Source organism: Rutidosis leptorrhynchoides, chromosome 4 (assembly GCF_046630445.1).
Source record: "Rutidosis leptorrhynchoides isolate AG116_Rl617_1_P2 chromosome 4, CSIRO_AGI_Rlap_v1, whole genome shotgun sequence".
Classification (NCBI taxonomy): Eukaryota; Viridiplantae; Streptophyta; class Magnoliopsida; order Asterales; family Asteraceae; genus Rutidosis; species Rutidosis leptorrhynchoides.
In genome coordinates, this window is record NC_092336.1 from 467801447 (window position 1) to 467873535 (window position 72089).

The 72089-nt window shown below is 35.2% G+C and overlaps 3 protein-coding genes and 1 pseudogene across 5 annotated transcripts; 2 read left to right on the forward strand and 2 right to left on the reverse strand.

Moving 5' to 3' along the window:
- The first annotated feature begins 20932 nt into the window (after positions 1–20932).
- Positions 20933–26193, forward strand: LOC139844489 (protein REDUCED WALL ACETYLATION 2-like). 3 transcript variants are annotated; one of them, XR_011757984.1, is made up of 16 exons: positions 20933–21232; positions 21692–21786; positions 22430–22567; positions 22692–22748; positions 22848–22920; positions 23041–23199; positions 23320–23469; positions 23558–23813; positions 23897–24012; positions 24366–24452; positions 24534–24622; positions 24720–24782; positions 24876–24932; positions 25054–25150; positions 25228–25387; positions 25901–26193. XR_011757984.1 is itself a non-coding variant. In XM_071834712.1 (16 exons), the coding sequence occupies exons 1-16, from the start codon at positions 21194–21196 to the stop codon at positions 25904–25906; spliced, it is 1647 nt and encodes a 548-aa protein (XP_071690813.1). In that variant the 5' UTR covers positions 20936–21193; the 3' UTR covers positions 25907–26193. The 3 variants fall into 3 exon arrangements, 2 of the variants coding, with proteins under 2 accessions (XP_071690813.1, XP_071690814.1); XM_071834712.1 differs by having other exon boundaries at positions 20936–21232; positions 22424–22567; positions 25235–25393; XM_071834713.1 differs by having other exon boundaries at positions 20936–21232; positions 25235–25393.
- Positions 26194–26446: 253 nt separating this feature from the next.
- Positions 26447–27467, reverse strand: LOC139842262 (ferritin-like catalase Nec2). Its single transcript, XM_071832427.1, has 3 exons — positions 27202–27467; positions 26896–27124; positions 26447–26830 (listed from the first exon to the last, which is right to left on the reverse strand). Exons 1-3 carry the CDS (start codon positions 27465–27467, stop codon positions 26447–26449), a joined length of 879 nt encoding a protein of 292 aa, XP_071688528.1.
- Positions 27468–41454: 13987 nt separating this feature from the next.
- Positions 41455–48385, forward strand: LOC139839474 (uncharacterized). Its single transcript, XM_071829541.1, has 13 exons — positions 41455–41934; positions 42152–42264; positions 42957–43053; positions 43142–43266; positions 43391–43919; positions 44049–44234; positions 44504–44797; positions 44867–45019; positions 45143–45297; positions 45453–45558; positions 45651–46520; positions 46646–47087; positions 47213–48385. Exons 1-13 carry the CDS (start codon positions 41830–41832, stop codon positions 47404–47406), a joined length of 3369 nt encoding a protein of 1122 aa, XP_071685642.1. The 5' UTR covers positions 41455–41829; the 3' UTR covers positions 47407–48385.
- Positions 48386–55203: 6818 nt separating this feature from the next.
- LOC139839475 (uncharacterized) lies at positions 55204–62093 on the reverse strand (annotated as a pseudogene).
- Between the last annotated feature and the right edge of the window lie 9996 nt (positions 62094–72089).

A 72089-nucleotide genomic window follows, 5' to 3' on the forward strand; every position in this document is an offset into this window, starting at 1 on the left:
TCAGAATTAGCTATCAAAAGAGAGTAACGGTTTTATTATTTATATTTAGTTAGGGCTTCTTAGCTATAACTCACATACTTGTCTTCCTTTTAACGATTAAGTGGTAAATATAACTCAGTGATGTGCGAAAAGTGGTATATGAATTATCGTATGGAAAATACCGGTTTTAGAGATTGCTACACACTAACGGGCAGTGTACCCGATCGTGTAGTAGTATAGTAACTGGTTTAGTTCCGTGTATCGTTCCAAGGACAGTTATATCAGTCAAACTAGAATTAGAAACTATATTATGATTAACTAAGTGAATGAAAGTTAAAAGTACAAGTTTTATGTTTTGGTGGCTATTTAACGATTTAGCCAAATCAAAGAAGGTTAAATGTAAAAACAATATTTTTGTCTTTTAAGTTTATGAAATGAGAATAAATGCAAATAAAGCAAGTAAGATAGTTTTGAATTAAATCAAAGAGATGAAATGTTTATCTAGATATTTTACCCTCGGTATTGGATGTATTTTTAGATATTAAGTCCTGATTGAATAATTATGTGTGTAGTTATCTAATAGGTTCACTAAGAGTTCTCTCGGATAAACACGCAAATACAATAACAAGATCAAGGGTTCCCTTTTCACTATGGTTCTTGTATTTGTAATCAAATAACTATAAGCATGCTAATCACCTAAATCGACTCGTCAAGAGTTCTCTTTAGCAAGTACTCAAACTAGAATTACTAAGCGAGGGTTCCCTATTACTTAGACCTTTTCGTTTGTGACTAGTTGATCAACAAGATCAAAGACTTGAATAACAATTGTCTTTGCGTTCGCTCTACACAATTCATTCCTATTTTGTTTAACCGTTTTAATCTAGTTTACCCCCTTGGTCCGGTTTAGCAAACAATCAATCTAAGACAAGTTGATTGTAAATCAATATGATACATCAACAAGAGTTCTCTTTATCAACAACATATCAATTAACTAGATACAAATGATTTTAACAACAATAAGCATGGTTCTTAATTCAAGCTTCAATCTATCACGCATAATACATTCAATCAATAAGATTACATCCAATACCTTGGTTATTAATCTAGACAAACATTATAGAAACTAGCCAACAATCATGGTAACAGACAACAATACAATCAAATTATTAACTGAAATCATTGCTGAGAACAAGTAAATAACCTACAAGAACAAGAGTTCTTGGATGAAGAAGGTTTTGATGGATGATGCCTTGATGTTGAGCCTCTTCAAAGAGGTTGGAGTTCTCCAATTTACTCCTGAAAATCGCCTCTAAACTCTCTGGTTCGTATTCTGATGAAACAGTCCCAAAACTGATGTTTTAAAGTGGAGAAATTAGGTAAAAAGCAGAAAAAATCGGGTACACCTACTTCGGGACGTCGTCCTAAAAGGCAGGACGGCGTCCCGGTATAAAGATCAAGACGACGTCTCGAATGACCATGACGGCGTCCCACTTCAAAGGGCAGGACGGCGTCTAGCTATGTGGGACGGCGTCCTGCTGTACTATTTTTGACTCTTTCGTTTTCTTTTCAATATTATTTCATTTGGACGAAACCTATCATATCGGAAGCCTTGTTTTATTATTTTAGAGTGGTATTTTGACCCTAACTCGTATCGGGATCAACCAATGTCATAAATCATCGAAATTCTTTGCAAATCATTCTTCCGATACAAATTCGCGCATCTTGGCTTATCACTTGTAGATCACCTTCATTATCTTCGATTATAGAGCGTTTTAAGCGATATTGCGATAGATATATATGATGTAATTGAGCAATATCAAAACACCCCACACTTAAACCTTGCTTGTCCTCAAGCAATTCTTTCGTTACAAAGTAGAACAATATCAATCATAATCACACAATATAGATTACATACATTACATGAATCACTCGAAGCACACGAAACACACATGTTGATATAAAACACAACACACACTATATGAAACACACGCTTTAAGTAACACACTCACGCTATATACACAATGGAAACACACGCTTTAAGTATAGTACACTTTTATTGAAATCACACGCACGCTTTATACACAATGGAAACACACACACACATTTTTGGGAGATTTGAGCCAAGTATCCGAAAAATTTGATCCTAGGGAAATCAGGACCTTGATGAAAACATTTTATGGTTTTGAAAATATCATGCTAGTTTTTAATACTAGACACGTTTTCCGATTTTGTCGGATTTTCTGAATTTTGAAAAATGAGTGCGGGTTTCCCGCTATTGGTCAAGCCAATCCCTCCCACGGTACCTAACATCGCGAGATGTCGGTAGAAAATAATGTGCTTAGGAGGATACACATTACGTCCGGATATCATTGATAATCATGAGGTAATCATCTAATCCGTTAAGTCAATCATAAAGATTGAAGTTCATCAGGCTTAAAAGCTGATATATTACCTTTCTGGAGGTTATCCTTCCGGGGATCTGATAAATCACTAACATTTTGTGTATACATGGTGCCCCCCCGTTTTACTAGTTAATCCCCCTCATTGAGACAAACCTTGACTACCAGTTTCCCTGTTTGACGTTGAGGCCTGGTAGATTTCCAGTCGATGTTAGTAATGACTTTTCAAGAGTTTTTGTCACCCTACAACTGGTCTGGACTACATCTTCTGAATTGAATCAGTAAGTGTGTCATTCGGAAGACTTTACTTCCTTGAGGATGGAATAGATACATCCTATTGGTCATAATAGGTGGTCGGACACAACATTGTCCTTGTTAGGAGAAACAATGAGGATCGTCCTTAAGGTTTTCGATCTGGCGCGAGATCCGGTTTCCGACCACGCTATACAATCACCGCTCTCTCACGGTTTACACTCGTTTTGGTACAAGTGACCTACAAGTTAGCTTAATAAACTAGTAGGATTTTCATTCAAATAATTGAATGATGGAGCAACTTCAAAGACTATTAATAATTTAAAATGTAAACCAACATTTATTTTCTAGATTTTAAGACCATAATGTGTATAACGTGGTTTTTAGGCTTTTAATCGTTTTTAAGGCTACTTGAAAATTTTAAAATTTTTTTAAATAAGCTTATAATCAATTAAGTTTATAAAATATCTTTTAAAAATTTATATTTATAACGGAAATTCGGTTGTTATACCTGATCTTAATCCGTCGATAAATTTTAAAATCAATTTTATAAAATTTAACCTTTTACAAGTTATGTTGCCTTGAACGCCTTAATTTTAGTAAAATCAATTTTATAAAATTTAACCTTTTACAAGTTATGTTGCCTTGAACGCCTTAATTTTAGTAAAACGAGTTCCCGATAAATTTCTACTCCCCACCCCACACTTGAGATCATGCAAGGCCCTCATTGCATGAAATCAGAAAAAAAAAATTAAATTTAGAGGGCAAAGTGATAGGGTGATTGTAGAAATTTCCAATTTTTTAACCTGTAAATAATGGAACAAGTAGACGGATGCTGCTGAACTTACTGCCAGCATAAGAGCATCGTCTAGTCCGCGATTATCATCATACACACATCATAATATCAAATGTCGCTGAACTTAATGCCAGTCTTTGAAGTTCAATCATGCTGCACAAATAAACAAACCACACAAATCACAATAAAAATAACGGTGTTTTTACAACCACATCCGTTTATCAAACCACACCATTAGTATATTATTACAAACCGAAATTGTATCAAAATACATCACACAAATAAAATAGTCTAAAAACAAGGTACAAAATGATCCAATAGGCACGCAGGCCTAGTTATCAAACGGCCAAAAATAATTACCCGAACCATCTCTGTACGGGCGTCCCTGTGGATATTGCTGCTCAAATCTGTTCCGAGCATCCTGCAACGCAGCGGTATTATCATAAATCGGGTGAGGCGGAGGTGGGTTTTGAGGATCCGTGTAATATTGGGGTGTCAGACGTGTCGTCCCATAGTACTGCTCGGGGTTGGAATAAAACAACTCTGAGTTATGGTTATTCCAATCAATACCATAACTCATCCATCCCTGATCGTGCACTTGAGCAATCTGTCGTTGCTCCATTCACTGCTGACTATCCCACATTCGATCGTTGTGCATCCTTTGTTCGTTCGGGCTCAACCTCATGTTATTAACACTACCAACCAAACTGTCCCAACTTGATTGGGACGGATGCCACGGAACCTGTTCACCCACATTAGTCTGTGCCTCCATTTCTGCCTCCTCTTCCTGCCGCTGCTCTTGCTGAACACCACTGCCACTTGCGTCACCTGCACCAACTGCCACAAAAGGCACCAAATGCCCATTTCTATCTTTCATAATGATTTCAGCATTAATATAAAAAACCTTTTTTAATGGTTTCATTACGCTCGTGTACTCCTGTAATCTACTGAAATCAATGTTAAAATGTCGGGCAATTTGGGTGATGTAGTGGCCTCCCAGAAGTGGCTTCCGTAGCCGTGTCTCAGTCGCAATGGCAAGGAAATAATTACCGATTAACCCAGGAATGTCGGTATAGGCCCCCCGCTTGATTTGATCCATAATCCACAAATCTAATGTTTTCACCTTCTCATGTCCCTCAATCCTCGCATTAAAGGTGCATGCGATGAGTCGGTGAAGCAGCTTATCATCTCGGGCTGCGATTTCGTTGTACCGGTGTTTACTTGATCGAAAATGTGCCGGCGCATTATTTGGCTTACAAATTCTGCGCCAATAAGAAGTGTCATCAAACTGATGTCGGCCAACATAATCAGAAGCCCTCAAGTATTCACCTAACTGTGTGTCGGTGAGTTCCTCAAAAATACCCAGAATTCTACAAAGCTGAAAACTGCTCAAACCCCTATCTTGGCCTCCTAGACGAAACCGTAGAAACTCAGTTGACAAATAATCACTTACATTGCTAAACCGCATAGTAGAGTAGAATTCTTTAAGAAGCACCGGGTAGATTGGTTCATTGATGCTAAAAACATGTTCCCAGGCGTGGGCTACTACTCTACCGTAAGGAATGGCGAGTAAATTAGTAACATGTCGGCGCATGCCCGCCTCCTCCAATGGCCCCCAGATAAAATACCAAGTGGCATTAATCGGCCTGCGGTTAATTCTCTCAAAAGTTTCGGTGTAGTCTTCATCGTTCTGTACCTGTGTTAACCAAACTCGAGGATCATTGAGATCCTCCTCCTCTTCTTCTCCGGAAGAAGATGATGAATGATGTTGTTGTGGTGGTGGTGGTGGTGGTTGTCTTGGTGGAGCCAAACCTGATGGTCTTCCTCTTTTAGCCGGTCCTCCCCTGCTTGATTGTCCCTGCAAAACATTATACACAAAACCAAAAGAACATAGAAACCGTTGTGTTAATGTTAGCTAAAACATAACCGAGTAGCAGGAGAACTTAATCATTCAATTCCTAGTTCAAAAAGTTATTATGATTCATTTAAACAAAAGTGCATGTTACAAGTTTATACCAGAGTCAACCAAACTCGACTTGAATTCATTAACACACTTTCAAAAACGAAAATCACAACTTAACAAAGTAGCACAAACTTAGGACCTAAAGGATTCAAGTATGTTGTGTCATAGGTCATAGCATTTAACCTTGCATACTAATCATATTCATCACAAATCATAGTGCAATTTTCACAATTTTTTTTTTATCTCAAATGACCATCTTAACACATACATTATGGCATTCCATTCCCTTATTTGATTCAACATGACCTTACAAATGAAAAACAAGCATACACATTTCATAAATTCATTATAATTCATCATATGCTTAGAAATTTACTAATATAAAAAAAAATGACCCGGCCAAATTGACATCAACATCACCAACACAATCAAATACTTCACAAGAATCATAAACATCATACAATAACTCATCATCACAAATTAAGTACCCTAAATTCGGATTTAAAATCTTCAAACCCTAGTATCATGAATAAACCCCTAAGAACAATTAATCTTTGCAAAATAAACACACAAGGGCAATTTAAACATCTAAGGTATGTTAATCTTAACAATAATCATGCAAATCAAACACCCCACACTAATCTTTAGCCAATTTATAGATATAAACATATAATTCAAGTAATTGATAAAGAAAAGTGAAGAAATGGAGTATTCATACCCAAAAGTTCATGATTTAAAGCTTGAATTTGAAGAGGAAATCGCGAATTTGAAGTAGAAATTAGGGTTTTTTGGAGAGTGGTTCGGGTTAGGGCAGAGAGAAATAGAGAAGAGTGTGTTTTGTGGATGAAAAATGAGTGGGATAAGTGTTAAAACGTATTTTTTTTTTTTCTGACTCAGGGGTTCGGGACGTCGTCTCGGAATGGAGGACGGCGTCTCGGTTAGTACTTTGGGACGGCGTCGAGCTAATTGAGACGGCGTCTTGATCTTAAAAGTGGGACGGCGTCTAGCTAAATGGGACGGCGTCCCGTAACACTAAAACTCACTGATCTGATTTCTCGAGTCGTTCGCGTTTCGAGGTCATACGTTAATCATTTTGTACCAAACTAAAATTTATCGCGCACACAATACAAACCTAATTACAAATGTGAACCATTTTTTTTATGAGTCGTTCACCAAACTCGTCCCCGTTTTGATTTAGGCGTTTTTCTTGAAGTTGAGGCTAACCTCATCCTCAATTTCCAGGGGACCATCAACGTAGTGTTTGACCCGGTGGCCATTCACTTTAAAAATATCACCTTTCCAGTTTACCATTTCAATCGTTCCATAAGGGTACACCCTTCTCACCACAAATGGTCCCGTCCATCGGGACTTAAGCTTTCCGGGTGATAACTTGAAACGGGAGTTGTAAACAAGGACACGATCTCCTTCCATGAATTCTTTTGGATGTTTCAATCTCTTGTCGTGCCATTGTTTAGTTTTTTCCTTGTAAATTAGAGAGTTGTCATAGGCTTCAAGCCTCAACTCGTCTAATTCATTTAGTTGGGTCAAACGTAACCGACCCGCTTCTTGGTAATCCAAATTGCATGCCCTTAGCGCCCAATGTGCTTTATGTTCAATCTCCAACGGGAGATGGCATGCTTTTCCGTATACCATACGGAAAGGAGTTGTTCCAATCGGTGTTTTGTAGGCCGTGCGAAATGCCCACAATACATCATATAACTTGTTTGACCACTCTTTTGGATTAGCACCAACGGTCTTTTCTAGTATGCGTTTTAATGACCGGTTGGTGTTTTCTACTTGCCCACTCGTCTGGAGATGATAGGATGTCGAAATTTTATGGATTACTCCATATCTTTTCAACACCTTTTCCATTTGCTTATTGCAAAAGTGGGTGCCCCGGTCACTTATAAGAGCTTTTGGCGTGCCAAACCTAGAGAAAAGCTCCATCAAAAAATTTACCACTACTCGGCCATCATTTGTTAGTAGAGGCTTTGCCTCCGCCCATTTAGAAACATAATCTATGGCGACAAGTATGTAGAGGTAAGAGTGAGATTTTGGAAAGGGGCCCATAAAGTCAATTCCCCAAACATCGAACACCTCGCATACTTGGATGCTTTGTTGAGGCATTTCATCCCGTTTAGTTATTTGACCGGTCCGTTGGCACGCGTCACAAGCCTTACAAACAGCGTAGGCATCTTTGAATATGGTAGGCCAATAGAAACCGGCCTCGTAAACTTTCTTCCCCGTGATTTGGGGACCAAAGTGCCCACCTGTTGGACCAAGGTGACAGTCAAGCAGAATTTCGGTGCATTCCTTCCCCGAAACACACCGACGGATTATCCCATCGGGACACTGTTTAAAGAGATATGGGTGTTCCCAAAAATAGTATTTTAAGTCACTAAAGAATTTCTTTCTTTTCTGGTGTGACATACCGGTTTCTAGGAATCCACCCGCAAGATAGTTGGCAATGTCTACAAACCATGGATCATTAATTTTCTCAACTCTCATGAGATTTTCATCAGGAAAATTATCTTGGATAACGGTCTCATGTAGAACCCCAAGATTCGGGTTCTCAAGTCGAGAAAGGTGATCGGCAGCTAGGTTTTCGGCACCCTTTTTATCTTTTATATCGATGTCGAATTCTTGCAAAAGCAAGACCCAACGTATTAAACGGGGTTTAGCATCTTGCTTAGAAAGCAAGTACTTTAATGCCGAGTGGTCTGTGTAGACAACCGTCTTTGCTAGCACTAAATAGGATCGGAATTTGTCAAACGAAAAGACGATTGCAAGGAGTTCCTTCTCGGTGGTAGTGTAATTAAGTTGGGCTCCTTGCAGTGTCTTACTAGCATAGTAAATGGGCTTGAAATGTTTTTCTATTCTTTGCCCCAAGACGGCACCAATAGCAAAGTCACTGGCGTCACACATAAGTTCGAATGGTATTGACCAATTCGGCGATATGAGAATCGGTGACTGCGTGAGCTTTGCTTTAAGAAGATTAAAGGCGGTAAGACACTCGTCCGTAAAGACAAATGGAGCGTCCTTCTCAAGAAGTTTGTTCATGGGAGTTGCAATTTTGGAAAAATCTTTAATGAACCGCCGGTAAAAACCGGCGTGCCCCAGAAAACTTCTAACACCTTTCACATTCGTTGGTGGTGGTAATTTGGCTATTACTTCCACTTTAGCCCGATCCACCTCAAGACCTGCACAAGAAATTTTATGACCCAATACAATTCCCTCTTTTACCATAAAATGGCATTTTTCCCAGTTTAGTACAAGATTTGATTCTTCACACCTAATCAACATAAGCTCAAGATTTTTAAGACATGAGTCAAAAGAATCACCGAAGACTGAGAAGTCATCCATGAATACTTCCATAAAGTCTTCAATCATGTCATGAAAAATAGCTACCATACACCTTTGAAAGGTAGCAGGAGCATTGCATAAGCCAAAAGGCATACGCCGATAGGAGAAAGTACCATAAGGACATGTAAAGGTCGTTTTCTCTTGGTCCTCGGGTGCTATAGGGATTTGGAAATATCCCAAGAAACCGTCAAGAAAACAATAAAAATTCTTTCCCGCTAATCTTTCCAACATTTGATCAATGTAAGGAAGGGGAAAATGGTCTTTTCGGGTAGCATCATTTAATTTCCTGTAATCAATGCATACCCTCCAACCCGTGATAGTCCTGGTAGAAATTAATTGGTCGTCTTCATTTGTGACAACGGTCATGCCACCCTTTTTGGGCACGCATTGGACCGGACTCACCCAAGGACTATCCGAAATTGGATAAATAAGACCCGCATCTAGGAGTTTTACAATCTCCTTCTTAACAACTTCTTGCATATTGGGGTTGAGTCGCCTTTGTCTTTGTACACACGGCTTATAGTTATCTTCCATTAATATCTTATGTGTACAATAAGAGGGACTTATACCCTTGATGTCATGAATTTTCCATGCTAGAGCCGTTTTATGGGCTTTTAACATGGAAACAAGCTTAGATTTCTCACTTACAGAGAGTTCGGATGAAATGATCACCGGGAGAGTAGAACCTTCTTGTAGGTAAGCATATTCCAAGTGACTTGGAAGTGGCTTTAGTTCCAAAACGGGAGGTTCTTCAATCGATGTTTTACATCGGTATTCATTCCCTAAATCCAACTTTCTGTACTCTTCATCATTTGGCTCATACCCGTTAGCCATCAAAGTGGTCAACATCTCCACTTCTTCCACCATTGCTTCATCATCACCTTCCGCAAAAATGCATTCTCCTGTACCGTGCAATTCTGGAAATTCCTGCAATAACTCCGAATACGTGTCTACGGTTTGCAAATAATAACATTGATCATCAGTAGACTCGGGGTACTGCAAGGCATGGTCAACGGAAAAGGTAACCTTCATATCCTCAATACTAAGGGTCAATTTCTACCCATGAACATCTATCATAGCTCTAGCGGTATTGAGGAAAGGTCGACCTAATATAAGAGGCACACGTGTGTCCTCCTCCATGTCTAGAATTACAAAATCATCCGGAAATACTAGGGTACCGACTTTTACTAACATATTCTCTAAAATTCCACGAGGGAATTTAACAGAGCGGTCTGCTAGTTGGATTGCCATTCGAGTTGGTTTCAGTTCCCCGGGGTTTAGCTTAACATATAATGAATAAGGCATTAAATTTATGCTAGCCCCTAAATCCGCTAATGCTTTAATGCATTCCAAATCTCCCAGGAGACATGGTATGGTAAAACTTCCAGGATCAGCTAACTTTTTCGGTATTTTGTTCATCAAAATTGCTGAACAATTTGCATTCATGGTGACGGATGAAAGTTCCTCCATTTTCTTCCGATTAGTAAGTAAGTCTTTTAAAAACTTAGCATACTTGGGCATACCTGAGATTACATCAATGAAAGGCATGTTTATGTTAATTTGTTTAAACATATCTAGGAATTTTGACCTTTCAGCCTCTAGCCTCTCTTGTTGTTGTTTTCTTGGGTATGGGAGCGGTGGTTGATATGGTTTCACTACGGGTTTTTCCCGTTCTTCCTTTTCAACCACTTTTTCCCGCTCCTTAACCGGTTCATCATTTTGGTTCAATGGAACCCTGAAATCAGAATTTTCGGGCATTTTTGGAGCATCGTATGCTAGACCACTCCGTGTGGTGATAACATTTGCGTGCTCATTTCGTGGGTTTTTACTGGTATCGCCCGGTAAACTACCTGGTTTCCTCTCGCTCAGTAAATTGGCTAAACCACTCATTTGTTTTTCTAAATTTTGAATTGATGCTTGTTGGTTTCTAAATTGATGTTCGTTTTTCTCGTTGGTTTGGTTTATATTTGTGACAAGCTGAGTTTGTGATGTAATTAACTTTTCCAACATACTCTCTAAATTTGACTTTTTCTCTTCCTGTTGGGGTTTTTGGTAAAAACCCGGAGTTTGTTGTTGGAACCCACTACCTGACCCTTGTTGAAAATTGGAAGTTTGACCTTGAGGGTTGTAGGGGTTGTTAAAGTTCCGGTTAAATTGGGCTCTTCCCTGAAACTGGTTATTATTTCTTTGGCTTATGAAAGCCACTTCTTCTTTTTGAGCCATGGTTAACCCGGCATCACAATCTTTTCCTAAGTGGAGACCTCCACAGTATTCACAACCTACTTTCATACTATGGATTTCCTTGGTGATTTTGTCCATGTTTCGGACAACACCATCTATTTTTACACCTAGGGAGCTTAAGTCATCATAAGCACCGGCGCTTTGGACTTGAGCATTTCGAGTAATTGGGCGTTCTTGATGCCACTCGTGAGAATAATCGGCTAGTTTCTCGATTATCTCATAAGCCTCTTGCTCGGTTTTGTCCATAAGAGAACCACCGGCCGCTTGGTCAATTGAAATTCGGGTTGCTACATCACAACCTTTGTAAAAGATTTGGACCTTTTGAAAGGTATCCAAACCATGGTTTGGACAACCTCTTAGCATTTTGGAAAATCGATTCCATGCTTCGTACAGGGTTTCCATCGGCTTTTGACAGAATTGGGTAATTTCGTGTTGGAGTCTCGCGGACTTGGATGCTGGAAAATATTTCTTAAGAAATTTTTCCAACATACCATCCCACGTTTCTATCGTAGCCTCGGCCAATGAATCTAACCAACTTCGTGCTTCCCCTTGGAGTGTCCAAGGGAAAAGTCTTAATAATATGGCCTGGTCAGTTTCTGGTTTAAGTTTAAATAGAAGACATATCTCTTGAAAGAGACGAATATGTTCGTTTGCATCTTCATTCGGACCACCACCAAATTGACACCTGTTATTAATCATTTGAAGAATAGGTCCTTTTATTTCAAAAGTTACCTCACCAGTAGGTGGAGTAATAGCACTACCTTGTCCGGTCCGGGTTGCTTTCATCTTTGCTGCCATTGATTGTCGTGGTACCAACGGTCTTTCTCCTTCCATTTCAAAATTTGGGGGTTGAACGGGTTTACCAAAGTCTGAATATCGAGGCTTGGTCGTACTTGATTCTGAATCAAAGGTTTCTTGCTTTGATGAAGATTCAAAAATTTCAAGTACTTCTTTTGAAATCCTACCAAGCTTTCTATCAGGTTCTGTAAACGGTGTAAGTAATGGAGATTCTGAACTTCGGGTATGTGGCATATGCGACCTATAAACTGTCAATCACACAACTAACAAAAATTATTAAACATACCGATTCTATAAGTTTAAAAATCAAAGATTATTAAAAATTTAAAATAATTAAGAAACTACTTAATCACAAATCAGTTAATAATTCTATTTTGACACAAAACTGTCCCCGGCAGCGGCGCCAAAAACTTGATGTGCGAAAAGTGGTATATGAATTATCGTATGGAAAATACCGGTTTTAGAGATTGCTACACACTAACGGGCAGTGTACCCGATCGTGTAGTAGTATAGTAACTGGTTTAGTTCCGTGTATCGTTCCAAGGACAGTTATATCAGTCAAACTAGAATTAGAAACTATATTATGATTAACTAAGTGAATGAAAGTTAAAAGTACAAGTTTTATGTTTTGGTGGCTATTTAACGATTTAGCCAAATCAAAGAAGGTTAAATGTAAAAACAATATTTTTGTCTTTTAAGTTTATGAAATGAGAATAAATGCAAATAAAGCAAGTAAGATAGTTTTGAATTAAATCAAAGAGATGAAATGTTTATCTAGATATTTTACCCTCGGTATTGGATGTATTTTTAGATATTAAGTCCTGATTGAATAATTATGTGTGTAGTTATCTAATAGGTTCACTAAGAGTTCTCTCGGATAAACACGCAAATACAATAACAAGATCAAGGGTTCCCTTTTCACTATGGTTCTTGTATTTGTAATCAAATAACTATAAGCATGCTAATCACCTAAATCGACTCGTCAAGAGTTCTCTTTAGCAAGTACTCAAACTAGAATTACTAAGCGAGGGTTCCCTATTACTTAGACCTTTTCGTTTGTGACTAGTTGATCAACAAGATCAAAGACTTGAATAACAATTGTCTTTGCGTTCGCTCTACACAATTCATTCCTATTTTGTTTAACCGTTTTAATCTAGTTTACCCCCTTGGTCCGGTTTAGCAAACAATCAATCTAAGACAAGTTGATTGTAAATCAATATGATACATCAACAAGAGTTCTCTTTATCAACAACATATCAATTAACTAGATACAAATGATTTTAATAACAATAAGCATGGTTCTTAATTCAAGCTTCAATCTATCACGCATAATACATTCAATCAATAAGATTACATCCAATACCTTGGTTATTAATCTAGACAAACATTATAGAAACTAGCCAACAATCATGGTAACAGACAACAATACAATCAAATTATTAACTGAAATCATTGCTGAGAACAAGTAAATAACCTACAAGAACAAGAGTTCTTGGATGAAGAAGGTTTTGATGGATGATGCCTTGATGTTGAGCCTCTTCAAAGAGGTTGGAGTTCTCCAATTTGCTCCTGAAAATCGCCTCTAAACTCTCTGGTTCGTATTCTGATGAAACAGTCCCAAAACTGATGTTTTAAAGTGGAGAAATTAGGTAAAAAGCAGAAAAAGTCGGGTACACCTACTTCGGGACGTCGTCCTAAAAGGCAGGACGGCGTCCCGGTATAAAGATCAAGATGACGTCTCGAATGACCATGACGGCGTCCCACTTCAAAGGGCAGGACGGCGTCTAGCTATGTGGGACGGCGTCCTGCTGTACTATTTTTGACTCTTTCGTTTTCTTTTCAATATTATTTCATTTGGACGAAACCTATCATATCGGAAGCCTTGTTTTATTATTTTAGAGTGGTATTTTGACCCTAACTCGTATCGGGATCAACCAATGTCATAAATCATCGAAATTCTTTGCAAATCATTCTTCCGATACAAATTCGCGCATCTTGGCTTATCACTTGTAGATCACCTTCATTATCTTCGATTATAGAGCGTTTTAAGCGATATTGCGATAGATATATATGATGTAATTGAGCAATATCACTCAGGTCTACTTTTGTATGTTTGCTCAGTAACGTGGGACAAAAGTGCCTAAATAATTAACCCTAGTTGACAAGTGGTGATAGATTAAGATTAACTACTAATGCTATAATATAACTATAAAGATAAAGATGGATAGGTATGAAGAATAGAATCCTGATGGGGAACTATCACAAGAATTTAACTTCCTAGAATAAACACTAAACCTCAATCAACTGGGCAATGAACCTAACTGATTTGTCACTAAAAGTTTAGGCCTTGAAGATTCTGGCTAAGACGGATATCCCTACTCCCAACGTTAACCTTAGAGGGTTTAAACGACCTTATGGATAGAATCCTAGGTACATGAACAAAGTGGTATATCCCTAAAGGAAAGTCTCAGCTTTTTTTAATCCTAGTTGGTCTAACTATAGCAATATTCCACCACCTAATACTAAGATATGCCTTAACATTAACAGATGTGCAATCTTAGATATTCTTGGGTACTGCTAATTAGATTAGAAGTCTCTCCTTTGCGATCACTTACTCAACCGTGGATCATCTTACAACATCTCAAGAACGTTGCTTCTGACGTGAATCATGCTTTTGAGCAAGTCAGTATTCACTGAACTCTATATTTCTGACTATAATCACAACCTAAACGGGCATCTCTTCTTTGACGAATAAATGGTTATTCGTACGTAGGTACTATATCCCTATTGTGACGTTAAGTACACATAACTACTTACCTTGTATCCTAGGGTTGATCAAGTCCTAATACTAGGTTATAGCCACGTGAATAAGCAGAAAGGGTGATCTGTAAATTAAACTTTTAAACCGTCAAGGTTTCAGCATAACAATAGCATAAGTTTCAGATAAAGTATTCAACACATAATAAACATTTGCAATGGATAGATAAGCATACAAGATGAAAGCAACTTAAAGTAACATGATAACTTTATTAAATATGGACCATTACAAGTGCTGACATCCTCTAGACCGCTCCTATTACAATCTTCGGCGTTCGCCTCCGGGTACTTAATTTCCCGCTCGGAGGTGAGAAGGCCTTGAAAGCTCTAGTGAGAGAAAGTGTATTGTAGTGAGAGAGTAAGGAGAAGTGTGTTGAAAATGGATGAAAATAAGCCTTTAAATAGAAGTAAAAAATGCCTGCAGGCCGTTTGACAGGCCGTTTGGCAGGCCGTTTGGCAAGCCGTTTGCACAGGCCGTTTGACCAGGCAGCCCGTTTACTATGCCCGTTTGCCTAGGGCGTGTGGCAGGTCGTTTGCGATAGTGGCAAGCCTTTTGGCAGCCCGTTTGACTAGCCGTTTGGCTTGCTGATTTGCTGGATCGTAACTTGATTTCTTGTCTTTCACCGTTTTCGCTCTAGAATCTTCATTTTAGCTCAAATTCTCTTGATTCTTTTTGCATCGTCTTCATAATTACTTTATCTACAAATTTAACTGAAAAAGCGATTATTTTTCCCACAAAGTTTTGAACTTTATACTTTTGGGACTCAATATCGGGGGTAAAAACGTGACTTTTAGCCGATATCAAAGCTCAATTTTCCATTAGTGTCAACGGACGTATGAGCTAAGTTACCATGAGTCAGACATGCACGATCAATAATTTCAATCACATAATTTCGTTGATTTAGAAACAAACCCGATGTGTTCCTGCTCTCAGCAATGCCCAAGTTAAAACTAAGTGGACCAAGATCTTTCATAAAAAATTCACGAGAAAGTAAAGTCATTATAAATGTGCGAAGAGTTGTCGTCGATGTGACTAAGATGATGTCATCAACATATAAAAGTAAGTACGTAACATCCCGTCCCTGTTTGAATATAAAAAGTAAGCGATCACATTTACTATGAGTAAATCCAATAAAAAAACAAATTCAGTGAATCGTTGATACCAAGCCCGTGGTGCTTGTTTCAGACCGTAAAGTGATTGTTTCAAGAGACATACGTGATCCGAAAATGAATTGTCACGAAAACCAAATGGTTGATGCATATAAATTGTCTCGTGTAACGTTCCATGTAAAAAATAATTTTACATCTAACTGATGTATAGACCATGATTTTGTCAACGCAATGTTGAGCACGACGCGAATGGTAGCCAGATTTACTACGGGACTATACGTACCAAAACAATCGATGCCCACTTGTTGTGAGCGATCATCACCAACCAATCTTGCTTTGCAACGATCAAAAGTGCCATCCGCTCCTAGAAATTAAAACCAAAGTCTTATTATTAAAGCGTGATACTCATCTGTCATGGCCATTTTCCAGTTTAGATCATAGATGGCTTCCTGAGGTAATTTAAGAAGAGGCTATAAAGAAGTAGAAGCGAAGAGGTTGAAGTGTACTTTAGGTTTAATAATACCACACATGGATCGTGTAGTTATCGTGCAACCAGGAGGAATAGTAGTAGCAGATGGGTTATTAAGAGCAAATGGATTTTGTGAAGGTGACTGATTAGAATTTGATTAAGGGCTCGATGATTAGCAAGCTGAAGGGCTCGATTGTGGAGATAAAGATGAGCTGAATAATTGCGTGGGAGAGAGTGTAGATGGGCTCGGGGATGGTGAGGATGGAGGGCTGGATGGAGTAGATTGGATAGGGCCGGGTGATAATGGGCCCGAGTGGGAATTATCGAAAGATAGGCCGGATGATGAGTCAGATGATGGACTCGTTGATGATATTGGGATCGGTAATGAATTATTAGAAGGAGTAGGTAACACAAAGTACGGATGAATGTTGTATGTGAGAAATTTATAGGTGTTTTTGTCTGGAGTATGTTTTTTAGAGAAAGAAAATTCAGATTCATTGAACGGAACATGGCGAGAGATAATGAGTCTTTTCGATTCCATGTTGATGTGCAAGCGATGGTATACGAAATACTATTATATTTACTACGAAAAATGATGAAATACGATACAATTTTACACAAGTTATTTATTTATTTATAGAATGGATATACCTAAACCTTGCTACAACACTTATAGGCAGTGTACCTAATCGTAGAGTAGTGTAGTTTTTAGTAAGTCCGGTTCGTTCCACAGGGAGCTAGTGATTACGTACTATATTTTTATAGAACTATATTTTTACAAAATATATATAATTATATATAGGTAGTAAAATTATAAAAGGGGGGGTTTTACCGTTTAATGACCGGTTTGTCGATTTTATATTTTAAGCGTAAAGATAAATGACAATAATTAAAGTGCGTAAAATACAATTGCGATAAATTAAATGACAATAATTAAAAGTACGATGAGAAATACAATAAAAGAATTATGCTTATTTAAACTTCCTTAATCATGATATTTGACGTTTTGATTTTAATTTATTACTCTGGGTTAATTGTCCTTTGTCCTGGCTTATTTGATACCTATCTGGGTTTTGCCCATAATAGTCCATCGGTCATAATTATAATATGCTCGTCAAATTAACCTTATTCCCGAAGTCAAATATTCCAACTAATTAGGGATTCGAACTGTAACAAGGTTTTAATACTTTGTTAATAATTACACCAGGTTATCGACTGCGTGTAATCCAAGGTTTTAATATTATGTTAACAATTACACCAATTACCTTGTATGTAATCCACCCCTGTTTTAATTAGTCCATGATACATTAATTTATTCACTTGGCCATAATGAATAATCAATTACCCAATCCAATTGATTAATTAAATGATTGTAAACGATGTCGTATAAACGTTACTAAATAGGACATTCGTAATCAATTTAATAATTATTAGATTAACTAATTTGAAGATAGATTCGACAGGTTCCAATGAGTTGTCATTCAATTAGACAATACCCCCTACCTATTAATAGTCAATAGTCCAATGTTCACAAGTGTCGGTCTTTTGTCCAAACCCTAATTATGGTACAAAATCTAATAACTCCGTCTTAATATTTAGCCCAACATCACGATTACTTCGGCTCAAATAAGCATAATAATAACTTAGTTACGATACATTAATTAAAAAGGAAGAACATAGCTTACAGTGATTATTTATCACGTAGCGTTACCCGGACAGAGTTTCGACTTAAAACCCGTAAAACATTTCTTACAATAACCCAAATTATTATTAATATTAAATTAAACTTTAATATTATAAATATAAATATATATAACGTATATAGATAGAGAGATTGAGTGAAAAAGGGATGCCGAATTCGAGCAGAATGCGTGAGCTTTTATAGGCTCACTTTGAACTGTACAGCTCCGTGAGTGCGGTACTTTTGTGCCTTACAGCTCTGCGAGTGCGGAGCTTCGGATTCCAGCTCACCAAATTGAGTTAAACGTGGGTTGCTGAATATTATAATATATAATATAATTATATATAATTATATATAATTATATATATATTATATTATATTCTTGTGCATAGTTGATTTGTAATTTTAGCTCCGTTGAGTTGTACGTTGATGCTCGGTTTATGTCTCAGTTCCGAATTTTCGAACGCCTTTTCGTACGCTTAGATATCTTGTACTTTGCGTTTCACGGCTTTTACTCTTGTCATTTTTAGGCGTTTCTTATCAATAAATTGAACCACTTGAATTATATCTTGTACATTTGAGCTTTTTGGTCATTTGCGTCTTCAAATCGTCATTTTCTTCTTTTGTCTTCGCACTTATTTATTTAAACGATTATTACATAAAAATAGAACAATAGTAACTAAAAGCTTTACATATTGGAAGGATATTGATACTAAATATATGTTCCTTTTTAGCATTATCACATGTCATAACATATGTAACCACGATGATTAAATAGATATCCCAAATATACACATGGGATGGAAGGAGGTTGTAATTAATGAATTGTAGTAGATGGAATTAAAGGATAACGCAAGCAACCAAAGGTGCGTAAATGTGTGTATGAGGGTAGGCGATGAAATAGAACATGCGTGGGACTTTTGTATTTGAGAAGTTCCGTGGGAAGAATATTGAGGATACAAGTTGCAGTAGAGAGGGCATGGTGCCAAAGATTAGAGGAAATAGATGTGTGTGACATAATAGTTTGAATAATATTATTGATGGCTCTTATTTTTCGTTTGAATTTTCCATTTGGAGAGGACATGTGAGGGCACGAGAAACAGAATGACATACCATTTGTTTGACAAAATTGGTGAAACTTGTGATTATTATACTCGGTGTCGTTGCCACATTGAAAAGTTTTGATGGATTTTCCGAATTGAGTTGTTATGAATGTGCTAAAGATAGTGAACGTATCATATACATCGGATTTGGCACCAAGAGGAAAATTCTACCAAAAATTAGAATAATCATCAAGGAACAAAACATAATACTGATGGCCGAATGTACTAGCAATTGGTGATGTCCATACATCACTATAAATTATATAAAAAGGTATAATAGTTGAATAATTAGAATTATAAAATGGTAGTTTTATTTGTTTCCCCAACACACAAGATTGACAAAAAGAAGATAAATTAGATTTATTTAAGAAATAAATTATTTATTACTAAGTGATCCTAACACACTACGTCCTGGATGATCGAGCCGTTGATGGCAAAGATCATTTGAAACTGCAAGAAAGTAGAAGAATGAGAAGGTAACAGGTTGTTGGAGAAGAGGGGATGTGATCGGATAAAGATCACCAGTGCTATTACATCTCATTATTTTGGTGCCCTTCGGAAATTCCTTCACAGTAAAACTAAACAGATCAAATTCAAGAGATATATATTAGTATCACAAGAAAGGCGACGAATAGAAATAAGATTTTTAATTAGTTGTAGACCATGAAGGATATTTTTAAGTAAATGGTCGTGTAATTTATTAAAATTGTGTTTAGTACTTCTAATCAAAATGATTTATCTCTCATTATTTGTTGTTCTACGTTTTTTCTTCTCTGAACATATTCTATGATAAATTATGCATTTTCGAGTACATATTTTGTTAAGATCAAACATATATATAAAATAAATCCTTAAACCACGTTATGTGACGAAGGAGGGGTCCGCAGCCACGTGCGACGAACCGTTAACATCGTTAAAATAATATCTAAAAATAGTTGTAGCATAATTGACCCGTACATATAAAAAAGGACAGGCAGATTCACTATTCATTATAATTTAAATCAAGTTTAATAATAGTTGTAGCATTATCGAGAGCGAGGTTTGTGGACCCTTTTGGTTGGTAAATAGTGTATAAGCTTTTTTGTGTCGGGAAGGAAAATGCAATGACCATGGCTGCATCATCGGATCATTTATTTCAACGACCCTCATTATTTGCACCCACACACGCTAGAAGTAAACTCCTACCCAGGTTGTTTGGCAACTAATCGCGGGACCTGAGTTGCTTGGCAACTAATTGCAGGAAATTTGAGAGAAAACCTTCTGCCCCCGGGAATTGAACCCGGGTTGCTTGGCAACTAATCGCGAGCTCTTCCACACTTGATACCATTGAAGCAAACGTTCGTTGGTTGACTGTTAGATCATATGTGAAGATCTTTATACAATGAGCACAATTAAAATGGTGGATAAACCATTAAATCATTAAATCAAAGTAAATCAATATTATTAATAAACAATAAACGTACTAGATTATATTGAAGTATACTTTTAACATTAATATAAATATAAATATAATATTATTGTATTAATGTAATATTATTATATTTATATATTTATAATTTTAATAATAATATAATATAATATTAGAGTATCTATCTTTAACAGAAATAAAATAATGTAATACATATAATGTATGTATTAAAAAAAGGAGGTGATCTTTGCATACTATTTTTTTTATTCAGACACATCAAAATTATTATTATATTCTTATTTATAGTTAGAATAATAATACAAATTTAATTCTTTAATTAATCTGAGTATATAATTATGAGTTTATGATATAAAAGTATCCATAAATCAGAATTTATAGATCAAAATTTAGTACGTGAGAATCAGTTGTTACTCAAAAATAATTGGTTATCTAGTTGCTAGTTGCTACTCTTATTCGACTTATGTCCTACAATAATTTTTGAATACTGTACCTATCTCATTCAGTGTTATGAAATACGAGTACAAAATATCTATCTATCTATGATAATCTATGATAACCAATAACCAAATTAATTTCCACAACAAGATTTTTAATTTCCCCCAATCAGAGTAGCAAACTAGATCTGCTGCTGTGGTGTCGGTGGAAGGGTTTTTGATTTCAATTTCAAGAATTAAACTAAACAGTTGGCATGCATTCCGATTCCCCAATCTTCTCTTAGATTTCACTACATTTCTTTAAGAATTACAAAAAATCCAACAACTTTCAACTACTCGATTTGCTGCATCCGAAAAAAATGGTGATCAGTAGTGCCTCATCCTTATCCCCTGGCCAGGTTTTTTATTTTTGATTCTCTTTTTTATCTTTACTCTTATTATTATTCAGTTAATCACTCACTCGGATCTTGTTGTGATTGTTCTTCTAGTAGTACACAGTAAAAAAAGTAACTTGAAAATACTTGTTTTTGATGATGGATCCATTATTGCATAATATAAACTCATACCTTTATCTATCAGGATGATGCAATGCGATTGCTTCTTTGATATAATTGATTTTATTATTATATCTACTGTTTTAGTTAAATTTAGTTGATAACCATATATGTGCTTCTTTGACACTAGAGTTGCAGAAACGTATGATTCATTGTTTTGTTTTGATAATTATATATTTCATATTTCATTTGCTCAATTGTTGATAACCATAATAATTGTGTTTGGTTTAATTAAAGAATGAATGAATCACCCAACATTGGATGGATTCTCATTTCTATCTTCTCTTATAACATATTTTGCAGGTGTCATTTATACTTGGAATCATCCCAATTTTTGTAGCTTGGTTATACTCCGAGTTCTTGGAGTACAAGAAAACAGCAGCAGCTTCCTTCAAAACGTGAGTTAAAACTTGAATCCTATATTATGTAGTGTGAAGCCTTGTGATAGTATATCGAGTTATTTTCTTTTCATGACTAACATACAATGTGTTTGAGACAATTTACCAATGATAACATTGGATGATTAAGGTATGCATGGTGTATTTTAAAGAGTTGAGCGTATATACAATCAAGGTTGTAAAAATCGCAAGTCGGAGACGATTCAGTCAGAACTTTGGAGGGACGAGTCGGTCAAGTCGAGGGTGTTGACCAACGTTGACTCTTTAGTAATTATAAATTAAAGACATACATATTCCACCTATAACTATATCAAACATAAATATTTCAAACATAGATATATAACACGAAATCCATTTTAACCTAACTTTGACTTTGACCCGAAATTTTAGCGCTGACAGACTTTTAAAGATTGTTTGGCTGAGTCGGGATGGGCTAGTCTCCAAAATGACGTGTCGGCTGACTTTTTCAACAGTGTATACAATCTTGGTGTCTTAGGAATCTATAGAATGACTAGTTTTGTTTATAGTTTGTTTACTTAAATGCATACTTAACTTCACCTTAGAAATGGCCTACAATGATTATTAGATTAACGTGTAATTACTTGGTATTTGTCTTCGTTTGATAACTAATTTTTAGTGGCAGAGATTCTGATATCGACTTGGTGGAGTTGGGCAACAATACTGTGAAACAAGATGATACAGCTGTTTTACTCGAACGGGGTGGTCTTGAGTCGGCTTCACCTAGAAGCCATACTTCATCTATTACGTCCCCCGTTATCAGGTTTCTATGCCCTCCCATTGGTTTTTTTTTTTTATTATTATTATTTTTAATTATTTCACATGAGTGAATTATCATTATCATATATATCATGGTAGAAAACTTATGGAATCTGTTTTTTAATCAGGCTATTTACAATGGATGAGTCTTTCTTACTTGAGAATCGTTTGACATTGAGAGCTATGTATGTTATTTTTAACCTTATTCATATGTATGTAGTATGTTACTACAAATTAAATTTTTAGTTTCTTATATTATTCATGTTCTGTATCTATTCTTTCAGATCCGAGTTTGGGCTCTTATTGTCCTACTTCTACTTATGTGACCGTACAAACTTCTTTGGCGATTCAAAGAAGGTATTAGCTCTTCTCATCCCCTTGGCAACACTAACAAGATCTTTGATGACACACATCACCTTATTATTTAAATTTGAGCTATTTAAATTTAAAGTCTTCACCGTTATTTATTATTTGCAGAGTTACAATCGGGATCTATTCTTGTTTCTCTACTTTCTTCTTATCATTGTATCAGCAATCACCTCTTTCAAGATACATCATGACAAGTCACCATTTTCTGGTAAATCCATACTTTATCTCAACAGACATCAAACCGAAGAATGGAAAGGCTGGATGCAGGTTACTCAACTTGTCAATAATATCAGTTTTACGCCTTCTTAAACAAGTATTAAGCATATGCCTTTCATTTGCATACGTTATACTGTTAACTATATCTAAATCTATGTCTACTGTGTACAGGTGTTGTTTCTAATGTACCATTACTTTGCAGCAACAGAAATCTACAATGCCATACGCATTTTTATTGCAGCATATGTTTGGATGACCGGGTTTGGAAACTTTTCTTATTATTACATCCGTAAAGATTTTAGCCTTGCAAGGTTTGCTCAGGTACATACGTAATTATGTATCAACTTGGTTAAACTTAAACCCTAGTGGTATACTTATATGACTCTAAGAGTGCGATATTATTTGACAGATGATGTGGCGGCTAAATTTCTTAGTGTTATTCTCTTGTGTCGTTCTTAACAATAGTTATATGTTGTACTACATATGTCCTATGCACACACTTTTTACTCTCATGGTTTATGGTGCACTTGGCATTTTCAACAAATACAACGACAATGGAACTGTTATTGCTGTAAAGTTTGTAGCGTGCTTTTTGACTGTTGTTTTGATATGGGAAGTACCAGGAGTGTTTGAATTTATATGGGCCCCGTTTACTTTTCTTGTTGGTAAGTACCTTCAAGTGTTGGTACGACTTTCGTTACTTTTGTATTGACAGGTGAAGTGATAGATGTTGATATATTCGTCTCAGGGTACACTGATCCTTCAAAGCCGAACGTCCATGTGATGCACGAATGGCATTTTCGGTCGGGTCTTGATCGCTACATTTGGATTATAGGAATGCTGTATGCTTACTACCACCCAACTGTAAGTCAATATCTGCCCTATTTGCATGCATACATGCCTAATATATATACATATATATATATATATATATATATATATATATATATATATATATATATATATATATATATATATATATATATATATATATATATATTAGGCATGTATGCATGCAAATAGGGCAGATATTGACTTACAGTTGGGTGGTAGTAAGCATACAGCATTCCTATAATCCATATATATATATACACACACACACACACACATATATACACACACACACACATACATATATACACACGTATATATACATATGTATACACACATATATCAAATGTAGTATTATCTGCTAAACTGCTAATTTTCTGTTGTAGGTTGAGAGGTGGATGGAAAAGTTGGAAGAAGCAGAAGTTAAACGTAGAATATCAATCAAGACGTTTGTTGTGATAACATCTTTAACGGTATCTCTTTTTTAATGTTTCTAAAATATATTTTCCATTTTGGTTCTTTAGTGACAAAACTAAAAATTTTGTATATGTTAGGTTGGTTATTTGTGGCTCGAGTATATATACAAACTTCCCAAAATTTCGTACAATAAGTACCATCCTTACACCTCATGGATCCCCATTACGTACGTATACACTTCTCAAATGCTGTTTTGTGATCTGGTATGTAAAATATATTCACTTAGTTATCTTTTTTTAACATTCATTCTTTTTTGTTGATAGTGTGTATATAAGCCTTCGGAACGTCACCCAACATTTCCGTAGTTACAGCCTGACCCTTTTTGCGTAAGTATTAATTCATCAAATTTTGGGACCATTTGAAACATTCAAGAATATTTTTTTACCTTATCTTCAACTTGGCTTTCTTATATTTTTCAGATGGCTGGGAAAAATCACTTTGGAAACTTACATCTCTCAAATTCACATATGGCTAAGGTACTTAAATTGTTATATAACCGATGCTTATACTTGGCAAGTATTTTTTTTAACAATATTTAATTATAACATGAAACAATATTGAGATTCAACCATGAAATGTATATATAATGGTGTGCAGATCAGGAGTGCCAGACGGTCAGCCTAAGTTGTTGCTGTCTATGATTCCCGACCACCCGATGTTAAATTTCATGCTTACAACTTCCATATACATTGCGGTAAATAAGTTGTGAGGATTATAGAGAAATTTGTCTGATAAGTAAAGCAAATTATTTATTTACTTTGTTTGTGGAAGTTTTCAGGTGTCGTACAGGTTCTTTGAACTGACAAATACTTTAAAGATCGCATTTGTGCCCAGTAAAGATGATAAGCGCCTCATGTACAACGTGATCACAGCGATAGTCATATCAACTGTTGTCTACACCTTATCGTTCATACTCCTGAAATTGCCTCAGGTGATGGTAAGAACTTAACTAGTTATATGTATTCACTAATTGTAGATATGTACTTACTGATTTATCATATACGTATTTGGAAAGAATCCACTTAAACCTTTTTTGTGTTTAATACATGACAGTCCAGATTTAATATTGATGCACACATTAAACCACAATTGTAGAGTTAGGAATAAAATATAGCTTTTTGAATCCATATATGTTTTTTTCTTTTCATTTATAACTCCAACGGTAATAAAAGGCTTAAAATCTTGCCAAGTTTATTCTTTTAAGTCGCATGTTGTAATGTTGTTGTATAGTAGCACTCATAATGTTCTTATAAAGTTCCTAAATGTTGGTGACAGACAAATTAACCTTGTGGTTGGTAGTATGTAGTTTTTTTTACACAACCTTTGCCCTTATATTATGTCATCCTACAAAAATAAAAATAAAAATTAATAAAGTATTATTTGATGGTTTATTATTATTATTATTAATTGAACTAATTCCATATTTATCTACTTGAATCCACAGGGATGAGTTGTAAGATGTAGATCATGCACCAGCCCCCAAATCACTCGCTGCTTTTATTACCGTGAAGATTCAGTCGTAGTTTGGCATTTTTAAAGACTTAGCAGGGGGCATAGATTGTTGTATAGGCCAAGATGAAACGTGTTCATTATCCTAATAGAAGGCCAGTTTTGTACAGAATCCAAGTGCTAGTAGTGAAGTTTGTCCAATTATATATCTAATTTTGATTTCAATTCAATTCATTTTACACATAAAATTCCCTTATTTATCAAGTATTCAAACTTAAGTTTCTTTTCTTTTTCACTTGTTGAATGAAAGGTTCAACCTTTATTGCAAAAGGTGCAAGTCATTACAGAATGTGTTTTCTTATTTTTGGTAACTTTTAACTATACACATGACATAGAGTAAGAAGTCTGATCCTTAATGAGAGTAAGCATTGCACATTCAGTGATTCAAGTTTACAGTTATTATTACATTGCAAGTTAGGTATTATTGCATTGCTAGTGTGCAAGTGTAAAGCCAGAAATTTAATAAAAAAGGTCAATTATCTTAATATTTACTGGACTTCAAGTATTTCTTAGCGATTGTCCCGTTAGCACCAGAAGGAAAAAATCCACCGGGAACCTGTTCTTTCCCACTTCCATACACAATACGAAGTATCTCTGGCGGTTTTCGACCGTACGATAACGAGTCTGTATCGGCAATTAAAAGATTTCCGGGCATCTTGCCTTCAACTCCTAGGGTAACCGGGACAATTAAGCCTTTGTCTTTTAAACCAGCATGACCCAACTTATTACGTAACCCCGATATTCTGTCAGTGAATTCAGCTACTGTGATACCGTACGGGGCTACTTTTTCTGCCCCTCGGTTGTACAAAAGTGTTCTAAGAACCGCATCTTGTCCTGACTCTACGCCCAAAAGACCTGCAACAAGCTGCGTGTAGTAATTTTTAGCACAAACGATCGGGGATTGATTTTAGTGACGAAAGAAAAGTATACCTGTTTAGCGGTAGAACTTTGTAGTTTAGGATTAGCACCAACGTAGCCGGTAAGACCAACGTAAGGGATCATGTAGGAAGCAAGCATATAATTGATATCGTTTGCGTACGGATCAAAAGGTGGAATTAAGGGCCTTCCAAATGCTTTGCTTATTGTTATTGCGAATGATTTTGAACTTAGATCCATTAACGGCCTCGGAATCCCACCACCTATCTTGCCTTTTATCGCTCTGCATGTAATTATAATTATACATTTGAAGAGAAAAATAAGAACTGTAATAATACAGTTAGTGTTTGGATCAAGAACCTGAGGTGACCAACTTCTTGAAAAGCAAATTGGGTGATTATATTTCTAAGTAATGGAGTTAGACGAGCCATGCGTGCACCCATGGGTGGTGGTCCACCACCTGCTAGACCTGGTTGGATGTGATCCAAACCCTTACCCGTTGATCCATACAAAAAGAACTCTGCTTCTAAGTATTCTAAGTTTAAAGCAAACTCCAAAATATTTTTATCGGCTTTAGGCACGTTGGATCTTGAATATGGGGTGATGGGGTCGTAGTCCTGTCCCATGATCACAATGGGGAACAACAGGAGGAGGTATACGGTGGTGGTTATCATTGTCATGGTGCTGACACAACTGGTCGCAGCAGATGTTGCCATGAATTAATTGATGGTCGGGTAGCCGGGTAGGTGTTTTTGCTTAATCGTAGGTACTTATAAGTTGGTATGTTTGTTGATATTTGTAGACATACGTTGAAGTTGTGTGTCGAGGAAACGATGCCACGAAACGTGGACATGCATGCAGTTTGGCACTTAATTTGTGTGGAGAATTTGATGTTACTGATTAAAATTTCCAAATGGATTATGTTAATATTACTGCGGAGTATTACCAAACACTGCCTATGTGTGGCTTTTAAGACTTAAGTAACTCCTTTATCTTTCATGTCTGAATACCTTTTTTTTTACAAAAAAATTACTCAGTAATTAATCTGTATATATAATAGAATCGAGGTTTCGGTGAAGCAACATTAAGCAGATCAAAATGCTCTGTAGTGGGAATACTTAGTCACATACGAGGAAAATTCCTTGACACAAAGTTTGTTCGTTCTAAACAATATAAATGAATACATTGAAAGCAGAGCGACCACTAAAGGGAATTACAATTGAAATGTCACACAAACCAACAACCACCAAACCTAAGCATAAAACAAACACATAAACCCGATCTCATATCCAACCCGGCATTTACACTCCTCAGAAACAGCCAGTCCAAACCATTCACCGGGCAAGTAAAAAAAACTTAGCCCAAGGCCTATTTACCGAAGTCAACAGAGTCAACAACGTCGGCAACAACATCAAGCTCAATAAAAAAACCCGACGATAGGAAAAATGGAATGAATGAACCAAACAAGCCGCAACATAACAGTACTAAATGCGGAATCAAACCATATAAGAACCATTCTGAATACTTATCTCCACTCTTTTGAAGCTTTTGATGTTGTTTTATAGCTACAAATAGTTTCATGATTTGTAAACCAACTATTTCTCACCAAACTTTAGTGAATTTAATTATAAATGAGATTATTACAATTTAATGCATAATTATAGATTTATAGTGGATTTATCAAATTCAATGATGGAATATCGTTAATTACAAATACGTCTATTCCATCGAAAGATCTTGCAATATGAGTCTGTTTTCTGTGTTTGTTGACAATAAAAGGTTTACGATTTGATAATGGCAGAATTGTTTGGCGTGTAGCTTTAGACAGGTTGCCCACGAGGATCAACCTTGCTAATCGAGGGGTTGATGTTCTTTATATTCATTGTCCGATTTGTTCATTATGCTTGGAAGATGTTCATCATGTGTTGTTTGGTTGCGATTTAGCGACTAGTCTATGGAGGATGTGCAGGAGATGGATGGGTATTTATCTACCTTCGTTTGCTAATTGGGTCGAGTTTATATCTTGGTTCGAAGATTGGAGGGAAAGAGAGGAGACAAAGAAGTGTTACTCGATCATTGCGGCTTTGTTATAGGTCATTTGGCGGTTCCGAAACAGTGTGGTGTTCTCCGGAGAAGACATGAAGAAACCTTTGTTATTTGATTTTATTCTTTCTTTTACTTGGTGTATTAGTAGAGGAAAATGTAATTCTAGTTGGAATGATTGGCTTATAAAGCCATTGTAATTTTTTGATGTTTGTCCCCTATAGCTGCTTGTTATAGGGTGACTTTTGAGCAGTGTTGTAAAAGTCGTCCGACTTGACCGACGCGTCGGCCGTTGCGTCGTTTTTTTGGGTTCTCCGTCCCGTTTTTTCTGAAAACGACTCAAAAGACGGTCAGAGCTAAAAGTTCGGTCAAAGTCTGTCAAAGACGGTCAAAAACGGTCAAAGTCGGTCAAATTTTCGTCAAGATCTGATATATATTATAATTAGGGTTTGTTTTCATATTTTGGGCCACTCTTTTCTCTGTGTCCTTACTGATTATGTGCTCGGTAACATTAATTGAGTTTGAAGTTGTGACGCCCCGTACAAAATCATTGTGTACGGTACATCAACAACAGGATCATTACAAGGTCAAACACTATATGCTGTTTGAAAACCGATATGCATTCATAAAAAATAACGTTTTTACAAAAGATGAATAGGAAACATTAACATGAGTACATGATACTAAGGTCATTACAAAGCTATTGTTCTGAAAATAACATAAGTTGCGAATGCAAAGTAAAAGTTCTATGCTTGAGACATCTCTAAGTAATGCAGCGGAAGTCTAACACAGCAAGTCTGTAACAGCAAGTCTATACACCGAGACTAGAATAGAAAGGCTAACAGCGGAAGCAACATCGTCTAAGCACCTGAGAATTACATGCTTAAAAAGTCAACACGAATGTTGGTGAGCTATAGTTTGTTTGTATCAGTAATGTAACGTAGGCCACGAGATTTCAGTGCTGCAAACAGCGTATCAAAACAGTATGTTCAAATCAGTATGAATAAGTATATGTATAACCGTGGGCACCCGGTAACTAGACTTAACGTTTATAACCCCCTGAAAGTGCACTTGGCAAGTGCGTATGACTTACGAAGTATTAAACACCCGTTAAATGCTAGCGCGACTAGCCCGAGTGGGGATGTCAAACCCTATGGATCCATATCTAAGATTCGCGTTCACCGGTTCAAAAACCAATGACTAAACGTTACCGTGCTAAAGGGAATGTTTATGCCGTTATATAACCCACATACATACAAAGTTTAAGTACTCGTGCCTAGTATGTAAAACGTAAAAAGCGCATGTATTCTCAGTCCCAAAAATAGTAAAAGTAGTAAAAAGGGATGCTATAACTCACAGTGATAAAAGCGGTAAAGTCGGTAATGAAAGTACGCAAGTAGTAAGTCGGTCCGAAAGGTCGTCAACCTAAATCAAAGGTTACTAGATCAGTAGGTTGTCTTAATAAGTTCTAATAGTGCATAAAATAAGTTTAAGTGTCATCATCATCATCATTCATCATCATAAAAGCTAAGTGAGTTTGACAAGAATAGAGATCGAAACAATAGGCTGACTTCGGTCAGCTGCTACGACCTCTACGTAAATCGAAAAGACGCATGGTCAGTGGCTATGGCTCCGTATATGAGTCTCCTAACATCTGACCAATTTTCAGTACCTAAATCGTCTTCGTTTGACCGTGGCGACGGTTTAAGTGCGAGTAGGTCAGAAATTTCAGCACAATGTTAATAGGGTGTAGTGACTCTCGGAGGGCCATAAATCCTAAACCGTAACTCGGATTAAGACGAGGCCTAAACGGAAAATCATCTACTCGAACCGAACTAACTGAAAATCAACTTTCCAGTAGCCCAGGTGGTCTGATCAGATACGAAAATCAGTGGACATGTGCTTCAGTGGGGTTCTTGGTGCTCGATGCTCATCACGGTTCTCATCCTTGATGCTTGTAGCTTCAAGTGTACAACTCGTTGATGGTTTAGCATCACTTTTGACCATGATTCACCATCAATACACAATATGTTAAGACCAAGTAAGAATACAACTCATTCATGAGTCTTAGATGGATGATGAACCAAGGTTACATCATATCCTTAGTCTTAACACTAATACAAGTCACAATAACAACTAAAGTTACAAACTTTACATCAATTTAACAAGTATGAACACAATCTAAGTCAAAAGAGGTGATGGAACCCTAAGCTAGAGAGCTTGGATCCATTTCACACAAGTTACAAGGTTACAAAGCTAGAAAGCTTGAACCTTTAAGTGTTCTTGAAGCATAAAGCTTGGATCTTTAAGATATATGAAGATAACAAACACAAGTTTGAATCTTTTTCACAAAACAACATGATCAAAGCAAAAAGAACTTAGATCTAACAAAAAGATATGAAGATTCAAGCTAGAAAGCTTGCATCTTGATTGTTCTTGAAGATCTTGAAGCATAAAGCTTGGATCTTGAAGATGCATGAAGATTACAAACAAAAGTTTGAATCTTTATCATAAAATAGAAAGATTAAAGTATAAAAGAAGTAGATCTACAAAAGTTATGAAGATTCAAGCTAAAAGCTTGAATCTTTCATGTTCTTGAAAGATTCATGCTTGAATCAACAAGATATAAGTAAGATCAAAGCTAAAAGGAACTTTGATCTCCATAAAATGATGATGATGATCATGAATTTGAAAAGAAAAAGAAGAAGGAAAAGAAGACTTACAAGTAATGCTAGAAAGGAAAGAAAGAGAGAAAGAACAAGTGTGTGAAAAACCAAAATGATCAAGTGTGGAAATGAGAGGCTAAAGGCTAGTATTTATAAGCAAAGAGTGATCACATGGATTGATGACATGGCAAGATCTAGGGTGGTGGTGGTGGACGGTTTATGGAGGGGGAGGGGAAGGACAAAAAGTTTACTTTTTGGCTAATGGTGTCTAAAGTGTGTCCTTTTGCTAGAATCTTATGTAACAAAGTTAATTATCCTTATCCATAATGCTAGCATGACTCACTAATTATTTATTTATTTATTTATTTATTATTATGGGCCACTAGTAAATATATTTGGGCTAATTAATTAGGTCACTAGCTAGAGTAGGGTGGGCTTGAGCCCAACAAGGTAAAAAGTCCAAAAAGGCTAACTATTGGGCTTTAGCAATTAAATAAATAAAATTAAGCATCCAAAGGCCCAAGTAATTATTATTATAAAATAATAATTAATATTTCGCTGTCCAAAAGTTCCGGTTCCGACAAAAGTCAAACGTACGCGCAGTCCGCGTTTTAATCGTAACGGCAAGTAACGCTAACGGTTATAAAGCATCCAATGGAAAAGTTAAGCATTCTAATCATACCAAGGCACGTTTTAAAGTATATATGAATATAAAACACGTGTGCCAAGGTTCCATAGTAATAAAGTAACGCAGTACGCACAAATACGCCGTTTCGCAAAAATACAAGGCACAAAAGCAAGTCGAAAAAGCCGGGTCGTTACATTACCCACCTGTTAATGGAAATTTTGTCCCGAAATTTGAGGAGTGACCAAAAATGGTACATTATTTAAATATGAAGTAGCGTATCAAAGTTCCGTGAGACTCGTGGGCTCAGAAGTGAGTTATTTGCCTCGAAGGGTACTTGGGCGTATAAAAGTAAGGATAGGTATATGCCATTAATTAAGTCTCTTGTCCTAAGAAATCAATAAATTGATTTCGTCTCTGGTTAACATGAGTATGTCATTCTAATATATGTATCCACAGAGGGAAAGATGATGTTTTTAGCCTTACAGGCATCTTCAGTAAGCTGGATGCGTAAAATGCATCAAGAATGTTACTAAACTCATCTAAAACATTGAGCGCCTATGTCGCAATACAAGGCTGATAGGTAGAACGGAAAACTTGGTGATCACAACCATGTGATTTGATGTCTGGATAGTGTTAACCACGGATTTTACTAACCCCTTGATTTCGGAAGGAGACCATAGGCATAATGAACCCGATATTTAAGAACGTTTCATTTGACTAAATGAATTAAAATGTTAGCTGGAAGTGACTAATTGGACTTATATACAATGCAAGCCATAATTATTTATAGTGTCTCCAGGGCGGTCTGAATGAACAATGAAGGATATCACCCAGTTTACCATACTGCAGGTGAACTTATCCTTAGATGAAATGAAAACACAGTTCCATAACGTAACTTTATCCTTTCAGTTACATGTTGAAGTTAGGGTTAACATTAACTAGAACAACATATAGTTGCAACCAACGAAGGAAGGAATACGTAGAGTAACCATATCAGTGTCGTAGATGTTTTAAGCAGTCCCTTCCAAGAGGATAACAAGATTCATAGGTTCTTAAAGTAATTTATACTATGTTTTTGAAAGAAAATCGCACGAAAGGTGTAATCTTTGAATGAGAGTGAACTCTTCGAGCGGTTCGTCCTGAATTTATCCTTATACCTAAGGGGATGAGCTGATGAGAAGATACTTGAACCCTTGGTCCTAAAGAACGGTTTACTCCAAGTGAAAAGAATCTCCAAAAATGATTTCTTGTACCTCAACCTACTGTTTCATAGAGATAATGTTTACGAGGGTGTTGCGACTAGCCGTGAAACATTGAGAGTAGAAACCCGCCTAATGCCTTTCCTACGATAGGGTGACCACTGGGTGGGTCCCAGAGAACTGATTTATCGGCCCGCGTTTTTGCCAAGTCTAACCTTAAGAGGAACATTTTATGAGCACAAAGACTTACTAATAAATTTATAAATCTGCCATCCAAAGTGGCTCAAGAGTTTTTAATAAAGATCTTAATAGTAAGCTTTTATCCCTAACGGGGGGCGAGAAGAAGTGTGATCCATACATGGTGTAGTTTAATACGAAAACCTTTAATAAAATCAACCGAGGAAGTTTTGAAAAGCCTTTAAACGTTTGATGCGACAACATAAATGGAACGAAGTTCTTGGTAAATTTAGAAGTATGTACAACGTGTATCATTTGCTTAAAACCATTTGACTTCAACTTAATAAAGGAGCGATTTTTAAATAATTTGGAGGTATAACTTGGAATGTACTAACCAAAATAAGTAAGGGTAAATTTATACATATATGCTTTTATAAATCGCATAAGTGACAGAAAAGTTTTTAGTACTTTCATTTGTCCATAAATCTCGTGAGGACCGCACAAATAAACAACGTGTAAAAATCAACGTGTGAAATTTTTTGATAAACATAGTTTTTCGCATTTCAAAGGTTACAAGTTGAAAAAGATTGAGTGGAAAATCTTTGAATCATCGGTTGACATGTTACTAGGTAACGAAAACTAATGAATTAAATGTAGTTTTGATAACATAAGTCTTTGGGCAAAAATGTTCACGTGTGAAGCCGTTAAAAAGTGAGGTACGAAGGGTAAAGCATGAGGATGAGAAGTTAATCGTTTCTTGACTTTGCAGAAAGCCAAACAGGTTATGACTAATATTAAAGTCGGAATACTGACTGTGTTAATATCGCTAGATGGGAATCTCTTGAAATAAGTCAGGATTTCGAGTTATGTAAGAAAGAGCATCGTTCCAACAGGCGTGGCAAATAAGATCCTTGGGGTAACGCAATAGCTTTGAATGGTTTAAGTGTTAGTGGATGCCCTAAGGCTCTGCATGGCGTGGTAGTAAGTGCCTTCATCACTTACACACACATAAATCACTCAATTTCGACGGTTGTAAAGTCTTCATGATGACTTGGATACGAATAAGCAATGAAAAATTTTGTATAATAAGCAACGAAAGTTTTATAGAAATCGTTTTAGGTGACAATGTAAGAAAAGAAACAAAGTTCTTTGTAATCTAGGGTTATGTACAACTTGTACCATTCAAGGTAAAATATCTTTTGAACAAAAGATTTGATTTGTTAAAGTAAAATTTCATATGTATCTGTCAAAATAAGTAATTATTTACTTTATTGTATATAACGTATATGATTTCAAAAATTCGCACGAACGGCAAATAAAATAAATTTACTTTCATAAAACTTTGAGAGGATCGCACAGTAAAATAGTGTAAGTAAAATTTTTTAGCAAACTAAATTTTCATATTTCGGAGGTTACAAGTTGGAAAAAGATCGAGTAAAAGATTTTTTTGAAAATTTTGGGTGACATTTGAGCAAAAATGTTACGAGGTAATGAAAACTGTTGGATCTAAATGTGGTTGATGACTATTAGTAGTGCATAAGTCTTTCGACCAAAAATGTTTAAGTGTAAAGTTGTTGCTTATAAGTGAGATACGAAAGGGAGAGTATGAGGATGGGAATTAACTACCCATTGATTTTGGAAATCTCGAACTGATATGACTAATATCGAGGTAAGAAGGATGTTGGTGTGATTACCATCGAATAAGAATTCTTTCGGGATAAGTTAGGATTCAGAGTCGCGTAAGAATGAGCATTAAATAAGATTCTTGGGTAGTCCTTAAGATAGAATTTGAATTGCCGAAGTGACGGAATACAATTTCCTTTATGTATCGTTGTCCATAGTATCGGTTTCTTTCGTAGTTAGAAAGTGAGCAGATTTGGTGAGACGATCACCAATAACCCAGGTAGTGTCATAACTGCCTATTGTTTTTGGCAGCTTCGGGATGAAATCCATTGTCATCCCTTCCCATTTCCATTGTGGGATCTCGGGTTATTGAAGTAACCCAGATGGCTTCTGGCTCACCATTCTCGCGAGGTATACGAATAATATTCTTACTATAAATAACTTACGCTTTCATCCTTGAAAGCCAATTTGTTCCAACTAAATCTTATTATACTACCGCGAAAAATTCTATCAGCCTTCTCAAATAACATCTGATTGTGCGTAGATGACTAATCCTTTAAAACTTCCAACTACTACTTTAAAACTTTCCAAGTTTTGTTGACATGAGGTCATTTCCAATGACCCACCTGTTAATTTTAAGGTACTACCTTAAATTATTCCTCTATCTCTGTCAGATTACCATTATCTTGTCTTAGAGAATACTTAACCCTCATGGTTGTTAATGGCTTACTAGTCATAACACTAAGGTTCTTAGATGTAAGGTTTCTATCACTCTAGTATTAAACAACTCCGAGACAATAAACGTTGTGAAGAAATGTACCCTAACTAAAATCAGGATCCATGCGAGTCTCCATAACTGAGGTAACGATTGCTCTACCGCAAGTAAGTCCAAAGTTTTTCGTGTTTAAGAACTTTTTCCTTAAGTATTCAGGGTGTCTATATCTATAACAAATTTTTGGGTTACAGTATCTAGGCTACGTGATTATTCTTTCCCTACCTCTAACGGACCATAATGCGTATACTCAAGCGGTTCCTACCAAAATTTCCTTTGAATCACTTCATATTCCTCATGTAGTAACGTTGGGACTTCTGTATGATTTACTTCAATATAATCACGCTGGCCTGGCGTCATTATATTGTACTAAATCGCACGTTCATTCCAATATCGCTCCATATGGTCAATGTAACGTGATCACTTCAAGTTCTACTCAGTTTCATATAACGTTGCTTTATCTATGCTATCTCAAAACATAATCTACATAGTTAATCTCACGGTTCCTCGGTGTGGGTGCGTATGTCCCGCAGATCATGCATCAATGCCTAACTATCTCGAAATTTCTTCAAAATATTCGGGTTCCGGTAATGTCGTTAGGTTCCTTTCTAGAAATTCAATATGGGTCTCGTGTCGAGTTGTACGTGTAGCAAGTAGTAATACGATATGTTTCGAGGCGACTCCCAAGTCCTTGGGTATGGCTGAGCATCAGTGGAAGGCACTCTGACCTTGTGAAAGGAGATGTCCTCCCGACTTCTCCAATGCCTAAGAGTGTCAGGGACCTAAGTCCAGAAGTGTCGTTAGATCGTCGAGTAGTGGTGGAGAATGGAAGAGATAAGTGACGGTCACGAAAGTGTACGGGATACGGGTCATCTTGCAGAAACTGAACATCCTTCGAATGTTCATACGTTGTACGTGGCTAATTAGGGTGAGCTCGAGGTGCGGTTACTCCGACAAATCCTCCTAGATTGCGTGAAGTAATGTTCCGATTTCTGAAATGGTAGAACAGTAGTAACAGGTGGATTACATTACTAGTACTTAGAGTTAGAAGAGAGGGGAAAAGGGTTCAGAAAACATCTGAATTAGGAAAGATAAGTTCTCCAAGTCGGTATAGCGAAAAGCAGACGGGTAGCAAGCACGTAATAAGGCATAGTAACTACAGCAGCCTAGATCGTCTACAGCAGTGCATAGCATGGCAATGAAAACAGTACTAAACAGAAGTAACAAGCGAAAGCAGATAGTAGCATGCAGTAGCGTAAAATAAGCATACAATAAGTTCGCATGGCAGTAAAGGTAAGTAGTAGCATGCAGTAAGATTATACAGCAGTAGAAATAAGCTGTGGCATGCAGTAGTAGTAAGCAGTAACATGCAGTAATATAACATAGTAGCATGCAGTGGTCCGCAGAAACAAGTAAACTAGCAAGTTGTAGATTAGTCCTATTAGTGAATCCTACTTGGTCCGGTCTAGACTCACTAATGCAACCTAATTCCCTACAACCTGGCTCTGATACCAACTGTGACGCCCCGTACAAAATCATCGTGTACGGTACATCAACAACAGGATCATTACAAGGTCAAACACTATATGCTGTTTGAAAACCAATATGTATTCATAAAAGATAACGTTTTTACAAAAGATGAATAGGAAACATTAACATGAGTACATGATACTAAGGTCATTACAAAGCTATTGTTCTGAAAATAACATAAGTTGCGAATGCAAAGTAAAAGTTCTATGCTTGAGACATCTCTAAGTAATGCAGCGGAAGTCTAACACAGCAAGTCTGTAACAGCAAGTCTATACACCGAGACTAGAATAGGAAGGCTAACAGCGGAAGCAACATCGTCTAAGCACCTGAGAATTACATGCTTAAAAAGTCAACACGAATGTTGGTGAGCTATAGTTTGTTTGTATCAGTAATGTAACGTAGGCTACGAGATTTCAGTGCTGCAAACAGCGTATCAAAACAGTATGTTCAAATCAGTATGAATAAGTATATGTATAACCGTGGGCACCCGGTAACTAGACTTAACGTTTATAACCCCCTGAAAGTGCACTTGGCAAGTGCGTATGACTTACAAAGTATTAAACACCCGTTAAATGCTAGCGCGACTAGCTCGAGTGGGGATGTCAAACCCTATGGATCCATATCTAAGATTCGCGTTCACCGGTTCAAAAACCAATGACTAAACGTTACCGTGCTAAAGGGAATGTTTATGCCGTTATATAACCCACATATATACAAAGTTTAAGTACTCGTGCCTAGTATGTAAAACGTAAAAAGCGCATGTATTCTCAGTCCCAAAAATAGTAAAAGTAGTAAAAAGGGATGCTATAACTCACAGTGATAAAAGCGGTAAAGTCGGTAATGAAAGTACGCAAGTAGTAAGTCGGTCCGAAAGGTCGTCAACCTAAATCAAAGGTTACTAGGTCAGTAGGTTGTCTTAATAAGTTCTAATAGTGCATAAAATAAGTTTAAGTGTCATGATCATCATCATTCATCATCATAAAAGCTAAGTGAGTTTGACAAGAATAGAGATCGAAACAATAGGCTGACTTCGGTCAGCTGCTACGACCTCTACGTAAATCGAAAAGACGCATGGTCAGTGGCTATGGCTCCGTATATGAGTCCCCTAACAGCTGACCAATTTTCAGGACCTAACTCGTCTTCATTTGACCGTGGCGACGGTTTAAGTGCGAGTAGGTCAGAAATTTCAGCACAACGTTAATAGGGTGTAGTGACTCTCGGAGGGCCATAAATCCTAAACCGTAACTCGGATTAAGACGAGGCCTAAACGGAAAATCATCTACTCGAACCGAAATAACTGAAAATCAACTTTCCAGTAGCCCAGGTGGTCTGATCAGATACGAAAATCAGTGGACATGTGCTCCAGTGGGGTTCTTGGTGCTCGATGCTCATCACGGTTCTCATCCTTGATGCTTGTAGCTTCAAGTGTACAACTCGTTGATGGTTTAGCATCACTTTTGACCATGATTCACCATCAATACACAATATGTTAAGACCAAGTAAGAATACAACTCATTCATGAGTCTTAGATGGATGATGAACCAAGGTTACATCATATCCTTAGTCTTAACACTAATACAAGTCACAATAACAACTAAAGTTACAAACTTTACATCAATTTAACAAGTATGAACACAATCTAAGTCAAAAGAGGTGATGGAACCCTAAGCTAGAGAGCTTGGATCCATTTCACACAAGTTACAAGGTTACAAAGCTAGAAAGCTTGAACCTTTAAGTGTTCTTGAAGATCTTGAAGTTAATTATCCTTATCCATAATGCTAGCATAACTCACTAATTATTTATTTATTTATTTATTTATTATTATGGGCCACTAGTAATAATATTTGGGCTAATTAATTGGGTCACTAGCTAGAGTAGGGTGGGCTTGAGCCCAACAAGGTAAAAAGTCCAAAAAGGCTAACTATTGGGCTTTAGCAATTAAATAAATAAAATTAAGCATCCAAAGGCCCAAGTAATTATTATTATAAAATAATAATTAATATTTCGCTGTCCAAAAGTTCCGGTTCCGACAAAAGTCAAACGTACTCGCAGTCCGCGTTTTAATCGTAACGGCAAGTAACGCTAACGGTTATAAAGCATCCAATGGACAAGTTAAGCATTCTAATCATACCAAGGCACGTTTTAAAGTATATATGAATATAAAACACGTGTGCCAAGGTTCCATAGTAATAAAGTAACGCAGTACGCACAAATACGCCGTTTCGCAAAAATACAAGGCACAAAAGCAAGTCGAAAAAGCCGGGTCGTTACAGAAGTTTTATTGTTTTTAAATTCAAGTTCTTATTTAAGAAATTTATGGTAGATAATCAAGTATTTTACATATACATAAATATATACTTAAGAAATTATTAATAAAGTCAACGTTGGTCAACGACCGATGCGTCCCCGACGCGTCCCCCGACTCGGCCGACGCGTCCTTTTTAGGTCTCGACCGATGCGTCCCCGACTCGCGACTTTTACAACCTTGCTTTTGAGTAATAAATTTATTGTTCAAAAAAAAAAAAAAAATTATTCCATTCGTATTGTTGCGTTCTCTACATGGGATATAATAGTAAACCACAAACGACACACGTTAGTTTAAAGCTTAGTATATATAAATATAGTTGAAAGCATTATACATTCCATCCGTTTCATATTAGTAGTCTTGTTTTGATTTTAGAAGTCTTTTTTTCTAACTCCGTCTTAAAATTATCTTTTGTGTGCTATATACTACTTGATGAACGTTATACAAGTAAAAATATATTCAAAATCAATCAATTGATATAAATTTATCAAATAATATTTAATACAAGCAAAAAATTTAAAAGTCAAAGCTAAAAGAAAAGACATGTAAAATTAAAACATGTCTATTAATATGAGACAGAGAGAATACACGTGAATACATACGCTAGCTTGTAATTATGTTATTCGATTGTGTATAGTCAAATATTGCAATAGTATACGTTTTTTTTTTTTTTTTTTTTTTTTTTTTTTTTTTTGGTAAGAGAGGAAACTCTCCTATGAACGAGCACATTGGCTCGCCCATAGAAGGTACAACATCGGGTAATCAAGCCCCCGAACGCGAGACGTGGTAACAGGTGAATTGCGCATTATGTACACCCTCTAGTCACACTCCATTTTTTAACAATTTGACATAGCCAGGAATTGAATTCGGGTGATGTGCTTACTAAACACTGAATTTGCTTATAGAATTCTAACGAGGAAATGGGTTGGGCTTGCTTCGTTGGGAATGGAAAAAAAGAATAAGTGAGCTTAAATTAAAGGAAAAAGGCAATAATAGCTTGGTTGGAATTGAGAAAAAATTCAAGGAGTGTTTGATTAAGAGTATTGAAGTCTAAGGAATATCAATGATAATCATTAGTGAGGGTTGGTTAACTATAATAGAATCAATCATTGACCACTTTAAGGTAATGGGTCATTACTCAACTAATTGGGGGTAGTAGATAGTGGGTAATGAAAAAAAAAATTGTAACTTCTTTTAATTTTAAGTTTAAAGTTTAATTACTTTTTCTTGTAACAGTTTCCACCATTGTTCATCCCTTTCATCATCAAATCGTTTGAGTGGGCAACGAACGCGAAGTTATGTTACTCATCAATTTTTCATATGGGTCTCAGTCCCGCGGGTGTTACTATAAGATAGCAAGTCGATCGCTTTACAAACGTTTTTTAGCTTTAATGTTACGTTGTTTGATGGTTCACATAATGTATTCTTTACTTTGTGTTTTAGCCTAATATCCAATTGTATAATGGATCAATAGTGGCTATGTTTGTATTGGGCCAAGTTATCTATTTGATGGCTAGGTGTGAGATGTTTCTAATATTAATATTAATAGGTTTTTTTTTGCAAAAAAAAAAAAAAAAAAAAAAAAAAAAAAAAAAAAAAAAAAACTAATTATTCTTATACTGCCCGCAAAACCCATATAACAATCCTTGTAATTTTCCGGAATAAGGTTCCAAACAACAAATACACAGAATCAGACTTACGATTGATTTTCGCAAATCAATTTAAGGCTCTGAATTTGAGCGATTTAAGATTGTTTACGCTATACTTGATCGCAATTGAGGACTGGAATAGTGAATAAGAACGGTTAAGAGCACGATAATTGATGATTTGATTGGTGATTAAGGTTAAATTGATTTAGGGTTTTAAGCTCCCAAAATCGCCATAACACTGGAGACAAAAATAGGGTCAAACAACTCATTTGTTACACGCTTATACTCGTTTGTTTACAAAACTAAAGACAAACATCCCTAATTTATCAATCAATTTTTATTTTAGTTTCCAATATATTTCATCAATCGCAGCACTAGTTTTGAAGCTAAAGAGAGATGGTGAAGGTTCGGATGAACACGGCGGACGTCGCCGCTGAGGTCAAGTGTTTACGTCGTTTAATCGGAATGCGCTGTTCTAACGTCTACGATCTTTCTCCTAAGGTCAAAACCCTAGCTACACTCTATTATTTATATCTTTTCAGTTTTGTTATTTAGGGTTTACTATAATCATTGAAACACCCTTGACTTATCACTGTGCAAGCAAGTTGAAACTTCGGGCTATAATATTTACTAAAGAATAACGTTTATGTGATATGAATTAAGTAGTTATCAACGTAATCTTACCTTTGGTATCTTTATGTTTCACGGTTTTCTGCAGACATATGTATTCAAATTGATGAATAGCAGTGGAGTTACTGAATCTGGAGAGAGTGAGAAGGTTCTGTTGCTCATGGAAAGCGGTGTTCGGTTGCATACAACTGAATATCTTAGGTAAGCTTGAAGATTATTACTTGTTACTGGATGCATATATGTGACTCGTTAGGGATATTAGCAGAACCAGATATGTGATATCATCTTTTCATGAAGTGTATTGAACTGAACGTATATAGTTAATCGTCAATGTATAAACCTGAGACAACAAAGATAGTCCATGTTTGACCTCTAAATAATATAGCCAAACTAGAAAATCCCTAGGATGTGGTAATCCAACAAAAATAGATTAATGCGTAGATGATGAAAGGCAATCTGGCATTTCTAATCATAAATTTGAACCTTCTCTATGATCGCAATATATTTTTCTATGTAAAGAAGATATTAGCAATCGATGTGAATGTCCATGGTGTTAACTAAATTCCTATTGGATTTTGGTATCTATACGTCAAAGTATCTCAGTGTAGTTTATCGCTACTTCCATTCTTCCTTTTAAGATATCTTATGAGTTACGACACTTTAGTTGTATTTGCTCCAGTGAACTATATCTTACCGTTCATGTTGACAACCAATTTTGAAATCTGAGATAGGCTGTTCTATGTCTGTAATGTTACCATATAAGTTAGCTAGAGAAGGATATGGCTATGTTAGTGTGCTTATAAGAGAAGATTATAGCCTAGGCTAACAGTGGATAAATGTGTTATTGAATAAAATGTTTTAAAAGTTGTATTTGCTTTTGTTGATATTTGCAGGGATAAAAGTAATACTCCTTCTGGGTTCACTCTCAAATTGAGAAAACACATCAGAACTAGAAGGCTTGAGGACGTACGACAACTTGGATATGATCGGGTAAATCTTGATTAATTCCTTTAATATGATTTATTAATTATTCAATTATGTCCAAGTATGTTTCTCATAAAATAGTCCATGTGAGCAGATAATTCTCTTTCAATTTGGGGTTGGTGCTAATGCGTACTACATAATATTGGAGCTATACGCACAAGGGAACATACTCCTCACCGACTCCGAATTCATGGTTTTAACTCTTCTGCGGTCACACAGGTTTAACATTTTGAAATCTCGTTTTTCTTGTCTTGCTTTATGTTATATCTTAACAGGTGACATGTCTTTAGTGTTGTCCTTATATTTTAAATCAACCTTTAATATACTATTTAACTTGATTTAGGGATGATGATAAAGGACTCGCAATTATGGCACGCCATCATTATCCAGTAGACAAGTGTAGAGTCTTTGAGAGGACTGATGTTGCAAAGTTACAAACAACTCTCACATCGTTTACCGATAACGAAAGTAACGAACACGTGGAAGATGTTGCGGGTGCGAATGACACACCTAGTGCACCACAATCGGAAAAGGGAAACCGAAAGAAGCCCGTTGATTCTAGTAAAAAGAAAGATAGTGCCCGAGCCAAACAAACTACATTGAAGTTTGTTCTTGGGGAGGCTTTGGGTTATGGACCAGCACTATCAGAACATATTATATTAGATTCTGGTCTAACTCCAACCTTGAAAGTTTCTAAGGACCTGAAATTAGGAGATAGTAATATTCAGGCTCTTTCTGAAGGTGTTAAACGATTTGAAGACTGGCTGGAAGATGTTATATCAGGTACTAAAATTCCTGAAGGATACATCTTAATGCAGCAAAAGAAAATGGGTAGAGATCAACTCCCTGCTGAATCATCTGCTACTGATCAGGTTACATTTTGTCTTTATCCGTTGTTTGTAACTATTTATTTATTTTAGTAGTGAACTTAACCCCAATGTCTTTTTTGTAAGTGTGGTACATTTGAATAAATTTTGACATGCTTTGATCTGTTTTTGCAGATATATGATGAGTTCTGCCCATTATTGTTAAACCAGTTCAACTCGAGGGTGTTTGTGAAGTTTGGTACGTTTGATGATGCGTTGGATGAGTTCTATAGTAAGATTGAGACCCAGCGATCAGCACAACAACAACAAGCGAAAGAGAGTTCCGCAATGCAGAAGCTTTCCAAAATTCGCAACGATCAGGTCATACATTATCTATGTAAACTCTATCATTAGCATATGTTACTTCCCCATTCTGCTTATGATTTATGCATCAAGGCATCTAGTTTTGTAATTTTAAACATAAAAGCCTGAAATATGGGTGCACCTTAAAATTTCTGACTATATATATATCTATATACCTTACCTACTAATCTATTCTAAAACTACCCAAGACATCATACTTACGTACTTGGTCATATATAACTATCTGTCTGTTAAAGTCTCTTCATCTTCTTCAAATTTAATTACAGGAGAACCGTGTGCAAGTGCTGAAGAAAGAAGTAGATCGGTCTGTTACAATGGCAGAACTAATTGAATACAATTTAGAAGATGTGGATGCAGCTATCTTAGCTGTGCGAGTAGCTCTTGCAAATGGTATGAGTTGGGTTGATTTAGCTCGCATGGTCAAAGAGGAAAAGAAAGCTGGTAATCCTGTTGCAGGTCTTATCGACAAGTTACACCTTGAAAAAAATTCCATGAGTCTGCTATTAAGTAATAATCTTGATGAAATGGATGACGATGAGATTACTCAACCCGTGGAAAAGGTATTACTTAAATTTCTTATTATATAATTTCATAACTTAATGTTGATGTGTGTGAATCATTTTATATAGGTTGAAGTTGATATAGGACTTTCTGCTCATGCAAATGCTCGCCAATGGTATGAGCAAAAGAAGAAACAAGAGAGCAAACAAGAAAAGACTCTTACTGCTCATGCAAAGGCTTTTAAGGCTGCCGAAAAGAAGACACTTCAACAGCTGTCTCAGGTAATTTTAGGTCAAATAGTTAAACTACAAAATTCCAGCTTATTGTTATTGTTTAGATGATTTATGACCAGCTTTTATATTTTATTGCTGGATTACTAACTACCGTTACAATTAAATTACCAGGAAAAAACTGTTGCTGCTATTTCACATATACGTAAGGTGCACTGGTTTGAAAAGTTCAATTGGTTCATCAGCAGTGAGAATTATTTGGTCATCAGTGGACGTGATGCTCAACAGAACGAAATGATTGTGAAGCGTTACATGTCCAAAGGAGATCTGTAAGTGCATGTTGTTAATTGTAACTTTCAACTGATTGTTCTTCTTTACAAAACCTTTCAATCTCAAGTCTCGAATTTACTCCAATTGTTTGAGTTGCACCTTGCACTATCCCCTATTCATATTTCATAAATAATTACTCGTTTTATATTTTCAGGTATGTCCATGCAGAACTACATGGAGCTTCTAGTACAGTGATTAAGAATCACAAGCCTGATTACCCTGTACCTCCACTTACATTGAATCAAGCAGGATCCTTCACTGTAAGCCAATAACAAACTTTTGTAGTTGTTTTTGTATTCGTGACATCATGATGATCCAACCACTTTAATCACCTAATCATGTGACAATGTAGGTCTGCCACAGCCAAGCATGGAACTCAAAGATCGTTACAAGTGCGTGGTGGGTGTATCCTCACCAAGTAAGCAAAACCGCTCCTACTGGCGAATATCTTACCGTTGGTAGTTTCATGATCCGAGGGAAGAAAAATTTCCTTCCACCTCAGCCTCTAATCATGGGATTCGGCATATTATTTCGGTTGGATGAGAGTTCATTGGGGTCCCACTTAAATGAAAGAAGAGTAAGGGGTGAAGAGGAGGGGTTAAATGAAGGTTTCGACAGTGAGCTGTTTAAAGAGTTGACCGATTCTGGTTCTGATAAAGAGTCACCCGAGACTGAATATCCAGTAAACGTTTCAGATTTATCAACTGATAATAACAAATTAGCGGATTCAACTCATGAAATTGGTCCATCTGATAACGATATCTCCAATTCGAGAGAAGTTTCTGTTGAAGAGGATAAGTCTACTGCAAAAACCGTGTCCCCTGAACTTGAGGATCTTCTTGATAAAGCTCTCGAGATTGGACCAATTGCCACATCAGCTAAAAAATATGAGCTTAATGCTTCACAAGCGGATTCAGATGTAAACGATCATGAGGAGAAGAAAGAAACGACGAGGGAAAAACCTTATATTTCTAAAGCCGAAAGAAGAAAGCTCAAAAAAGGCGTTACACATAGTGAAGTTACAGATACTGGACATGTGAAAGAAAATGTGGAGAAGAAGAAGAATAATGTCGAACTTCATCCACAAAAAGATGTTCCGACTGTAAAGATCGATGGTGGTGCGAAAGTCAGCCGTGGTCAGAAGGGCAAACTTAAGAAGATGAAAGAAAAGTATGCTGACCAAGACGAAGAAGAAAGAAAGATTCGAATGGCGTTACTTGCGGTCAGTATTATAATTTTTGTTTTTTTTTTAATAGTTACTATACATTAATATATGAATTTAATAAAATTTGTGTGAGGTCATAGATTTGAATTAAACTAACCAGTACTTTGAAAATAATAATGCAGTCTGCTGGTAGAGCTAGAGTGAATGAACAAGAGGCACAGAGGGAAGCAATAACTACAAGCAATGAGGTGAAATCTGTAGCCGGTAGCGAAGATGGTCCCAAAAGATGCTATAAATGTAAGAAGATTGGACATGTTGCTAAAGATTGTCAAGAACATGTGTCAGATAAAGTTGTGGATGGTAGTAGTGCAAATGGTAGTAAACATGAAGACAGTAGTGGTGATAGATTGATTGATGCTGAGAAGATAGCAATGGAAGAAGATGATATAAAAGAGATTGGTGAAGATGAGAAAGAGAAATTAACTGATGTTGATTACCTCACTGGGATTCCTCTGCCAAATGACATTCTTCTGTATGCGGTGCCTGTTTGCGCTCCTTACGCTGCTTTGCAATCGTACAAGTATCGTGTCAAAATAATCCCCGGAACCGCAAAGAAAGGAAAAGGTACCCATCACGTCATAATCTACTAATTAAAATTAGATTGATAGTTATATGACTAAATTGTAAAATGAAAACATGGACTGCTTTTCTATTTACTGACTGATGACTATTTCCATATTGGTTTGTAGCTGTGAAAATGGCGATGAATTTGTTTGGTCACATGCCAGAAGCGTTACAAAGGGAGAAAGAGTTAATGAAGGCCTGTACGGACCCTGAGCTTATGGCTGCGATTATTGGAAACGTCAAAGTATCTGCTGCAGGCCTCAGTCAATTGAAGCAGAAACAAAAGAAAGGAAAGAAAGCCGCCAGCAAACAAAGATAAGCTTTTGTTTGTTTGTTTATCTTATGTCTTATAGACTCCTAAATATAGAAAAAAGTTTGAGCAGTGAGACTTTACAGTTTTTGGTTGTTTGCAATCCTATGGTCTTTTCCACAAACTTAAGGCAAGGGTGTCGTTTTTTCAAACTTTATGACGTGAAAGTGTTGCTCTTTTACATTTCGATACTCAATGGTTTATTAGCGGTTGCAGTTGATAAAATACTTTCAATCACTGATCTGAAATTATCTAATATTACTCTCTCCAGGCTATTACAATAACACAGGTTAACCTTTTGTGGCTATGCCCACAAAATGTCGGTCTCGGGCTCTCGGCATACGACAAACCCCGTTTTTCTATTCAACTAAAGGATATTTTGATCAATATCACATCATAACACTTTTTTATTTTATTTTTTTATATGTATATATGTTTGATTTTGATGTTTGAAGCTCCAAATATAGTCACAATTCACGTCGTCCAAAAATAAATGACTACATTTTGTATTATTTTTTTTTAACATCAAGAAGATATATTAGACAAAAAACGCAAACCAGTCAAGGGGTAGAGCAAATTATAAAGGTTAGTTAAGAATACCAATTGAAAACATCAACACATGAGGCTTTCAAGTTTAAATTAATAAGACTACATTTCCAATTATACTTGTACTAAAGATTTGATCACTTTCATAAATAGATAATTGGCATTCGACCTATGAAAAGAGTCTACAGTTATTTACAAGATATCAAAAACACGTCTTAACTAAAAGTCGATTGGTGATCGAACTTGAAACTAAAAGCTACATGTAACCCTTGTTAGCTTTATTATATTATACTAGAATTTATACAAAATCCTCATAGGTACGAGTACTTTTTTGTTTCACATAAATAAATTCATAATAAGGAATTTTGTTATCCAATAAACCACAAAAGGAAAACACATGAAAATTATAAAATAAATCATAAAAAGAAAGCACGTAAATTTTTGATTATGCATAATATAATATATATGGATATGGATATAAAGTAATGTTGTTCAACAGAAAACATAAACGCAATTATGTATACTATATTTTGAAGATTAATCAAAATCAAATTATTAATTAATTATATTATATGTGGATCATATTTGAATTCCTGATAAATTGTTGGAAATGACTAAAATTATATTGCATAAACCTTGCAACTTGATGCTAGCAAACTTAAGTTGTTGCGGTCCTTGCACGCCTCTACCGAAGCTACCATCACACAAACTAGCATCAGTCAGCGCACCCGATACAAGTGTGTTGAGTTGTCCATAGTCTTGTGATTTTAGAACTTTTTTGCATTTCTTTAGGTTCGAAATTGCATCATCATAGAGCGTTTTGCATTGTTTGTAGTTGCTGGAATGAATAATATTTTTGGCCGCTTTAGCACTCTTTTGAGCGTTCTTGATAGAGATGCGGCCGAGGGTGGTAAGACTTGCATTCGTCGATTGGGGATCAGATCTCAAGGAATTGGAGCATAAAGAAGGATCACTGGCTTGTAGGCATATCTCATTTATCAAATCGCCATGTGTGAAAGTTGGAAACGTAAGAAATATCATGAACAAAATACAAGCTAATAAAAAGTTCATCTCTAATGTTTATTTCTTTTTAGTTTTCTTGATATGTAATGTAATGATCGAGTTTATATAAAGAACTCGTGAACTTTATATTTATTACTCTTTCTTAATTCGTTGGGGAATTGATTGTAGTTTTGTTTTGTTTCAAATGTACCATTTTGAATTCCACGTGAATTACATTACTAATTGGTAATTAATAATATACCCAATGTGGGTTACTCCCATGAATGCATAATATTCATACTGTAATCAACATGGTTGACCGTTGGCGTGTGTATGCAATAATGCATATATATATATATATATATATATATATATATATATATATATATATATATATATATATATATATTTAGTAAAAGTAGCTTATTTGATGTAATTAGATTGCTTTCTTATCGTTGGATTAAAAATAGAAGACATTTAGTTTCGAATTGGAACTTATGGACTTATGGTGCTTTATGCCCGTGTAATTTTCTCCCTTAGCGACTTGCTAGGGAGCGATTAAATATATACAGTTTTTTGACTGTTAAAAAAAATTGTAATTGTAATTTGTATTTGTAATAATAATATAATATAATTATAATAATATATTAATAAAAAGCAATATAAATATCTTATTATTACCTTCGAAATGTATTACTCCATATAATTTAAAGTTAAAGCTACAAATAGCCATATACTTTTACGACTCTTCCATTATAGGATGTATTCTACAAAAATACATTGGGCAAAATCCATAAAAAGGTAACATATTATACCATTTTTCCTACTTTCGGTAATTTATTTCGTTTCGATATAAAAAAAGGAGTCCTTTTTCTAAAGTTAATCAAATAAAGGGGTATCGTTAACTTTCTCTGTTAAGCTGTATCATGTGTCATACATGTGAGGGTATTTTTGTCTTTTCTCATAAAGCTTTAGAAATATGGCTCCTTTTTTTATATCGAAACGAAATAGATTACCGAAAATAGGAAAAATGGTATAATATGTTACCTTTTTATGGATTTTGCCCAAATACATTTATAGGTCATAAACTTTTAGAATCATGTATCTATGTAAACAAAACATTACTTATTACTGGATGGACCGGTTAAAGAAATTACGTAGCATTTTTTATATTTTTCTATAAAGATGATATGAATATTAACAGAAAGTTTATGACTTTTATATAAGTCATATACTTCCAGTTTATTCTGATGTACGTTCACGGGCGAAACTCTTTGGGGGCAGGGAGCGCCGGCTCCCAGTCGATTTTGAAATTTCAGTGAAAAAAATTTGGAATTTTTTGTTAAAGAATAAGGAAATAACGGTTCTAGCCAAAATCAAGCGCTTGGTCTTTTGAAGTAGTTAAAGTCATTTGATTTTATTTTTAATTTGCATCTAATGTTGCGCATTTTAGAATTGAGAAATGTATTATCGAAAGCTCTTCAAAGAAAAGATCAAGACATATTAGAAGCGGTTCAATTAGTGGAGTCAATCAAAGAAAAATTACAAGAGTTGAGAAAAAATGGGTTTGAACTTGTTTTAAAGAAAGCGTAGTCTTTTTGTGAGGAACATGGTATCCGAATTTTGAAAAATGGATGAAGATTTTAATTCAAGGTGACAAAGGGAGAAAATCACTAATCGACATTATAATGAGATAGAGTGTTTTAACACCGTTTTGGATATGCAAATTCATGAGTTTGGTGATCGTTTTAGTGAAGCTAGTACCGAGTTACTTTTTTGTACGTCGGCGTTGAATCCACATGATTTATTCTCGATGTTAGATTCGTCGAAACTAAGAAGGTTGTGTAAGTTATATCCAAAAGATTTCAATAGTACGGATATGATTGAACTTGAGGATGAACTTGAAATATACCATCATAGTGTCCGGAAAAATAAAAAATTTAAGGACTTGAATGGTATTGCCGACCTTGCTAAATTGATGGTGGAAACAAGGAAAAATATATCTTATCCGTTGCTTTATTGGTTATTAAAGCTAGCATTGGTGTTACCCGTTGCGACCGCAACAGTTGAGCGATGTTTTTCGGCAATGAAAATTGTAAATTCGAACCTACGCAATCTCGTATTGGAGAGGAGTTAAAATGGAAATTTGTATTTGTATATTAACAGCTTTATGCAGTAACATTTTAAATAGACTGATTGTAGTCATAAATCTTTCATCATGTTGTTTTTTTTTTTTTTTTTTTTTTTTGAAAGGCAATGTTAGTGGTTAGCTCACAAAGTTAATTCACGAAAATCCCCCCCCCCCCCGAGACTCGAACCCTGGTCTCCTCGAACACCATGTTAACATGGTGACCAATGAGGCAAAGCCCCATTGGCTTCATCATGTTGTTTTTAAGTTTATTTTTCACATGCTCTATCAATTCATTTCAACCAAGACAACTTATGGAAAGACATAGAAATTACTATATTACAAAGTATTCTCAGCTACCTATATTATGATTCAGCAAGAACAATGTTTATGTGTGATTGCAGTTGTGCATTTTGATTTTCCTGTTGCACAGATTTATATTTATATCATATGTGTAATCCATCATAAAGATTGAGTAGATGTTACTTGGAATTTTAAGTACATGTTAAGCTCAGCGCTTTTCTCGATCCTTATGCAAGCATCTCTGATATATAGCCATTGATTCTGACCTCAGATGTTCCCATAAACTATGATCAACGATGAGATCTAATCTATCTTTTTTTTAAAGTCTTTAACCAATAGGCAAATGACCCGATAAACTGAGTTAACCAATTTGACAATCATGGTAACCCCTAATTTGACCAAGTCCGGAAAGGATTTCAATTTTAATAACTGCTGAAGAAAAGAACTATGTGTTCAAATTTTTTAAGATTGGAGTAATCTTCATCAAATTCATTAATGATCGTTAGTCAAAAATAAATGTTTGATCTCTGAAGTTTCTTAATAAATTATACCACTCATCATCTTCATCACTTGATCTGCACCTCACACTTATTAGCTGGAATAGAAATAACTATAATTAAAATTAGCAATCCATGTTACATCTTAAGTGCTTTATATTCAAGAACACCATCGACCAGCACCACATTCCACCTTCACCGACCACCGTCGTTCTTTTATGGACCGAATCTGACCTCACTTCTTGCCACGGTGTATAAATCACAGAAGACCACACTTCTTGACTCGTACCTGCTGCCGCATTTGTTCGAAAAAGCACAGAAGACCACAACAACACTCGTTCCTGCTGCTGCTGCTGCTGCTGCTGCTGCACTTGTACCTGCTGCTGCTGCATCTGCTCGAATTCAGTTGAAATATGTTTCTGTTGCTGCGATTAAGGCCGTTTAAGAAGAATCAAAGGTCAAAACAACACGAAATTGCAACAATCGATGATGAACAGTCGCGTCGCTATATGAAGAAGAAGAACATGAATTTTGATTTTGATATTCGGAGAGCTTCATACTTCAATTCCTTCATGAAAAGTCTTTCAAATCTATCACTTGATCTTCGTCTATCATCATCATAAACAGAAACAACATGTAGAGTATGAATTTGATCATGAACAGTAAAGTTGACTTTTCAATCCGTAACTTTGACTCCCAAATTCGAAATCGATATTGAAGCTTGAGATCTTAGATTTTGCATACACATTAACGACATGAATTTGAACAAGTCTACACTTTTACATTTCTCAATTTCGTTCCGGATCGATCCATAAGCTAAAACGACTCACGATGAAGATGAATGATGAACACGAGATCAATCTCTTTCGATCTGTTGTTATTAATCCGAATTAATGATGAACGAGAGTTAGGTTTTGGTGTTAGGATCACATTTCTGAGCTCAAATCATGTTTTGAATAATCAATTGTTAATGAAGAAGATAAAGAGGACTTTTGGTACAATTTATTAAGAAACTTCAGGATCAACGTGTATTTTTTTTTATTAAAGACTGTTTATGAATTTGACGACCTCAATTTTAAATTTTTTTAACACATAATCTAGAATAAAAATAAAATTGAAATCCTCTTCGGACTTAGGCAAATTGAGGTTACCCTAATTGTAAAATTGGGTAACTTAGGTTACTTTTTCGGGCTATTTGCCCTTAACCAATTTTGCTGATAACATGAAACCATTGCGCTCTTTATAGCTGCACGGTTTCCCACAAAGAACTTCAAACAAGGGAGATGATAAATTCAACATGATTTTTACTTATTCCAACATCATTTCATTCATCTTTCCCAAAATATCCTTCAATAAATTACAACAAAAAGTTTTAAAATTTTTACATTAGTTTATCATTAAGGGCATTTTAGACCATTTAAGTGGAAGAAGTAAACATAATGTTGAATTTATCATCTCCGTTCAAGGAATACCACTCCGAACGAATAAACATCTGATTTTGTAGTGACTGTACCACTAATAATGTATTCATGCTCACAATAGCCAGGTGTACCACAAGCATGAAATATAACAAGACTTCTGTTTAAACCTGCTAAACTTAACCTTGACAAACCAATATCAGATATTTTAGCAACCCAATCATGATCTAACAAAATATTAGCGCTTTTAATATCCCTGTGAATTATAAGTTTGATGTTGTCCAACATGATTATGAAGATGATCCAATCCACAAGCTACATCATACCATATTTAGGTCTTTCGTACCACGTAAGAGTACCCGTAGTTATATATATATATATATATATATATATATATATATATAGAGAGAGAGAGAGAGAGAGAGAGAGAGAGAGAGAGAGAGAGAGACTTCCGTGTTCAAAGTATTCGTAAACGATAATCTTCTTCTTTTCATCGTCTCAATAAGCGACAAGCGACACAAGATTGGGATGTTGTTGATCACAAAGCAAGTCAATATCAGTAAAAAAATTCTTACAACCCTTGATCAAGATTTTCGTTTAACCGTTTTACTGCAACTGTGGTAAGTTTTCCAGAAATAGAAAGCAACCCTTTGAACACCCAACCATATCCACCTTTTCCAATACACGTTTCGAAGTTATTTGTTGCTAATTCTATTTCTTCAAATGGTATTTTCAAGTGTTGCCATTTTTTCATTCCAGACATTATTACTAATACACAGGTATAGGTATAACAGCTTGAAGCCTACAATCAATGAGTCACAATGAGTCACTATGCAGTTCCTAAAAAATGGTGTTAGTTCTTTTTGTTAAGAGCCTTTAACTAACTATCTTCACTTACCCTGTGTGAAGATAATGTAACAACTCTCTCTCTCTCTCTCTCTCTCTCTCTCTCTCTCTCTCTCTCTCTCTCTCTCTCTCTCTCTCTCTCTCTACAATTTACTATCAGTCTTGTGATAGTAGGGTATGATGATTTTGATTTGAGAAAGTCTTAACGCAATTCTAACTTATTAAAATCTCTTTTGCTAATATCACTCCTACGATATATGCTTGCTTGAATGCTTGAGTGTATATACAACAACAACAACAACAAAACTCAATCTCACATATGTGGGGTATGGGGAGGTAAGATGTAGACAATCTTTCCTCTATCCTAGAATAAATAGAAGTCATTTTTCCACCCAGAGTGAAACACCCCAAGAGTAGAGGAAGTCCTTTCTCTCATGTTCTACGGATAGAAAGATTGCTTCCGAATGAACCTCCAGCCAATAAGTAGGTTGAAAAAAAGAGAGTATGAGACGCCATAAAAATGAAAGAATCAAATTTCCACGAGTTTTAAATATGTTTGAGTGTATATCTTGAAATGTGTTAATGAATAACATTGTAAGAGCTTGAGTGTTCGAGTTTGGCTAAGTGTTTGCCTTATATAGCAATACAACTCTTGACAAGTTCTACAGAGGTGGATCCAGGGTGAATTTGTCCATTGTCCGCAGTTGCCTAGGGCTTCACAATATAACCGTTTACTTGGCTGACTTTCATGATCTAGACGACTTCCATACCATGTCATTTGCAAAAGTTGGAAGGACTTCCACATCTTTCTTGAATTTTATGTTTGAAATTACATCGATTTGAGTTAACAATAGTTGACCCGAAGGGTAATTAGATTGTTTTAGGTGTCAACGCTATCCCTCAAACAGTACTTGCAGATTGCAAGACCTTATAGTAGATGTCCAATCCTTAGTTCGTGAGTCGTTACTGCCAACTGTTACATTATATATTGATGTGTTTAAACGTTGTCACATTCAACTTTCTTCTTAGTTAGAAAATAACAAAAGTGACGATAAAACAATTGAAGATCCACATCAGTTTTTGGAAATTAATAAATTATAATTTGAGTATTCGCCAAAACCACTCAAATTTTACACAAAAAACTTCAAACAAATCAGTTACATTATATCACAGTTATTTTTATGGCCTCCTAGAAAGTTTTCTATATGCTATACTTTAATTAATATGATGATGTCTCTCTCGAACCACCTCGAAGAGAGACGGTGTGGTCATAGTCGAGAAACAATACAATTACACTTATATCGTCATGGAAGTGACGCCGTACCCCCTTATCAATCTTTATCAGATCAGAATATTTCATTTCGCGTTTTTTTGCAGCTTCGGTAAGAGCAGCTTTCACTAGTCTCTTGGCTATTCCCTGAAACAAGGGAACCATGCACCACCAGTCAAAAACTAAACAGCGCGCACGCACTCGCGCGCACATACACGCGCGCGCGCGCACTCTCTCACACACACACACACACATATATGATTATTAGTTATAGGTTTTTTCAAACTATTTTTTGTTTAATCTTACTCTCCATCAACATTTATACGTGATTCAACATACTCACATGTGCAAATCTTTGTAATTTAATGGTTCTCGCAGTTCTCACCATTTTTTGTTCTCGTTTGAACTTTTGATTATATATATATATATATATATATATATATATATATATATATATATATATATATATATACCACAAGATACATCACATTATATCTATGATTTGAGAGTTATGTATTGTGTATATATAGTTTACAAAAGGTAACTTTACATGATTCATGAAACACAAATGGAAACCTAAACACATATCAGCAAGCATTTACAAAACTACATGTAGGTTATAATAATATATGCCATCACAGACTCACAGTAGAGCTGTGTGAGTATATATACCTTCTTAAGAACCAGAGTTCAGTAGATTAATAACAAAGAACCACAAAGCAATGTGCCAATGTCATATTTACATACAAAATGAGCATTTTTAGTCATGCTTGGCTGGGTTGTACCCCATGCAGATAGAGTTGCATGAAAGGTAGCTAAGAAGTATATCTGGCAATCAAGACCCATACACCAAAATTTGGGTTAATTGGGTCAACCATTGGGTCTCGAGAAAACAAAGGGAATGGGTCCAATATGGACTCATCTTTAGTCCGTTAATATATTAGAACGTCCATCTAGACCAGTTGAAACCCATTTTCAACCCATTTCAATATGGAAAAATTAAAAAATATATAAAAAAATAAAAAACTTAAAAAACAGAAAAATAAAAAAGCTAGAAATTACTAAAAACAAAAAAAATTATAAATTATTATTATTTTTTTAAGATAGAATTTTTATTTAAAAAAAAGTAATAAAAAAACAAATTTAATAAAAAAAATTTGTTTTAAGAAAACTTTTTATAAGAAAAAAGTGGGTCTCGACTCGACCCAGCCCGTTTCAACCAGAACCGTTCTACACTTCTACCCGTTTGAATTTTGTGACCTGTTTGACCGATGACCCGTTTTGAACCAAACTGAGTGTCGACCCAACCCGACCCATTTTCCAGGCTTACTAATAAGCAACATAAGTATTAGCACAGTAGCAGGTACTGTATAGATGTGACAGTCAACATATATAATTCTATCTCTAGCATGTGATGTACTGCCACACATAAATGGTAGCACAATATGTAACTGCGTATACCAACTCGCTATGCAGTTTTTTGTTTGTAAATTGACTTTACAAGTTAAAATTGTTTTTGCTAAAACTACAGACATCATCACTCTTTTACAATTTTAACAATGATATGATATGATGAGGAAGACTTACAATGCGTGGATTATTTTGAACGATTTCGACAGCTACTTGATTACTCAAAAATTCCCATAAACCATCGGAAGCAAATATAAGAAAAGAATCATTTGGTTGGATATGATGTGTAACAATTGATGGAGTCGCAGAAAGGATAGGCTTAACCATCGGTTCACTAAGTCGAAATTTCATTGGAATTTGGTCAGTATTGTACTCAGCGTGTTTCAAGTAAACATCTCCAATGGATCTTGAAACCTGCACCACATACATGCATTATGGTTCAACAATAATGTAATCTATCTGTTCAAAATCTGAAGTTCGGATACATCGATTCAAAATTACAAGCATACGAAGCAATATATAAACAATACCACCAACTTTATTATTTTGGAGTTGGGAACTATCAGTGTTCAGCTCAATAAGCTACACTTTTTCATATTTTTTGAAAGGGCTACTGTTGGTTGATTGGTTCAATTCATCCAATGAAGCCCATAAAACTTAGCTTATAATTAACTTCGTAACCACTTGTACGAACATAGAATGTTTTTGAAAGTCAGAAGAAACACACTAGTTTACGTACATTTTATCAAGAACTCACACGTGTGTACTGGACCACAAAATCAGATATTTATAAGGACAGAGAATATGTACACAAATACAAGGAAAAACTTAATGCCAAAAACATTAGACATAACCTGTATAATGCCTTTAACCCTCCAGACTCCACGGGTCAAGGTGACAATTTGCGGATCATGTGGGTGTAAACTTTTTAGCTCGTCTCTAACCTCCTCAAGATCGACATTATGCTCCAGTGACAGCTGTATGGCTTCCACACCTCCAGTGTTACTTTTTTTTAGCAAGTACAACACGTGAATCTCCAAGATTGGCAATGAAAAGAGTTTGATGATGTATTACTCCAACCAAACAACAAGTTCCAACAGTCGCAATCGATGGTTGTTCACTAAATAGCTGAGATACATGAGCAGTGAATCCATTCTCTGTTTGAATTATAGCATTTTCAATTGTCTCTGGGGTCATGACACCAGGATTCTTGGCTGATGTTTCTGCATGAATACCCAAACAATAAGATCAATGACTTAAACATATCTTGATATATGTATGATAGACTGACCATGGCCCGACCCGCCCATTTTGCCACCTCTAGTTAAAATCCTACGTCAAACCTCAATGTTCACTAGATTCTTATGTTAGCGTAGTCATTCACCCCATCCTTAACAAAAAGAAATGGGGTGTTATCCTTTTTCATTCTACTCCAACTAATAAAGCTTGTCGTATTTCAGTTTTAGTCCCCACTACTAATACTAATGATGTGAATGATTAGTAAAAGTAGAATTTTACTTATTAAAATCATCTAAAACACATAAAGAGACTATTGTAGCTCATTGCACAAAATTTGGATCATTAAGTATCAATATATCACATGATCACAGTCAAATCACATATCCAAACACCGCCATTACTTTTTTTGTTGTTGCTAGTAGCGTTGTAAAACTCAGCCAAGTTCTCGGGGAGTTATCGGTTTAGATCACCAAATGAGTTCTCGGTGCCCAACTCGGTCAACGTCCGAATTACTCGGTCAATGCCCGAGTTTCTCGGTCAACTCGGTCAAAAACTAGGTAACTCGGTAAAAAAAAGCTTGGCAAATTAGTCAAAGTCTATTAGAATTTTATTACAAAAATAACAACAACAACAACAACAAAACTCAATACCACATGCGTGGTGTATGGAGGAGGTGAAATGTAGACAATCCTTCCCCTATCCGAGAATAAAGACAAGTCATTTCTCCACCCAGAGTGGAAACACTCTCAAAAGTAGAGAAAGTCATCCCTCTCTCTATTCGACGGATAGAGATATTGCTTCCGAGTGGACCTCCGGCCAATAAGTAGGGAAAAAAAATTTAAAAATAAAATAAAATTGAGACGCCATGAAATTGGTAAAATCAAATTTCCATGGGTTTTAAATCCTGTCTGAAATTTAATTTAGGCTCTAAGAATCAGTCAAGTCGCCAATAAATCGACGCTTGTTGTCGACTCAATAACTAGAGCCGATATTAGAATTTTATTACAACATATATATTTATATTATAAAAACTAAAAAGTCAAAGTAAGTCAACATCCGAGTTATCTCCTTGTTCTTCACGAGTTTCCGAGAACTCCCCAAAAAGTCCGACCGAGTTCTCCCCGAGTTTTGAGTTCACCAACCTTGTAGCTAAAATAATAAAATATTAGATTAGATATAAATGTCAATAATAAATATACTGTAATACAATAATTGATCTAGGTATTGTGGAGTAACAAAGCAACAAACCTTGAAAAGTCTTGAACAAGTTATCACAAACGTAACGGGCAGCAGCAGGTCCTCCATGGCCATCATAGACCCCAACAAATGTACCCAAAGGACTCGACTCGATCTGGCATTCGTCTTCAATCTCCACGTTGGCCTGAACCATGGCCATGGAATACTCACCGCCACAATAATTCCCAATATTTCGAAACCACAACAACTCATTATTTTTCCAACTATCCTCCTCCACAGTGAATGGACTCTAAACACGGATAGCAGACTCATCAACCTTTTGACAAAATTCTGGCCCGCATATCTCCCCAAATCAAACCACCCGAATATATGTTTATATATTATTGTTAGGATATTATCATATTAAGACCAAGCTTCAAAAGAAATTAATTTTTTAAAACGTTCGATCTTTAATTAACTCCAAATTCAGAAATCCAGGGGTATCTTTATGTTAGCAAAAGTTTATAGAGCTTGAAAAGATAATTTGATATGTGTGTGTAAATAATGTGATTGTCACCTGGATCAAGGGCTACTATAACTGTATTTACCTTGGTATTTTCATAGATCAAAAGTCCCTTTTGAAGAAGAGAGGAAGTGCTCCTTTTTAAATTAGCTAATAACTTCCATCCTCTCGGTAACCTTCTCCCCAATTCCTATAAATACCAACACAGCCTCTCATTAGTTCATGTCACAAAAGATGTGGAGTATTGTTTTCGATTAAAAAGAAAATGAATGAATTTAGAATTTATTGCTCCCCCATCTCACAACGTAAATATCACTAGTTTCTATCGATTTCATGTTTCCTAGCGTTCCTTTAGTTTCGTGTATCGTTCGTTTTGTTAGAAATTTGTATTGGTATTTTTTTCGGGTTAGATAAGATGAGGTTCGGTATAGATAGTTCGTATGTGTCTTTCTGTTTGAAGAACATGTATGTGTGTGTGGATGTAGTTACAGGTATATTGCAGTGATAACATGTACTAATTGTTATTCCCAACATTCATCATGCATAGTAGGCTGAACACTTCTTGACAAGGGGTGTGTTTGGGTGAGCAGCTTCTTGGAGTTTATGAGAGCTTATAGGAGCTTGAGCTTATGATTTTAATAAGCTCCAAGTCATAAGCTTCGTTTGGTAGTCAAAAAAAGTAGAATCATAAGCTCTGAAAAAATAAGCTACTTTTAGTAGCTTATGAAAAAAAGTAGAACTTATGAACTGGAAAATAAGCTCCAACTATCTTACCAAACACTTATAAAATATAATAAGCTCCAGCTACCAACTTCAAAAATAAGCTCCAGCTCCAGTTCTATTTCATAAGCTCCAGCTCCAGCTACTTTCATCCAAACACACCCAAGGTACATACAAAGTGTTGGCCTTTAGAATCATCTTTATTGTAAGACTTTTTCCTTATAAAATTTGATATAAAAAATGGATCTCGACCCCCCAACCCGAGTTGTTCGACCCGTTCAAAAATATAACCTGTTTGGACTCGACCAAAACCCGACCCAATTGCCACATACAGTTTTGCTAAGTATATCAATCACTATATAAGTTTTTTTTTTTTTTTTTTCATCTATAAAATTAGGTAATCTAGCATTTCCATGGTCAGGTACCATTGATGAGCATCCTACATTTTAAATAGACAAAATGTAGTCATAAATCTTTCACCGTGTTATTTTTAAGGTTATTTTACACATGTTGTATCAATATAATTTAACCATGACAACTTATGGAAAGACATAGATATAACTATATAACAAAGTGTTCTGAGTCACCTATATTATGATTCAACAAGAACAAAGTTTCTGTGTGAATTTAGTTGTGCATTTTAATTTTCGTGTTGTACAGATTTATATCATGTGTAATCCATTACAAAGATAGAGTACAAGTTACCTGGGATTTCAAGGACATGTCAAGCTCTTTCTTGACAACATCTATGGCAGGTCGCTTTTCTCGATCCTTGCTCAAGCATCTGTATGCAATTTTCGAAAATATAGCCATTGATTCTGACCCCATATGTTCCCTTAAACTGGTATCAACAATCAGATCTAACTTACCTTTTTGGTAATAGTCTTTAACCAATTTGGCTGATAACATGAAACCATCGCGTTCTTTATAGCTACACAGTTTCCCACAAAGAACTTCAAACAATACCATTCCGAACGAATAAACATCTGATTTTTTAGTCACAGTACCACTGATAATGTATTCAGGCTCACAATAGCCAGGTGTACCACACGCATGAGATATAACAAGACTTCTGTTTAAACCTGCTAAACTTAACCTTGACAATCCAAGATCAGAAATTTTAGCAACCCAATCATGATTTAACAAAATATTAGCGCTTTTTATATCCCTGTGAATTATAGTTTGATGCTGTCCAACATGATTATGAAGATGATCCAATCCACAAGCTACATCATAACATATTTTAAGCCTTTCAAACCATGTTAGAGTACCCGTAGTTATATATTTATCGAGACTTCCACGCTCTAAGTATTCGTAAACGATAATCTTCTCCTTTTCATCGTCACAATAAGCGAGAAGCGACACAAGGTTGGGATGTTGTTGATCACAAAGCAAGTCAATTTCAGTCAAAAACTCTTTCAACCCTTGACCAAGATTTTCGTTTAACCGTTTTACTGCAACGGTGGTAAGTTTTCCAGAAATGGAAAGCAACCCTTTGTACACCCAACCATATCCACCTTTTCCGATACACGTTTCGAAGTTATTTGTTGCTAATTGTATTTCTTCAAATGGTATTTTCAAGTGTTGCCATTTTTTCATTCCAGACATTATTACTTATACACAGAAAGAGGCACTTAATTACGAGCAAAAAATTGTTTACAAAAAGAATAAAGAGAAAGATGGAGGCGTACACTGTACAAGTTAACATTCAGAAACTAATAATGAAGTGTAAGAATAAAAATGATAATGGAGAGAAAGAAAGAAACACTTTGTAAGTGTGAGAAATGGTGCAAGTTTAATGCTTGCATTCATGAGTATTTATAGCCTAAAATCTCAATATAAAATTACATACTTTATGTACCAAAATTGACTATATGTATACACCAAAATTGACTATCCATATCTATATTATTATTATTATTATTATTATTATTATTATTATTATTATTATTATTATTATTATTATTATTATTATTATTATTATTATTATTATTATTATTATTATTATAACACTCCCCATTGGATAGCAATTTTGTTTTGTTGAAGATCAACTATAAATTACTGTGTGACAGCCCGGAAATTTCTGACCAAATTTAAACTTTATCTTTATATTATTCCGACACGATAAGCAAAGTTTGTTAAGTTGAATCTCAAGAAGTGTAAACTGTATTCATACATTCATTTAACCTTGACCAAACCCTGACGATTCACAAACCATTATAATTGGATTGAAAAATATACGTATATATATATATATATATATATATATATATATATATATATATTACAAAAATATAATATTAACTTAGTCAAAAAACGTCCTGATTTAAAATAATATATTTTGATAAACAACGAGTCACTGATTTATAGAAGCAAATGACCACAACGCTCAATTTTATAAGTTACATTTTTTTATAAGGTAATTTATTGATGAGTAAGTCAAATTATTAATAAGGGTACACGTCGCGTAACGTAAAAGGCTAGTTTTCTAAACGTACGAAAGTGCGTTCGAAAAACCGAAAGTGGTACACGAGTCGAGTATCAACGTACGAGTCAACGGACCTAAAATTACAAGTCAACTATGTACATGAATATTATATAATATATATATAATTAATATAAATTATATATATATATATATATATATATATATATATATATATATATATATATATATATATATATATATATATATATATATATATATATATATATATATATATATATATATAATATTATGTAGACAAACAAGAAAATAAAAAAATTGTGAGCTGGATTTTGGGGCCATGCGACCGCATGAGAAATAGGCATAAAACCCATGCGAGTCAGAATTCAGAAACATTCTATAAATTGGCCAGTTTGCTCAACACACACACACACACACACACACATATTAATATCTATATTACTCCGTATTATATTTTATATTTTATATTTATTATTTATATTTATTATTTATATTATTATTATTTTTATTATTAAGATTAATATTATTATTAATCTTATAGTTAGGAGTATTATTATTAGTATTATTATACATAAAATACTACGACGAGGTCATGAGCGAATTATTTTCAAACAAGCCTTCCGAGCGGGATAGAGCTAGGGAAACTATGGGTTATAACTATGGAGGTTATGGGTAATGTTCGTGAGTATTGTTCGCAAGTCAAACTAGTATTTATCATCTCCGTTGCGTCTACGTACTTTTCTGCAATATTGAATCACAATATTGATACGTAAGCATTTATATCTTATCTTTTATATATTAATAGTGTATCCATGTCTAGTGCTCGAGTATATATGTTTATGCATGCTTGTATGCTTTAATTTTGTCGTTAGATAGTTTATGATGAATCACAAATTTGATACATATATTATTGATAAAAGGTATATGATATGCATGTCATTGAAAAGCTGTCGAAAAATTAATAACTTTTCATTTAGAAATCGTATGTTTTCGATGAACGGATTAAAAGTTATGGTCAACTGAATTATAATTAACATTAATTGAAATTGCTTTTGAATCTGTAATTGATATTTAAACAACTTGTTTATAAGATTGATAAATTGGATTTTCAAATATTACTAATCGAGTAAATGAATTTCTATATAAGGCACGTCTCGTCTTATTGAACAATTGTCAAAGTTGACTGTCTTATCATGTTTTAAAGCTTTATAAACACTATAATCTGATTTTCCAAGTATTGGAAAACTATATGAAAATCATGTTCGATTTCCATGATAATTCAAATATAATATAGCCCCTGAAATAAATAATATTTTGAGTTTGATAAACTATAAATTCGTTCAATTATCAAGACTTATACTATGTTAATAAACATGTATAGATTTAAAGATCATATTGGGTCAGGTTGACTTTTGAGATGACTTTTGTTAAACTTCTGCATGTCGGTCTCGAGCATTAGGATTGTGATACACTATGACCCGACCTAGCTTGTTAGACATATATTGACCAACATATGTTCTCCAGGTTGAGATCTACGGTTATTTTGCATTCCGAGTTCGGTCACATTTCGGTGAATGACCTTATGTGCTGCTAAGGTGAGTTTCATTTGCTCCCTTTTTAATTGCTTTTGCAATCTATATTTTTGGGCTGAGAATACATGCAATTTATTTTAAACGCAATGGATACAAGTACATACTAAATTCTACACTGAGTTTAAACCGAAAATCCCTTAGCTTTGGTAACTAGTAACTGCCAGTTATAAGAACTGGTGGGCGCGAGTAGTAGTATATGGATCCATAGGGCTTGATATCCCCGTCCGAGCTAGAGCACTAGCCTTTTAACGGACGTATGCTATTTGAGAAGCTTACACGTTGGTTTGCGTGTATTATTAAGATGATTATGCAAAGGGTACGAATTATATTTACGTTAAGTTTAGTTACCATGGTGCTCAATTTTGTAGAATATTTTGATAAACGTTTCGGATGAAACAACTGAAATCTTGTGATCCACCTTTATATACAGATTATGCGCAACATTAAAACTATGAACTCACCAACCTTTTTGTTGACACTTTTAAACATGTTTATTCTCAGGTTCCTAGAAGTCTTCCGCTGTTTGCTTATACGTTGTACAAGCTATGTGCATGGAGTCATACATGCTTTATTCAAGAAAACTTTGCATTCACAAAATCATCACCATGTATCTTATTTTGACTGCATTGTCAACGGATATAGTATTGTAAACTATTATATACGGTGATTGTCTATACGTAGAAATTATCAGATGTCGAAAACCTTAGATTTATATATTCATTTATGGTGTGCCTTTTCAAAAGAATGCAATATTTATAAAACGTATCATATAGAGGTCAAAACCTCACTATAAAATCAATGAATGATGTATTCGTCCAAAGGGATTTGGAAGGATCGTCACATACTGCCTCGTTAAAAACCCTGCTAAAGAAAACCCAGTGGGAAAAAACTTTAGCTAAGGGAAAAAGAGTGCAGCATGGAGTTGACTCCCCCTCAAGTAGACATCGTTGATCTTTTACATCTTTTGAATATGTCTCATTCCAATATTGTGAACGTGTGTTCTGAAAATAGCAGTTGGGAGTGCTTTGGTTAAAAGATCAGCAGAGTTTTTGCTGGATTGAACATATCTCATTTCAATCTGGTTGTTCTTAATGAGATCTTGAGTGTATGAGAAGAATCTAGGAGGTATGTGTTTTGTTCGGTCACTTTTGATATACCCTTCTTTCATCTTTGCTATGCAAGCTGCATTATCTTCATAGATAGTTGTTGGACTTTTATCGCGTTCTAGTCCACAAGAATCAGTAATGAGTTGTGTCATTGATCTCAACCAAAAACATTCCCGAGTAGCTTCATGTAATGCAATCACTTCGGCATGATTTGATGATGTTGCAACAAGTGTTTGTTTTTGAGAACGCCATGATATTGCGGTACCTCCATTTAGGAATACATATGTATTTTGAGATTTAGCTTTATGTGGATCAGATAAATAATCTGCATCTGTATAACCAACTAAATCTTGTTTTGATTCGTTAGAATAAAATAATCCTAAATCAGTAGTTCCTCGAAGGTATCGAAATATGTGTTTGATCCCATTCTAGTGTCTTTTGGTAGGAGCTGAGCTGAACCTTGCCAACAAATTAACTGCAAAAGAAATGTCAGGTCTTGTACAATTTGTAAGATACATAAGAGCTCCAATTGCGTTAAGATATGGTACTTCTGGTCCTAGGGTATCTTCATGATCTTCACAGGGACGAAATGGATCAGTGTCAACATTAAGTGATCTAACAGCCATAAAAGTACTTAATGGTTTTGCCTTGTCCATATTGAAACGTTTTAAAATCTTTTCCGTATAGGTTGTTTGATGTACAAGTAAACCATTAGGCATATGCTCAATCTGCAAACCAAGGCAATATTTGGTTTTTTCGAGATCTTTCATTTCAAATTCTTTCTTTAGAAGTTGAATGGCTTCATGGATCTCTTTATTTGTACCTATGATGTTAAGATCATCGACATAAACGGCTATGATCACATATCCAGATGTTGTTTTCTTAATGAATACACATGGGCAAATAAGATTATTGGTATACCCTTTGCTTATCAAGTAATCACTTAATCGTTTATACCACATGCGACCCGATTGTTTCAACCCATATAAAGATCTTTGTAACTTGATTGAGTACATTTCTTTGGGTTTTTCATTGGTTGCTTCTGATACCTTAAATCCTTCAGGTATCTTCATATATATATATATATCACTATCAAGTGATCCATATAAATAAGCAGTCACAACATCCATGAGATGCATTTCTAAATTTTTAGAAACTGCCAGGCTGATTAAGTATCTAAAAGTAATTGCATCCATAACAGGAGAATAAGTTTCCTCATAATCAATTCCTGGTCTTTGAGAAAAACCTTGAGCTACAAGTCTAGCTTTATACCTTGTAACTTCATTTTTCTCATTTCTTTTTCGCACAAAAACCCATCTATATCCCACAGGTTTCACATCTTTAGGTGTGAGAATGATAGATCCGAAAACTTTTCTTTTATTCAGCGATTCAAATTCAGCTCGTATTGCTCATTTCCAATGATCCCAATCATGTCTATTTTGATATTCCATGACAGATTTTGGTTTTGGATCATCATCATCATTCATGATGTCATATGCAACATTATATTAAAATATCTCATCAAGATTTTTCATTTCATTTCGGTTCCATAATATTTTTGAATGTGCATAATTGATTGAAAATTCCGTATTGACATCATCAGTCTCCTCTGCAGAAGGAGTATTGATTTGTGGTTCTTCTTGGACACTTTCTTTTACCTCATTATCAGCTGATTTTCTTTTTCGAGGATTTTTATCTTTGGAACCAATTGGTCTCCCACGTTTCTGGCGTGGCAAATGAAATGTCCCGTTCTTATTGATTAAAAACGTTCCATATTAATTGATTTCGTTGCGAGGTTTTGACCTCTATATGAGACGTTTTTCAAAGACTGCATTCATTTTTAAAACAAACCATAACCTTTATTTCATCAATAAAGGTTTAAAAAGCTTTACTTAGATTATCAAATAATGATAATCTAAAATATCCTGTTTACACACGACCATTACATAATGGTTTACAATACAAATATGTTACAACAAAATAAGTTTCTTGAATGCAGTTTTTACACAATATCATACAAGCATGGACTCCAAATCTCGTCCTTATTTAAGTATGCGACAGTGGAAGCTCTTAATAATCACCTGAGAATAAACATGCTTAAAACGTCAACAAAAATGTTGGTGAGTTATAGGTTTAACCTATATATATCAAATCATAATAATAGACCACAAGATTTCATATTTCAATACACATCCCATACATAGAGATAAAAATCATTCATATGGTGAACACCTGGTAACCGACATTAACAAGATGCATATATATAAGAATATCCCCATCATTCCGGGACACCCTTCGGATATGATATAAATTTTGAAGTACTAAAGCATCCGGTACTTTGGATGGGGTTTGTTAGGCCCAATAGATCTATCTTTAGGATTCGCGTTAATTAGGGTGTCTGTTCCCTAATTCGTAGATTACCAGACTTAATAAAAAGGGGCATATTCGATTTCAATAATTCAACCATAGAATGTAGTTTCACGTACTTGTGTCTATTTTGTAAATCATTTATAAAACCTGCATGTATTCTCATCCCAAAAATATTAGATTTTAAAAGTGGGACTATAACTCACTTTCACAGATTTTTACTTCGTCGGGAAGTAAGACTTGGCCACTGGTTGATTCACGAACCTATAACAATATATACATATATATCAAAGAATGTTTAAAATATATTTACAACACTTTTAATATATTTTGATGTTTTAAGTTTATTAAGTCAGCTGTCCTCGTTAGTAACCTACAACTAGTTGTCCACAGTTAGATGTACAGAAATAAATCGATAAATATTATCTTGAATCAATCCACGACCCAGTGTATACGTATCTCAGTATTGATCACAACTCAAACTATATATATTTTGGAATCAACCTCAACCCTGTATAGCTAACTCCAACATTCACATATAGAGTGTCTATGGTTGTTCCGAAATATATATAGATGTGTCGACATGATAGGTCGAAACATTGTATACGTGTCTATGGTATCTCAAGATTACATAATATACAATACAAGTTGATTAAGTTATGGTTGGAATAGATTTGTTACCAATTTTCACGTAGCTAAAATGAGAAAAATTATCCAATCTTGTTTTACCCATAACTTCTTCATTTTAAATCCGTTTTGAGTGAATCAAATTGCTATGGTTTCATATTGAACTATATTTTATGAATCTAAATAGAAAAAGTATAGGTTTATAGTCAGAAAAATAAGTTACAAGTCGTTTTTGTAAAGGTAGTCATTTCAGTCGAAAGAACGACGTCTAGATGACCATTTTAGAAAACATACTTCCACTTTGAGTTTAACCATAATTTTTGGATATAGTTTCATGTTCATAATAAAAATCATTTTCTCAGAATAACAACTTTTAAATCAAAGTTTATCATAGTTTTTAATTAACTAACCCAAAACAGCCCGCGGTGTTACTACGACGGCGTAAATCCGGTTTTACGGTGTTTTTCGTGTTTCCAGGTTTTAAATCATTAAGTTAGCACATCATATAGATATAGAACATGTGTGTAGTTAATTTTAAAACTCAAGTTAGAAGGATTAACTTTTGTTTGCGAACAAGTTTAGAATTAACTAAACTATGTTCTAGTGATTACGAGTTTAAACCTTCGAATAAGATAGTTTTATATATATGAATCGAATGATGTTATGAACATCATTACTACCTCAAGTTTAGTAGGTAAACCTACTGGAAGTGACAAGAAATGATCTAGCTTCAAAGGATCTTGGATGGCTTGAAAGTTCTTGAAGTAGGATCATGACACAAAAACAAGTTCAAGTAAGATTTTTACTCGAATTAAGATAGTTTATAGTTATAGAAATTGAATCAGAGTTTGAATATGAATATTACCTTGAATAAGAAAGATAACCTACTGTATATAACAAAGGTTTCTTGATCTTAGATGATTACTTGGAATGGATTAGAAAGCTTGGAAGTAAATTAGTAAACTTGAAGGGATTTTTGAAGTGTTCTTGAAGTGTTCTTCCTATGATGATTATAGCTTGATTCTTGTAATAACCCGTCCTTATCCTCCTGGACAAAGTCATCAACATCTGGTCCCATTGCGATGATTGAGTCCAAGTACTGTCCTTAAAATGAGCAAATGCACAGCGGAAGACTACCTGAGAATAACATGCTTTAAAAAGTCAACATAAAGTTGGTGAGATATATAGGTTTGATGCTAGCAGCGTTATAACTATGGACCACAAGATTTCATGTTTATACATAATACACTCCTCGTGTATGAAAAGTCGTTGAGCACTTGGTAACCATACTTAACATTTAAATCACAGCAGCATATTCTTAAATAAACCCTACACCGTACCAAGTGTAGTAACGAAACGAAGTACTGTGCAACCGTTTAAAACTGGTCGTCCAGCCCGGTTGGGGTTGTCAGGCCCGATAGATCTATCAACAGGATTCACGTTTACGCTCCTCACGTAAATATTAGCTACCAAGTATAAAGAAATATGCCATGGTACAACTCAACGTAAAGTTTATTTTTGATCACTTGTGTCCATATCGTAAATCATTTATAAAAACAGCGCATGTATTCTCAGCCCAAAAATATTTAAAGTTTAAAAGGGACTATATACTCACCATACTGTATTTTGTAGTAAAAATACATATAACATCATTGAACAATTGTAGGGTTGGCCTCGGATTCACGAACCTATATCAGTTATATATATTAATACATATAATATCAATTAATCAAGTTTTTATATATATTAAATATACAATATATCAATATATTCGTTATTTCACATGTTATATATATATATATATATATATATATATATATATATATATATATATATATATATATATATATATATATATATATATATATATATGTTATATTAATATTTAACTTATATTTATTTGTTTTCAATATTTGAAGTAATTAATTAATATATATTATTAATGTAAATTTTAAAAAAAATCATTAATGTTAATATGTTAAATTTTTGTTAAAACAATTTCAATAGTAATAATAATAATTATAATTATAATAATAATAATAGTGAATATATTACTACCTTTAAAGAGAATGTAAAAAATTTTCTAAAAAGAATAGCCGCTGCCAAGTCTCGAACCCACAACCTCTCAATAACTAACCACAACCTTAACCATTACTCTAGTCCCGTTTTTCTGAATTTAATGGCACCCCGAATATATATATTCCTGATTAAATAACCGTTTCTTGCTACTAGTCTTCTACTAACCTAATTAAGGTTCGGCCCAACATACAATATTGGTTTCTCCACAGCCCATATCGTTTGAATCTATAACCCAATCGAAAGTCCAAAGGAAAATACGGTCCACTGATCAAACGAATATCACGTTTTTTTTAATTAAATGGAATAAGGGTTTAGTGGGAGGTGGGGTTTGTGAGGTCGACAGAAAGCAAAAGGGGACAGCTCGAAAAAAAATTCCATCCATTATCATTATTCACAGATCCATCACCCATTCATCTTCAATATTTTCGTTCATTGTTCATCATCATCCCTTCGTTGCTTAACTAGTAACAGCAGCCGTGATATAGAAGCAACAATAGGGTTTTCGATTTAAATCAAGAAACAGAAACGGCATATAGAAGCAACCAGTTTAATAGCAGCCATAACAGTGATCAAGGGGTGGTTTGCGTATGGTTTGGTTTCCCACCAACAGAAACGAATAACAGATATTTGAGGTGTTGGGTTTCCGACCAAACAGAAGGAAAACAATAACATATCATGTCTCTTGTTTGGGTTGTGTTCGAAGGGAAACCAAAAAAAAATGAAAACAAAATGGGTTTGTGATGGCGTTAAAGTGGCAGTCGATGGCTGTTTACAGTTACTGCAGCAATCAATTAATTCGAGCAATAGTGGGGTGATTTGTCTTGTGATTTACAACGAAAAATAGGAAATATAACTGGGAAAGAAAAGACGAGAGAGAGAGAGGAGAGATGATTGTTGCTGTTGTTGGGTTCGGACAGAAGGCAGGAACTGCAGTAATATTAGTTGCCTTGTGATGATGGTTCGTTGGTGTATTGGGTTGATCACGACAGGAAAGAAAGAAAGGAAAGAAACAAATAAAACGGGTTCGAAGGTTGTGATATTATTGATGGGTTATCAATATTGAAGATGAAGATGAGGTGTTTGGTTGTTATGAAAACCGAAGGTTGTGAAAGTGTGGTGGTGTTGATTGCTAATTCGAAACAGAAACAGGAGATAGGATGCAGTTTGGTGGTCATGGGGGTTTACAAGGGAGGGAATAGTGAGAGAGATGACGAGGGAGAAATAAGATTGAGGGTGGCGGTTTGTTATGGTGCTCCGATGGTGTGGGTGCTGGAAGACCGAAAGTGGTGGCTGGTTAGAGTGAAGGAAGAGGAAGACATGGTTGATTGAAATAGAAAATTCAAGTTAGTAATTAGGTTTGTGGTGATTTCAAGTGG

What these genes read in the sequence shown, in the direction of transcription:
- LOC139844489 (XM_071834712.1), top strand. Translation starts at nt 21,194, where the DNA reads ATGGTGATCAGTAGTGCCTCATCCTTATCCCCTGGCCAG. An exon ending in GCCTTGCAAGGTTTGCTCAG is followed by an intron (nt 23,470 to 23,557) that starts GTACATACGTAA and finishes ATTATTTGACAG; the next exon opens with ATGATGTGGCGGCTAAATTT. An exon ending in ATGCTTACTACCACCCAACT is followed by an intron (nt 24,013 to 24,365) that starts GTAAGTCAATAT and finishes TTTCTGTTGTAG; the next exon opens with GTTGAGAGGTGGATGGAAAA.
- LOC139842262 (XM_071832427.1), bottom strand. Translation starts at nt 27,467, where the DNA reads ATGGGACAGGACTACGACCCCATCACCCCATATTCAAGATCCAACGTG. An exon ending in CAAGAAGTTGGTCACCTCAG is followed by an intron (nt 27,125 to 27,201) that starts GTTCTTGATCCA and finishes AATTACATGCAG; the next exon opens with AGCGATAAAAGGCAAGATAG. An exon ending in AAAGTTCTACCGCTAAACAG is followed by an intron (nt 26,831 to 26,895) that starts GTATACTTTTCT and finishes TACTACACGCAG; the next exon opens with CTTGTTGCAGGTCTTTTGGG.
- LOC139839474 (XM_071829541.1), top strand. Translation starts at nt 41,830, where the DNA reads ATGGTGAAGGTTCGGATGAACACGGCGGACGTCGCCGCTGAGGTCAAG. An exon ending in TCTACGATCTTTCTCCTAAG is followed by an intron (nt 41,935 to 42,151) that starts GTCAAAACCCTA and finishes GGTTTTCTGCAG; the next exon opens with ACATATGTATTCAAATTGAT. An exon ending in TACATGTCCAAAGGAGATCT is followed by an intron (nt 45,298 to 45,452) that starts GTAAGTGCATGT and finishes TTATATTTTCAG; the next exon opens with GTATGTCCATGCAGAACTAC.